General features: G+C 39.4%; 1 protein-coding gene and 2 long non-coding RNA genes across 3 annotated transcripts; 2 read left to right on the top strand and 1 right to left on the bottom strand.

Annotated features, from left to right (window-relative positions):
• The first annotated feature begins 28762 nt into the window (after positions 1–28762).
• LOC131326630 (uncharacterized) lies at positions 28763–30926 on the top strand. Its single transcript, XM_058359480.1, has 2 exons — positions 28763–29095; positions 29222–30926. The coding sequence occupies exons 1-2, from the start codon at positions 28951–28953 to the stop codon at positions 29380–29382; spliced, it is 306 nt and encodes a 101-aa protein (XP_058215463.1). The 5' UTR covers positions 28763–28950; the 3' UTR covers positions 29383–30926.
• A 1187-nt stretch (positions 30927–32113) lies between these two features.
• LOC131326472 (uncharacterized) lies at positions 32114–33141 on the top strand. The gene is made up of 3 exons (XR_009200005.1): positions 32114–32391; positions 32694–32918; positions 33075–33141. It is a non-coding gene; the product is annotated as an uncharacterized LOC131326472 (long non-coding RNA).
• A 466-nt stretch (positions 33142–33607) lies between these two features.
• Positions 33608–35195, bottom strand: LOC131326683 (uncharacterized). Its single transcript, XR_009200076.1, has 5 exons — positions 35093–35195; positions 34778–34999; positions 34161–34253; positions 33970–34077; positions 33608–33873 (listed from the first exon to the last, which is right to left on the bottom strand). It is a non-coding gene; the product is annotated as an uncharacterized LOC131326683 (long non-coding RNA).
• Between the last annotated feature and the right edge of the window lie 36894 nt (positions 35196–72089).

Here is a 72089-nt window from a genome sequence, read left to right as displayed (position 1 = left end):
TTACAAAAACCCTACTTTTAAGATTGATTCTGCAGAAATTATTGAACATGAGCCCTGTGTATGTGATAGTTTGATTCAGAAGAAAACTACTATAGCACAGAAGTTTAACAGAAAAGAGATCAATAAGGCTTACTCTTTTGATATATTTAAAGCTGATGAAATCTTTGATTATCTGTTAAAGAAAAGGTTTATTAAACTGCCTATTGATGTTAAAGTTCCATCTAAGGATGAGAAGAAAGGGAAAACATATTGTAAATGGCATGATTCTTGGAGTCATTCCACTAAGAATTTTAATATTTTCCATGACAGGATATAGGAACAGATCAAGAAAGGGAGGATCAAATTTCCAAAGAAGAGAAGCCATGCTTGTTGTGTTTTCTTGGACAATAGTGGTTGTAGGCTCATTATGTCTACTTGACCGAGGTGTCATGTTTGTGTCTTAGCATTGCATGATTGAAATGATCTAGTCCATCAAATTTCGAGACGAAATTTCTTTAAGAAGGATAGACTGTAGAGACCCGGATAATTTTAATTTTTGAAAATATTTATTAGATACCTAATTGGGAAAAATATACTTATTTGGTGGTTATTTGAATTGAGGGTTGAAGTGGTAAAATGGTAACTAGAGGGAGTGTGTGTGATTTAGAGATATGTGAGTATATATAGTGGGTGTGAGTGGTAGGAGATAAAGATCCCCTTGTATCTCTCTCTCCACCGTGCTCTCCCTTTCTCTACCGTATATCTCTCTCTTTCTTGCTCTTCTACTCAAAACTCTTCCAAAACCTTAAGGATCCACCCTCATTTCACCTCCTCTACGCAATTTTGGGCTTGTATCTTGTTGGGTGAAGCTCGGAGAGAAGATCTCGGTTGATTTCAAGAAGCTTGGAGCTAGGGCTTATTTGAATCTCTTAGGTTTCGCTCTTCGGCTCGAGGTAGGGACTTCTTTACCTCTTCTATGTGTATATATGTTGATTTGGTGTATGGATCGTTCCCTTTTGTTGCTTTGAAAGTCTGTTAAAACTGCAGAAATTGCCTCGAAACAGCAGGGTATTAATACCAAAATATGGGGTATCGATACCCCATCCTTCTCTGGATTTCCAGCTTGCCCGGTATTGATACCCGACTTTGCGGTATCAATACCCTTTTGTTGTTCTAATGGGGTATCGATACCCCATCCTTCTCTGGATTTCCAGCTTGCCCGGTATTGATACCCGACTTTGGGGTATCAATACCCTTTATTGTTCTGGACAGCTTCGATGCTGTCTTGTGTTCCTTCAATCGTTTCAATCCCCAATCGATTCTAAACCCTTTCGGATACCTTCTAGTTCATCTTTTGCTTATCTAATTGATGTCCTATGCTGAATTGATGTTATTCGTGATCCTTAGGCCTTCCGTTAGTAGGAAATGATAAGGATCAAATTGATTAAAACTTTGTTATTTCGCATATTATTGATTGGTCGAATGTTTATGAACGTTTGTGACATATTTATGATATGGTTGGCATGTCGTAACATATTTTATGTTGGATTGTGGTCTTGGGAGGGTCATAACTTGTAAGTCAAGTGAGGAAATGGTTGTTTGTGTCGGGAGTTGATTTAGAAAGTCTCGTAACGCAAGGGGTGGTAATATGAAGACTTAGACTGCCTCGTAACGTAAGGGGTGGTAATACGGTGACTCAAGTTGTTAGGGATCACCGTGATGCAAGGGGTGGTAACACGGTAATTCTCGTGGTGTTATACGGTAACGCAAGGGGTGGAAATACCGATGGAGGTGATTGGCGATAGTGAGTCATGTCGAGGTTACTTGAGTTGTTTAATATCATCTGAACTTGGTGGTGCATTGGGTTATAGGCTTGCGTTATGATGATCATATTGAACATTGAAATATCCTTGAATTTACCGTTATCTATCGATTGAGCGGTACCTCTCATCTTCATCTTACTTGCACATTTCATTATATTTACATATAAAACTGGTAAAGATTTTCCTACTGGCCTAGTGTAGCTCAACCTAATCTTTCTTTCAGGATAAAATGCTGGACAATAGACTGTATGCACTCGTGTGCTTGGGCATGAAGACTTCTGGGAGCTAATTCTGTTTTAGTTACTTAAACATCTTGTATTGGCTTTATTTTGACAAAGATGAGTTTGTAACTAATTATTCTTAAAATTCCTCTTGATTATAAAGTATGTAATATCTTAAACAGGTTTGTACTTGTATTTAAGTTGATTTGGGTCGTAGTGCCAAAGTTGTAATTACTAAAACGTGTGGACTTGTTCGTAAAGTTAAATTGTTGGGAACTCTTTTGGGTAATATTTATGTTAAGCAAGGATCTTTTATTGAAATTGATTATTTATTTATGTTGAAAATCGAGGGCATGGCAAATTTGTATCAGAGCATCTAGGTTTGAATATTTTAAGACCGTGGGGAGACTTTTAGTCTCATGGGTTCAAAATGTCACATCTCTTGCATGATATGTGTGTGTGTTTGCATGAATTGACACTTCTTGGACTAAGTGACATTGCATATACATTTAAATGGAATGAAGTGTTGTTGTCGACCCGTGTTAGAAGTTGGAGGCTTGACCATATAGGTGATGTGGTTGCCGTTGATTGTTCCCTTTCTTTGACTCTTGTGATGGTTTGAAATTACTTGATCTGTGAATATGTGTGTTTGTAGAAAGTTATGTCTTAATGTGATTGATGTGATGTGATGTGATGTGATTAGGCTTTGTGGTGGTTACATTTTAGTTAGTATTATGTGTGTTTATTTATGTTTTATGCTATTCACACTTGGTGCCAGTTTGTGTTATTTCGAGTAATAGGGTTTGAATCTATAATGTATTGAATATGTTTATGTTAAGTGATGTTTTGACCACTAAAGGTGGATATATATATATATATATATATATATAACTTGTGCAAAACTTATTTTTCTAAGACTTTGAAAAAATCTATTTCCGAATATTCAATTTGAAGTGCGACTGGCCATCGCGACTTCATGATTAAACATTTAGAATAGATGCTCTTTAAACAAGATAAACAATGGAAAGATTTATATTTTGCTATAAAACTGAATCTTGATAGATCATGCGAAGTCGTTAAAATAAAAAATTCTTGGATTTGCTTGTTGATTTCATACAATCGAATATGGGAGTTCTTTGATGTGAAAATTCATGTTGCAAAGAAACAAAGAGGCATGTTATAATGAGTATGCATGCTTAATGATCTCGTGTTGTATAATAAGTTCATTGTGAATTTGTTGCTATACTTTAAAGATGTGAGTTACCGTGTCATAGTGAGAAACTGCTTGGTTTACAAACAAATTGGGGAAATGAATTGTCGATAGTGACTTTTAGAAGTTTGACTCAATATCATGATATAGTGCAAAGTGTTACATCTCTGAGTTAAAGGAATTCAACTGTCTTTTTTTCAAGATTGGTTACTTTGAATATTTTGCTTAAGTAGGTGTTTGATTTTGAAGGGAGTATCAGTGTTGAAGGAGCCTAGTGCTTACTAGGAGTTAAACTAGAGCTAGTTGATAGATTGGTGGATTATGGGAAAACAGGAGGTGCTTTTAAGATCACCTTATCTATTTATCTTTACGAGATTGGGAAAATAGTAGGATGAATTACTTTCATGATAACGAAGAGCCTCTGAACATCTTCAGTCTTGAACTTTGATAGGAGAGGACTTGGTCTCTAGTGTATGACCTGTTAAATGTTTGATTGACGCATGTCTTTTGTAAGAAATGTACCTTTGTGCCTGATTGCCTAACACTTATATTCTTATGTGCTTTGTGCTATGTGGAGTATATGATTATGTGATCTTACTTGCTTGAAAGTGAATCAGCACCCCTAGGTGCTGTGTGCTGTTAAATCTAGACCTAGGCATAAAAAGAGTTGTTATAGTGATATGACAAGCGATCTAGGTCCAAGTTGGGAATCTTGTGAGGTCGATGAGCGTACCGGAGTTTGTAAGATGAAATGCGAGGAGACTTAGGGTTATCAAGAGAAAAAGAGAGAAATTTCAATTGTCTAGCTTGTTGTTTTGAGTGACAACACATAGAGAGTGGCTAGGTGCACCTTAAGTCGCACTTGTTAACCCTTTTTATATAGGTGATCAGGGCTATAGTGTTATTGTAAGTTGAATGCTTTATGTAGTCCTGGGACATCCAAGTGCATCTCTACTTCTTAAGTCATTTGACTAAGTGTGGTCAAGTTATAGTGTTGGATAACTTGTTCATTTAGGTGAAAGCAATTTGTAATAACTATATGAACTTTAAAATACAGTCAGAGGAATGTGAAATAGTCCTATGTCACCTTTATATGATTTGTGTTTAAAAAAAAAATAAGATGTTTTTTTTTTCCTTATGTCGTATAGAGGAACAAGAGGGTTTAGTTGGTGGAAGGTTATTATCTATTGTGGGAGTTTACAATTTAAAGAAGTATAAGGGAGGTTGCTATTGTCATAGGAGATAGAGTTCTCCAATGGGTTAAGTTATAGTGACTATTAGAGTGGGTGGCCTTGACTAAGAGTGGAGGATTTGGGTCGACCGAAATGTATGAGTCAAGATCGAAATGTCAGAATGTGTCAAAGTTATAATCGTAAGGGTTTAGAAGAGGACACCTATGAAGATTAAAGTTGTAATAACTCACATGAGGGAACCGGTTATGTGACAAAAGTTGATATCGTAAATTGCAGTTTCTCAGGTTAGCTTGTAGTTACAAGAGGCGAGATTCCAAAGTTTCTAAGAATATGATATGACAATGCAAATTTAGTAGATCTAGATTGTAATTAAGCTGGTCTCGAGCTTAGAGGATGATTGTTTTGGGAATAAACAAATTCTTTTTGTAAATTATCGTGATGGTGGACATGTGTTACATAAGGGTGAGTGAAGTTGGGTGCTTTCCAAATCTTGAAGATAGGTTGGTTACATAACTAGTTGTGGAGAATAATGATAAACTACCCGGTTTGAAAGTTTAAACTTTTGGTGCTAATAGTTGAGACTGGTGGCGAACTGAGGGAGTGGTAAAAAAAAAGAAAAGGAATTAGCGGTTAGAAGAATCCTTATGATTATTGTCATTATTATTGTTTTTCCTGATATTTCTTTTCGCATGGCCCTTGTGGCATGTCTTGAGGAGGTATGGAAGCATGTTACTTGATGACTTCGTTGTGGTGTTTATGAGTCATTTAAAATTCAGATAATCTACCATGCAAGAAATTTATATTTGTACTTGCAACAATGGACCGATTATATGTAAACTCTAGGTCCTAACATGGTTAAGATGAGCTATGTCATGAGGAAGAGGGAAGGAGTTGATTGTTTAGCTGAAAACTTAAATGATGATGGAGGATACTTGTGAGTTTAGCATAGTAATCAACAAGAATCTTGTGTGATAGATTTGGGGTTGTTCTTGGGATTTGAGAAAAGTGGATCTCAGAATCCAAAAAAAAAAAATTTGAATAATGAGTTGGATTTCAACACCTTAGATAGAATAGTTGAAATTGGTGGCCAGAAGTTCCTAATTGACTCTTTATATGTTGAAAATAGTTGTTCAAATTCAATTTTTATACTAAAACAACCTACGTAACTACCATGATTGATTGTTAAGTGCTAATGCATGGGCAAAACTTGTACTCTCAGAACTATAGATGTATTTTAAGTACGTAGAGTTATCGATTACGCGCCGGAATTAATAGTACATGTTGGAAAGCTGAGCTAGGTTGCTGGAAATGTGGTCTAAAGATATAAATCATCTCGTGGGTTCTAAAATTAAACTCTTATGGATGGAAACCATGGTTTTGTAGTAGGGAATGGTTTTAGAATATAGACAATGGGTGCTTAAGTGCATAAACTAAGTAGTGCATGCTAGAGATTGATTGTATGGGCTAAAATTTGGTAAATAGACGCTTAATCTGGTCTTATTTGTGGATAATGTGATATAAGGTTTTAATATACAAACTAAAAGTAAAATCTAGATGGTAATCTAGACTGACTTGAATGTTACAAAGTTGAGAATTCGGACAACAGGGATGTTGGAGTTTGTAGTGATATTTAGTGCGATTATTCATTTCTTTGTACTAGGATGTAAGTGGATTCTTGTTTTCGAGCAATTTCTAATTCTTAAAATGTGAATTTGGTTCCACCTTGTCTGCAAGATTTGAAGTCACCCTCAGCTTGTCCTTGTGACACTTGAATTGCTAAATTTCATTGAGGATTGTGTGGTGTTTGATTGGACAATTGCATGTTTTCTTTATAGAATCACATTTGAGGCTAGAATTAATGGGTAAGAAGGCATGTTACGATGAAAATGAAATGCCTGAAGAGATTCAACGATAGGTGTTAGGAGTTATGACCAAGGATGGTTAAGTTTGTGTCCTTAAACTTGTTGGGAAAGTTGAAGACTTGGTAATCAACAACAAATAGTTGCTTGAAAGTTAATGTAGGAATTGAAAAGCTCAAAAAAAAAAAAGTTTGGCATTATTGACTTTGGTATGGGAGTTGAAGGATTCTAATGGTTTTGTGCATGGAATTTAAGAGAATTGGTTGAAGGTGAAAACTTATACGCATATATATATATATATATATATATATATATATATAGACACACACACACACACATACACTCATTGGGAAATTGGATGGTTGAAGTGCTTTTAGTGTCTCTCCATGAATGAAAAAAACATAAGTTTTCTTGCTTATTTCACCTCTTAATTTGATTCCAGAAGGATTCGTTGGTTTAAGACCAAGATTGAGATTCGAAGTATGGAGTTTGTTCGTAGACCTTGGATTTGATTATTGTTAAGGAGTTAAGATTGTTAGTTGTATGCTTGTTGTGTTTTCTTGGACAAAAGTGGTTGTAGGCTCGTTGTGTTTTCTTGGACAATAGTGGTTGTAGGCTCATTGTGTCTACTTGACCGAGGTGTCATGTTTGTGTCTTAGCATTGCATGATTGAAATGATCTAGTCCATCAAATTTCGGGACGAAATTTTTTTAAGGAGGATAGACTGTAGAGACCCGGATAATTTTAATTCTTGAAAATATTTATTAGATGCCTAATTGGGAAAAATATACTTATTTGGTGGTTATTTGAATTGAGGGTTGAAGTGGTAAAATGGAAACTAGAGGGAGTGTGTGTGATTTAGAGATATGTGAGTATATATTGTGGGTGTGAATGGTAGGAGATAAAGATCCCCTTGTATCTCTCTCTCTCTCTCTCCACCGTGCTCTCCCTCTCTCTACCGTATATATCTTTCTCTCTTGCTCTTCTACTCAAAACTCTTCCAAAACGTCAAGGATCCACCCTCATTTCACCTCCTCTACGCAATTTTGGGCTTGTATCTTGTTGGGTGAAGCTCGGAGAGAAGATCTCGATTGATTTCAAGAAGCTTGGAGTTAGGGCTTGTTTGAATCTCTTAGGTTTCGCTCTTCGGCTCGAGGTAGGGACTTCTTTACCTCTTCTATGTGTATATATGTTGATTTGGTGTATGGATCGTTCCCTTTTGTTGCTTTGAAAGTCTGTCAAAACTACAGAAAATCGCCTCGAAACGGCGGGGTATTGATACCCAAATATGGGGTATCGATACCCCATCCTTCTTTGGATTTCCAACTTGCCCGGTATTGATACCCGACTTAGGGGTATCAATACCCTTTGTTGTTTTGGACAGCTTCGATGCTTTCTTGTGTTCCTTCAATCGTTTCAATCCCCAATCGATTCTAAACCCTTTCGGATACCTTCTAGTTCATCTTTTGCTTATCTAATTGATGTCCTATGCTGAATTGATGTTATTCATGATCCTTAGGCCTTCCGTTATTTGGAAATGATAAGGATCAAATTGGTTAAAACTTTGTTATTTCGCATATTATTGATTGGTCGAATGTTTATGAACGTTTGTGACATATTTGTGATATGGCTGGCATGTCGTAACATATTTTATGTTGGATTGTGGTCCTGGGAGGGTCATAACTTGTAAGTCGGGTGAGGAAATGGTTGTTTGTGTCGGGAGTTGATTTAGAAAGTCTCATAACGCAAGGGGTTGTAATACGAAGACTTAGACTGTCTCGTAACGCAAGGGGTGGTAAGACGGTGATTCGAGTTGTTAGGGATCATCGTGACGCAAGGGGTGGTAACACGGTAATTCTCGTGGTGTTATACTGTAACGCAAGGGGTGAAAATACTGATGGAGGTGATTGGCGATAGTGAGTCGTGTCGAGGTTACTTGAGTTGTTTAATATCGTCTGAACTTGGTGGTGCATTGGGCTATAGGCTTGCGTTAGGATGATCATATTGAAAGTTGAAATATCCTTGAATTTACCGTTATCTATCGATTGAGAGGTACCTCTCATCTTCATCTTACTTGCACATTTCATTATATTTACATATAAAATTGGTAAAGATTTTCCTACTGGCTTAGTGTAGCTCAACCTAATCTTTCTTTCAGGATAAAATGCTAGACAATAGACTCTATGCACTCGTGTGCTTGGGCATGAAGACTTCTGGGAGCTAATTTCGTTTTAGTTACTTAAACATCTTGTATTGGCTTTATTTTGACAAAGATGAGTTTGTAACTAATTGTACTTAAAATTCCTCTTGATTATAGAGTATGTAATATCTTAAACAGGTTCGTACTTGTATTTAAGTTGATTTGGGCCGTAGTGCCAAAGTTGTAATTACTAAAACGTGTGGACTTGTTTGTAAAGTTAAATTGTTGGGAACTCTTTTGGGTAATATTTATGTTAAGCAAGGATCTTTTATTGAAATAGATTATTTATTTATGTTTAAAATCGAGGGCATGATAGTTGGAGCTACGTACCAGAGAGCTATGAATACAATTTTTCATGAGCTTGTCGGAACATTTTTAGAATGCTATATAGATGACATACTTGTAAAGTCAAGTTCTATTGATGATCATCTTGAACATTTAAGAACAGCTTTTAAGAAGATGAAACACTACCAATTGAAGTTGAATCCTACCAAATGTGCGTTTGGAGTGACCGCTGGGAATTTCCTAGGGTATTTGGTTCATTATAAAGGGATCTAGATTGATAAGAACAAAGTTAAAGCCATCATTGAGGCAAAGCCACCTTCCAATAAGAAGGAATTGCAAAGGTTTCTTGGTCAATTGAATTTTCTTAGAAAATTTATATCAACACTGTGGGGAAAACTAATGTTTTTTCTTCTTTGTTGAAACTGAAGGAGGGAGAAAACTTCGAATGGACAAGAGAGCATGATGTTGCTTTAAAGGCCATCAAGGAGTACTTAGCTAATCCTCCAATTTTAGTTCCACCTAGCAAAGGAAAGCCTGTGAAGTTGTATTTGGCAGTAAACTATGACTCTATGGGAGTGTTGTTGGCTCAAGACAATAGTGAAGGCAAAAAGCAACCTATCTATTATTTAAGTAGGTTTCTGAATGCTTGTGAATGCAAATATTCCATGGTGGAAAAGTAATGTTTAAGTTTAATTTTTGCTTCTAAGAAACTCAAGTACTATATGACGCCTAGAGTTACCTATGTTATTTCTCAAACTGATGTAATGAAGTACATGCTATCTCAGCCTGTACTTAGTGGAAAGATTGGGAAATGGATAGTGTCTTTAATAGAATTTAGTCTTGAATATGTACCACAAAAATCTGTAAAGGGGCTAGCCTTAGCAAACTTTTTGGCAGATCACCCTAACATAATAGAAACTCTTGAAATAGCTGAAATTGGCATTGTGACCTTAAAGCCATGGAAAATGTGGTATGATGGTTCAAAAACAAGTCAAATGGCTGGAGTAAGAATTGTGATTGAAACTCCCCAAGGCTTGAAAACCAAATATGGATTTCGAATCAATGAAGGAGAATGCTCTAACAATCAAGCAGAATATGAAGCGATGATTCTTGGTTTAGAAATATTGTTGAGTTTGAAACTAGACACAGTTGAAATCTATGGAGATTCTCAATTAGTTATTAATCAAATGAATGGATTATTTCAATGCAACAGTCCCCCTTTGATAAATTAGTTTCAGTATGCAAAAGCTTTGACCAAACAATTCTATTTGTTGACCTTTACTTAAATCCCAAGATTCTTAAATGAAGAAGCAGATAAAGTGGCTCAAAGAGCTTCTGAATATAAGACAATAACAGAAAAAGATAGAAAGATGTGTCAATTAACTTTGAGAAAGTCATTACTTCTGTTAAAAGATAGACCAAATGACTTCGAAGTGTATGAAACAAATGTTGCACCAAGTCAAAATCCAAATTGGAGGCAGCCTTTAATTGATTATTTAACTAAACCTGATGCTAAGGCAGACAAAGCAACAAAATTGAGGTCAATCAATTATATAATGTACAATGGTGAGTTATTTAAAAGAGGAGCAGATGGTCTTCTTTTAAAATGTTTGAGCAAAGTTAATGCCTTTAAAGTAATGGCAGAAGTACATGAGGGTATTTGTGGAGCTCACCAAGCTAGCATTAAAATGAGATGGCTGATAAAAAGGTACGAATTTTATTGGCCAACCATTCTTAAAGATTGTATTGACTATGCCAAGGGTTGCCATGCTTGTCAAAAGACTGGGCCTCTTAAGCATTTGCCAATCACAAAGTTACAATATGTGGTAAAACCAGGGCCCTTTAAAGGTTGGGCAATGGATATGATAGGAATGATTTATCCACCTTCATCTGGTGAGCACAAATTCATTCTAGTTGCCACTAATTATTTCACTAAATAGGTAGAAGCTCAAGCTTTTATAAGTTAACTCAAATTCAAGTTATAGAGTTTCTAAAAGGGATTATCTTTAGGTTTGGATCCCCTGAAACAATAACTGTGGATAATGGATCTATCATTGAAGGAAGATTAGTAAAAGCTTTTACAGCTAATCATGGAATAATTTTGACAAACTCTACCCCTTATTACGCTCAATCAAATGGTCAAGCTTAAAAGAAGATCGGAATTCAAAGAATGGTGAATAACTATCCAGAGGAATGGCCTGATATGCTTTTAAATGTGTTATGGGCTTATCGAACTACAAAAAGAACAAGTACGGGAACAACACCATTTGCTTTAACATATGGGCATGATGCTGTATTGCCTGTGGAAATAGTAGTAAGATCCCAAAGAGTGATTGCTCAAAACAATCTTAGCATGGAAGGATATCACCAATTCATGAATATGGAGTTGGAAGAAATAGATGAAGAGAGAGTGAGATTTAAATTAAATCTTGCTCCAAAAAGCTAGAGTAGCCAGAAGCTATAACAAAAGAGTGGTGTTTTGAAGCTTTGATGAAGGAGATTTGGTGTGGAAAGTCATTCTTCTAATCAAAGAAAGGAAGCAAGGACTTGAAAAATAGGCCCCAAATTGAGAAGGACCTTTTCAATCCACAGAGTTCTAAGAGGTGGAGCATATCATTTAAGAGAGTTGAATGGATGTGTTCAACCAAGGAAAATAAATGGTAGGCATTTGAAGGCTTATGTCCCATCTATTTGGGAAAGTTTTACTAAAAAGTGAAATGCCATTGCTATATGTTGTTTCAAAACTCATTTTTTCCAATGTTGGAATTTTGTTAAAGGGTCTTCAAAGTACTTTGGAAGAAATATAGTTACTTCCAGTAGATACTTTTACAATTGGTCAAAGTAAAAGTACGATTTGAACCAAAGTTTGGGATTACATTTTCCATAATTCAATATTGTAAGTATGTATATCCATATGGATTGATCGAATGATCTCCTGAGATTGACAAATAACTTAAAGGAAAGGCATGCGAAAGATAGATTTCTTTTCATTCATTAAGTTATATGTACATCAAAACACACTACTGGCTGTAGCAAAAGAAAAGAAAACAAACCCAAGTTGGTTTGAACAGAAACAAACCTAAACAGGTCTGAACAACAAAAAAAAGGAAGATCTACTATGATCTTCTCAAAAAAAGAAAGGACCAGACCTTGGCCCAGAAACCAAAACGAAGATCATATATTGATCTTCATAGTCCCAAATGTGAGCCTCTATTGAGACCCACCCTTCAAAGGACTTTTGGCTTCATGAGCCAAAAGAGTGGCTGTGAGCTCGTCCTAGGTCCTAGCCAAGTTGAGACGGGAAGCAGTCTCCACGTCCACCAGTTGAGTGCGAAGCTCTTTGATCTCACTTCGAAGGGCCTGAAGCTTGGTTTGGTTGTCCTGTTTGAGCTCAGCAATGAGTTTTGCCATTTTAGTGGCAAACTCATCCATGACATCAGGAAGAAGAGGGTTTTGTTGGTTGTTAGCCATTTCAAGATAACTATCTAGAAAGAGAAAAAGTGAGAGAGATGAAAAGAAATGTGAAGAAACATAGTGATCACTGTTGTTGTTCAATGGGCATTTATAGCTAAAGACATGAAGGGTCATCCATTGATCAATGCATTTTGTTTATTAATGGACAGATGTACAGGTCTTGAAGTTAAACAGATAGAACGTGGTGGAAGCCTATTATGTCATAAATAATAAAAGTTTACAGCTAATGGAAGACTGATGAGTGGTCTCTAGTAATTAATGTATTGGTTAAAAGTATTTAAGACCAGAGGCATTAATTTAAGAGATTTAAAACTCTTCGAAGCAGTATTAGAGAATAACAAAAGAGTTGGTATGTTCTTTTATCATACTTCGTTTGTCATTTAGGAATTATTTAAACAGGTTTCGAAATGCATAATTGGGCTTCGAACCACTCATAAAGAGTTTTTTTTTTATCTGTAATATATTCTGATTTGATGAACAATTATGGTAAATCATGCATAACTATGAGTATAGTGGCAGGAAGAATACCGTTAAGGGAAAATCCGTTCATTAATCTCATATACCAAAAAGACACAAAAACACCTAAATAGGTGTAATAACAAAGAAAGCAAATGTAGCTTTGTGTTTTTCATTCTATGAATAAATTTATTTCTCAGACGATAATTGGTTTTCAGAGTCAGACCAGCCTTCGAGTAGTCAAAAGAAGACTAATAATTAATTATTGGTGTACTAATCAAACCACAAGATAATATGGATATACGATGATAAATTGGAAAAGAAATTGCTCCATTCATTATATTCATAAGGAACAAAACATCCAGAGCACCCATCTAAGGGATATTACAAAGAAAACAAAGCTAAATAGGTTTAAATCCCTAACAGAGTTCGATCTTTTATGATCGAACTGAGATACAAAGACTTGAGCTAAGCTCCATTGGTAGGTATTGAAGGATCGAAGACCACTTTGTTAGATTCTTTGGTCTTCGAAGTTCCAGTTCAACGTGAAAACATCACGAGAACTGGTATAGCTATAGCTAGGATTTATAACCCAACAGAAAAGCATCACGAGAGCTAGTATGGCTATAGTTCGAAATCATGACCAAACGAGTGACCTCCATGAGAGTTGAAAGCATTCATGCTTAGATGGAAGTTACCTTTCTTCAGAAACTCTTGTTGGATCACCATGTTGCTAAATTTCTTTTGTTTACTTCACATACCTAACTCAGTGGTTTAGAATTTTCATCTACAGTTTGTAGAGAAAAAAAGAAAGCAAAGGAAGAGATAAGGAAAAGAATAAGGGTTTGGTTGGTATTTATAGGCCAAGGATTAAAAGGGTCTGATCTTACCTCGGTAATGAGGGGATATACACATCTAAAAAGCAAAAAGACTAATAGTAGTTGAGCTTTTAAGATGCCTACGTAAGCAATAGTAATTGCAATCAAACTGGTAGAATCAAGTACCAACTAAAAAGAGGACTATTCATTCATATTTGAACTACACCAAATTCACACCAAACCTTACAAATTGGTAACAAGTAGCAAACAAATTAAAATTATTACACATTAGGGAGAGTTCAAAAGTTGGGCAGTGACAGTTTTACACTTAGTCAAGATGATATTGCACTTATTACATACAACTGTAAAGGCATATTTTTGACTAGAAAATCGAGTAAGCTGAGGAGCTAGAAGCCAATTTTATGGCTTCACATTGGTCTTTTGGTTGTTGCTCAAGAGTTGCCAGTTTTGAGGTTGATTTTTGTAACGGCTCTGATTTTCGGTAAATAAAATTTCGTTCAATATTTGAATTTTATTACTTGGATTTCTTTTAAATCTCTTTTAAATTCTAATAATCCGTCATAATTAGATTTTAGTTCTTTAAAAGTATATTTCTTAGCTAGAGACCCTACTTGGCAAGTCTTGTTAGCTTCTAACCGACTTGTTGGAGAAACCGAACTCCCAATCCACCTAGTTACAATTTCCTAATCCTAGATGGACTTTTTGACCATCTTTGAGCCTTGTGAACCTTTCCAACCCTAGACTGGAAAATCATTATTTATTTTCTTTATTTATTTTAGTTTTCTTCTTTAACTATTGGACAATAAAAGTTAGGGAAACTTTTATCCATTGGATAATAGAAACCCTAAATTTTATATTTTGGGTATTCATTGCTAGATTTGGTTAAGTACTAATATATAGTAAAAAAATAGATTTCTATGCATGCTTAAAGGACATTTTGGTTATTTTAATATGAAAAATCTCCTTATTTCTTTTGTCCATTGTTCAATAATTACTAGGGGATTTATTATCCATAGGGTAATAAGGTTAATCTTTCAACTAGTACTAGGGTTTATTTAATAATTCATTTTTTAGATTTCCCATGTGATGATATACCTATATTATATTATGTATGTACTTTTGGACTTAAAAACCCTAGATTTCCCTAGGTACACTAATATTATTTAATATTGGATTTTTTTACCAATTTGGATTAATTTAATAGGGAGTCTTGATCTACGTAGATTACATAGTACCTATGTGTATATATTTGGATGAGTAAATAATTACTAGTACACATGTGCCTAAAAGAATTCTTTATTTAAAAATCTTGGCATTGGAAAATCTCCTTTGATCACTAGTACCATAAGTACATATTATTTTTATGTTTACTTGTACATAATAGTGTGTGTGTGTGTGTGTGTGTACTAATGCAAGAGAGAGAGATAGAGGGAGAGAGAGAGGAGAGAGAGAGAGAGGGCCAAGAGAAGGGAGAGAGGGAGAGAGTGTTGTGTGTGCATGTGTTGCTCACTCAACCTAGTCAAATTCTTTTGGTCAATTTCTCACTCAATCTTGGTACAATCCAATCTAGATTTTTCCTTACTCTTTCATTTATTAACTAGTCTTCTATGAACTAGACAAGACTAGAAACCCTTTAGAATAACCTAAACTTGTCCTAGCAAGGAAGAAGAAAAGAGATTGATTGTCCTCACCATGATCTTCTTACATCCTTTCAAATCTAAGATGATATATTTTCTTAAGTAAATTTATTTTTCCAATGTCCTATTGTACTCTTTGATCACCAAATCTTGTACAAACTATTTTTCTTTTACACAAAATTTTCCGAACCAATCCAAAGGACTAAATCTAGCCTTGCATGCCTAAGAACTAGGTAGAAGTTGTACAAGCAACCTTGACCTAACCCATCAAGCTTTCAATCACGCTTGAAAGAAAAAAAAAATCAAAGATATAGAGAGAGAGAGAGAGAGAGAGAGAGAGAGACTTCGATTGAGAGAGGGAGAGGGGGAGCCTTGGCCTATAAATAACAAGCCATTCCAAGCTTAAACTCACACTTTCACTTCTTGCTCTCACTTCTCTCTAGAAATTCTAAGTGTTCTTGGTTCAAAAGTTCAAAGTTTCTTGAGTTTCTTGAAGTTCTTGAGAGCAACCACCAAACCACTTCCAAAACCACCACTAGATCTTTAACATAGCTTAGTTTAGTTAGCAAGTTGTTTCTAGGAAGAGAAAAGTCCATCTCTCTTCCTTTCGAAGCAATCCGAAGCCGTTACACCTCCGAATCACAAAAACCGACGACCAAATCTTCGTAGCCGACCACCGCCAAGAAGTAAGGTAGAATCCCTAGCCTACTAACTCTACGTATAGTATAGAATCGTATGTTGGAAAGTAGAATGTCTTTAGTTCAAAGATCTTAACCGTTTTCTCCAAGTATATAAGGTTATCTGTTGACTGTTAAAGTTATCTGTCATAAGTATATAAGGTTATTTGTTGCCTAAAATGTTACAATTTCATGAAATACTTGAAAGGTGTTTTCTAGAAATAATGAAAACGACGGGGAGTATGTTGAACTCGTCAACTTATGTTTTGAGCATGCTAAATAATACTGAGTTAGATGATCTTGTTAGATTAAAGATTACAATGAATGATGTCATATGTGAAAAGTCCTACCGCAAAGTCTATGCATGAAAACGAGACACTGAAATCAAGAAAGTTAGAAACATGGCACCTAGGGTGTGGTTAACAAGGAAAAAGTGTTCGAAGAAGGAAATATTTTGAAACTACATAATGACCAATTTTGGTGGCATTATGTGAGTTGGGGGTGTGTGTGTGCGCCAATGGGAACCCGGAGCGGCGGAACCAAGATAGGGTGTGTGGCTTGGTTACCGCGGAGAGGTGCCAATGCAATTGTGTGCCAATGGGAACCCGGAGCGGCGGAACCATTGTGCGGATACTCGGGAACCCAGAGCGGCGGAACCGAGGTTGGGTGTGATAAACACAAATTTTGGAAACGTTAATTTGGAAAAAGAAAAGTGGAAAATGGTGACACGGTCTACAATGAGTCGCGTAGGAGAAACACAAAAAATCATGGACACCAACGATAGTTGAATATCGAATATGAATGTGTTATTGTTACTGTCTGTTGTATAAATTCTATTGTTTGTAAGTTAAGGGTTAGTGGGTTTAGATTATTCTATTGAACTTTTTAAGCTCACGGTGTTGCCTTTTTGGTGACCCTGACCTATTATATTGATGGCGACGCCGGTATAATATGTCAGACCTCATAGATGAACAGGGTGAACTCTACACCTTGGAGGCCTTCGAAGCCGAAGAGCTAGCCCGGATGGAGGAAGAAGAAGAGCAGTAGTTAGGAACCCTAGTTCCCCCCTTGTTCGAATAAAAGTACTTTTTTAAGGTTTATGATGTAATATTGAGCCAAACTCTTAGACTCTATTTCAATTTTCAATAAAATTGTCTTTTTAACGTACCCAAAATTCGGGGCGTTACAATTTTGAAATCTTCAGTCTAACATCAACCAATGATTTCAGCAACTTTTCCTCATGAGCTTGAAGTGCATGCAGTTCTAAAGTTTCCTCTTGGTAAGAGTTGTGAATAGAAAGAGCTTTAGAATGAAGATCACCCATATCTTTTTCTACCATCTACAAGGCCCCTAATTCTTGAAATAGGTCTTGAACATAGGGGAAGGCACTTCGAATGTTTGAAACTTTATGCTGAAGCTGTTGAGTAAGTTCTGAATTGTTTGGCTTCAAATGAGCCAAAGCTTGGCAGCAAATTTCAAACTGATGCCATAGCTGGTACTCAATAAAGAATGTGAAATCCAAATTGGCAAACTCCTGATGAATCTCAGATAATTCTTGAGCCTCATATTGGAAAAAGGTAGATTTAAGCTTCAAGGAGGGAGGGTTTAATTGAACTTTCAATTCATCCAGAGGAGTTAACACAACTGGAGGTTGAACTGGCAAACAAGTCCTGTTACAGAAAGCTTTGACCCTAGAACTAAAAACACTTGTGTCAAAGGGAGGTGCAGTAGAAGAAGATGCCACAAAGGAGGAATTAGAACCGTTAAGGTTTAAATCCAAAGTGGCACCCTGTTTCATACAAGCCGAAATAAATAAAATACTTTCTAAAGGGTTTTCTAGAAAAATAGAAAGGAAAAAACATACCTCTGATGGAATGGTTTTTTCTTGAACGATATGTGCAGTGGCCTCAGAAGGATGAGTCTCTGATGAAGTAGATTCCTCCAAAGGAAGTTGTACAACAACTTCAAGAGTTGAAATGTCAACTACTGGAGGAGAAATCTCAATAGGGGCATGCACACTATTATCAAAATCCTAGCGAAAATGTGGAAATATTTAGTAATTTGAAGCATAAAACTCTAAGAGAGAGTTTGAAAATATTTTCACCTAGGGAATGGAAGTTTCTAATGATTCTAGAGAAAAAGTCTCAGGTATTGCAAGGGGAGAAGCAACAGGGTTCTACATGCTTAAAGCACCAGGATTCAAAAGCTCAGAAGAATCTCGAGAATTCCCAACTTGATTCAAATTAACCACGGTGTCAGGAATTTCCTCAATCATAGGTTCAACAACAGGGACCTCATGGGATGGACTCTAAAATAAGAAGAAATGTGTAGTAAGAGACATAAAGAGAAACAACTTGATTTAGGTTTCAAGAGGAAATAATTCATACCTGAAGAGGAAGAGAGGTATTGGAAGGCTGATGTAGAGACCCGTGTCTAATTTTAATTTATTTTATTTGTTAATGTTCTTAAGTGAAATTATAATTAGATAAATTTGAGAGCAATAGTTTTATAAATATATATATATATATATATTCGTATGTTGATTGTGCGGGCCCAAGTCCGTGGGCCATAGGGCGAGAGTGTTGGGGGACCCATGTCAGATAGCTTTTAAAATTAGTTAAGATTTATTTTTATAGCACATAGAGTTATAATTAGGATTGTGGTTAAGTAGGACTTAAGAGAGAGTGCTAGTAAGTGGAGGGGGGTTAGGGTAATATGCTTACTTATATACTTAATTGGTTCCGGAGAGAGAGAGCCGATCTTTCTTTTTTCCCTTTTTCTTCTTCTTGCGTGTTCTCCTCTCACTCTTTAACTCTCCAGAAACCCTCATGCTTGAACCCCAAAATTGTAGGTCAAGGCTCGTGAATCTCGCAAAAAGACAAGTAGAAAACGTGATCTACGGACAATGGGCTACGCATCTATCTGAACAAAATCTCAATCGGTCAAATTCAGGATTTCATGGTAATTTGGGGATTTCTCTCTTTGAGGTAGGATTTATGCTAAATGATTAAATATGGGTGCGTATATGCCTTGGTGAGCACTTAATTCGAGTTTATGGTAGTGTAATCAAACTATAAACCTAGCCCAAGGTTATATGTCTTTGAGGTAGGATTTATGCTAAATGATTAAATATGGGTGCGTATATGCCTTGGTGAGCACTTAATTCGAGTTTATGGTAGTGTAATCAAACTATAAACCTAGCCCTGGGTTATATGTTTGAGTATATTTGCTATACATGAGGTCTTGTTAGAGATTTGTATGATTGTTCATTGTCATGATTTGGTTTAGGCTATTTTACTTGTAGTCTTCATATGAGTGAGTTTGCTTTCTAAGTAAAAAGCTATGAGACTTAATTGGACTTGAACGTGAGACATGAACCGGTTATAATTTTACACCCCATATGTTTGGATAAAAAGTAATTATTATACAGTCCACGTGTTTGATGAAATGCAAGTATGGAATTTATGTCCTATACCAAGTAAAAGTAGGCTTGTGTAAATAATTTCTTGATATGTGGCTTTGGATACTTGTTGAATATTTGTACATGGTTAATGTTATTTTTGGAGACAAGATTGAATATTCTATATTGGTTTACTTCAATGAATTTGGGCGATCGATTCATGGAATTTCCATTGGCTTTAGTTGATTTGGGCTTTAAGGCCAAGTATTTGAGATATTTTGGAATATGATAGTTTTGTGATTTTGAGTTGGGTCACCAGGGAACTTGGGTCAATTGTGACGCCATCGGTGAAAGTCCGTAAACCTACTTGGGTCAATTGTAACGCCGTCGGTGCAAGTTCGTAAACCCACGCTGGATAGGTTACTTCGCCCTTCGGGTTAGTAGCCAGTAAAGTGCATATGTGTTGGAGACGTCTAGCACGGTTGGATGGTGATTGTATTGGTGAGCAACTCATATAATTTATGTCTTGGTGTTGAGTAAATTTGATATTCGATTTGGTTGGCTATTCTATTATGAGCTTTATTATTTTCCGTATCGACTTTTATGGGTAATTTCCTTTATTCGGGACTTGATTTGAGTTCATGATTTAATAGCATTCTTTTGAGCATTTGAAGGGGAAGGAAAAATTGGAAACACTTAATATATTGCATAGATTATTTTTGTTGTGTTGGCTTAACTTTGAATTGGGATTTTATAACTTCATTGTAAATATTGAAGGAGAAGGAAGCAAGAAAACTTTTCAATTCGTGTATATAAAAAGAGTATATTTTGTATATCAAGCTTTGCATGTTCATATCTTTTCATTTAGCGTATTTCCTGCATGAGTTGTGGCTCATGTTGTTAACTCAAATTTTTCAGGTTTAGAGATTGATCAGAAGGCTTAAGAATCATGGATATGTTCTAGTTCATTTTTTAAAAAACTTAATTGGATACTTGTACATATTTGTTTGTAAGGAGGCATGAGGCATGTAAACTTTAATTTTATCTTGGGAATGTAAAATTGTAGATTGAGAGAATGGAGCCTGGAAGTGCATAATATATAGGGTATTTTGAAGTTTATTTGCAATAAAGAGTTGTTCGTGACAGCTGAGCTGAGGAGGACCTATGACTAGGTCTCTGTAGACACCCCAATTTGGCTTTAACGATTATTTCAAGTACCATCTTGGGGACCATCCCGATGATGAATGGATAAAGTGATTACTGATTAACTTCTAGTAAACCCATGGACTTTTGGTGAGTACTTTTAGCCACTTAGAGGACCCAATTCAGAGCCAAATAGCCTTTCAAACAGAAAAACGGTATCCTAGGAAAATCCATCTGTCAACCGCAAGATCAATCTCACGGCCTCCACTTCATTGTTTCATCCGTGAAACATGTCGTTTAAAAATCTCCCTGAGAGATCGATTCCTCGCCCATGAGATGCATTCCTCGGCCACCTAATCCATTGGTCGGCCGTCAGATCGTCATTTTTTCAGATTCTGCAATGTTCTGTCAATCGTTTGATCTGATGCTCAAAACTCTAGTAGCCAAATTCCGATTCTTTTGGGCAACGAAAGGAGATTCTGAGAAGAGATCTTGTGCATATATACTTCCTATTAATTCGTGCATTATAATTGGTTGGAGTGATGTCATCCGGTGCCTATATAAATGGGCTTTTGATTCCAAAATTATACACACAATTCACCCTCTCAAGCCATAATACTCTGCAGAAATACTCTCGCACACTCCCTCTATAAAAGCCTTAACATCCCGAAGGCAGCCGCAATCCGACGATCAAACCCTTGAAGTACAAACCCTAACCCTAGGGTTTTCGAGAAGCAAATCAGTCAATCACCCTCAATTGAAAGCAATTGTGCACTGAGGGATCAAGGTGGTGAGGTCCAGGGGCCTATAGTTTGATTCTTTTTTATGTTTCTGTACTTAAATCGTAGCATTCTAATTTTATGTTAATCATTTAATCTGATGTGAGGAAGAACATCGGCTGGGATATCGTTCCCACAGCCGATATATCAATCTAGAAGGATTTCTCGGCCGTGACATCTATTCACCGGCCGAGGGATCCATTCTCTAGGACAACCTGTTTGTTCTTTGCTAATTCCTTATTCATGCTTTCATTACTGTTCTTGCTCACCATATCAACTATTTAAATGCTAAAATCAGTTTATGTGTTTAGAATCAAATAAAGCAAGTACTAATCGTGTGTTGAATGATTATGGGGCAGTCTCACGACTGGGCAAAGAGGGGTGCCTAACACCTTCCTCTTATTGGTACCCTTGGCTCCCGTACCCGAAATCTCTATCTATTTTTCCTAGTTTTTATAAACTTGGTGGCGACTCTATTTTGATGATGACCGCTATCGTGTGGCGATATTCCTAGCCATGGGAATATACACGATCTTGGTTTATGAAGTGGAAGTAAACAAATATGATCAATCTATATGGTGATGCCCCGTTTGGGAGGTGTCTAAAGTTTTTGGCGACTCTGCTAGGGACTTGAGAGCCATAACCAGAAAGTTCGACATATGATTAATTGTCACAACCCAAATTTGAAGGGTAAAATCCGTGACATGGCCAATGATTTAAAAATCACCACAGGCCTTTGTAGGGGTTCGATTTAGGAGGGACCTTGACCTGAGTTAGTATTCTTCTTCCGCTGCTCTGTTCCCCTGCCTCTGGACCTGCAACAAGTCACTAGGGCTGGAATAGCCCAGTGACCCTCCGACGATTAAGTCAGATCTCAAGGGAGGATGTATATCTAGAGTTAGGGAAGAATGGCATACCTCTTTAGGTTAGAGTCCTTTTGTATATATAGATCTTGGTTTGCTTGGCCTCCAAGCTAGCGCGTGGAGGTCACGCTCGGGTAACCGCCTCGGGTGACATCATAGATGACGCACCGGATAAGGCGGTTACAGAGCACATGGCCAGGTCAGCCCTTCGCGAGGATTCTTCTCGATGATGTGTCTCATTAGGCGCAAGAGGCTTGCTTGGGAGCCTTCGGTACTGTGTTTCGGGGGTCGGTATGGAGCCGTCGGTGGTATGTCTCCGGGGTTAGTACGGAGCCCTCAGGTGCCGTCGGTAATATGTCTCCGGGGTCGGTACAGAGCCCTCGGTAATATGCTTCCGGGGTCGGTATGGAGCCCTCGGTGGTATGTCTCCGAGTTGGTACGGAGCTCGGTGGTATGTCTTCGGAGTTAGTACGGAGCCCCATTTATTTGGGCCACTACAATAGCCCCTCAACTTCTCTCGACCTCTTATTCGTTTGGGAGGAGTTGACGAGTAATATGGCCGAATGTTTTAATGTGTATGAAGCCCCAGAGAGATGTGTCGAGCCTCATACTCATTGTTCGTCGGTTCGTGGGCTCGACTTCGGGAAACCTAGGCACAAAGTAGGCACCGGAAGGTTTCCGTTGATTCGTAGGCTCAGCTTCGGGAAACAAAGGCACGAAGGAGGCCCGTCAGTTTGCGTGCTCGGCTTTAGGAAACCAAGGTGACGCACGAAGGAGGCACGGAAGGATTCCGTCGCTTCGGGGGCTCGGCTTCGGGAAACTGAGGCACGAAGAAGGCACGGAAGGGTTCAATCGCTTCGGGGGCTCGGCTTCGGGAAATCGAGGCACGAAGGAGGCACGGAAGGGTTCCGTCAGTTCGTGGGCTCGACTTTGGGAAACCAAGGCACGAAGGAGGAACATAAGTGTTCTGTCGCTTCGGGGGCTCGGCTTCGGGAAACTGAGGCACGAAAGAGGAACGGAAGGGTTCCGTCACTTCAGAGGCTCGGCTTCGGGAAACCGAGGCATGAAGGAGGCACGGAAGGGTTCCGTCGGTTCGTGGGCTCGGCTTCGGGAAACCAAGGCATGAAGGAGGCACGAAAGTGTTCCGTCGCTTCGGGGGCTCGGCTTCGGGAAATCGCGGCACGGAAGAGTTCCATCTGTTTGTGTGCTCGGCTTCGGGAAACCTAGCCGAGGCATGAAGGAGGCACGGAAGGATTCCGTCGCTTCGGGGGGCTCGCCTTCGGAAAACTGAGGCACGAAGGAGGCACGGAAGGGTTTCGTCGCTTCGGGGGCTCGGCTTCCGGAAATCGAGGCACGAAGGAGGCACGGAAGGGTTTCGTCGGTTCGTGGGCTTGGCTTCGGGAAACCAAGGCACGAAGGAGTCACGGAAGTGTTCCGTCGTTTCGGGGGCTCTGCTTCGGGAAACCGAGGCACGAAGGAGGCACGGAAGGGTTCCGTCGGTTCGTGGGCTTGGCTTCGGGAAATCGCGGCACAGAAGAGTTCCATCTATTAGTGTGCTCGGCTTCGGGAAACCAAGCCGAGGCATGAAGGAGGCACTGAAAGATTCCGTCGCTTCGGGGGCTCGGCTTCGGAAAACTGAGGCACGAAGGAGGCACGGAAGGGTTCCGTCGCTTCGGGGGCTCGGCTTCGGGAAACCGAGGCACGAAGGAGGCACGGAAGGGTTCCGTCGGTTCATGGGCTCGGCTTCGGGAAACCAAGCCGAGGCATGAATGAGGCACGGAAGGATTCCGTCGCTTCGGGGGCTCGGCTTCGGGAAACTGAGGCACGAAAGAGGAACGGAAGGGTTCCGTCGCTTCGGAGGCTCGACTTCGGGAAACCGAGGCACGAAGGAGGCACGGAAGGGTTCCGTCGGTTCGTGGGCTCGGCTTCGGGAAACCAAGGCATGAAGGAGGCACGAAAGTGTTCCGTCGCTTCGGGGGCTCGGCTTCGGGAAATCGCGGCACGGAAGAGTTCCATCTGTTTGTGTGCTCGGCTTCGGGAAACCAAGCCGAGGCATGAAGGAGGCACGGAAGGATTCCGTCGCTTCGGGGGGCTCACCTTCGGAAAACTGAGGCACGAAGGAGGCACGGAAGGGTTCCGTTGCTTCGGGGCCTCGGCTTCCGGAAATCGAGGCACGAAGGAGGCACGGAAGGGTTCCGTCGGTTCGGGGGCTCGGCTTTGGGAAACCAAGGCACAAAGGAGTCACGGAAGTGTTCCGTCGCTTCGGGGGCTCGGCTTCGGGAAACCGAGGCACGAAGGAGGCACGGAAGGGTTCCGTCGGTTCGTGGGCTCGGCTTCGGGAAATCGCGGCACGGAAGAGTTCCATCTATTTGTGTGCTCGGCTTCGGGAAACCAAGCCGAGGCATGAAGGAGGCACTGAAGGATTCCGTCGCTTCGGGGGCTCGGCTTCGGAAAACTGAGGCACGAAGGAGGCACGGAAGGGTTCCGTCGCTTCGGGGGCTCGGCTTCGTGAAACCGAGGCACGAAGGAGGCACGGAAGGGTTCCGTCGGTTCGTGGGCTCGGCTTCGGGAAACCAAGGCACGAAGGAGGCACGGAAGGGTTCCATCGGTTCGTGTGCTCGGCTTCGGGAAATCGAGGCACGAAGGAGGCACGGAAGGGTTCCGTCGGTTCGTGGGCTCGGCTTCGGGAAACCAAGGCATGAAGGAGGCACGAAAGTGTTCCGTCGCTTCGGGGGCTCGGCTTCGGGAAATTGCGGCACGGAAGAGTTCCATCTGTTTGTGTGCTCGGCTTCGGGAAACCAAGCCGAGGCATGAAGGAGGCACGGAAGGATTCCGTCGCTTCGGGGGGCTCACCTTCGGAAAACTGAGGCACGAAGGAGGCACGGAAGGGTTCCGTTGCTTCGGGGCCTCGGCTTCCGGAAATCGAGGCACGAAGGAGGCACGGAAGGGTTCCGTCGGTTCGGGGGCTCGGCTTCGGGAAACCAAGGCACAAAGGAGTCACGGAAGTGTTCCGTCGCTTCGGGGGCTCGGCTTCGGGAAACCGAGGCACGAAGGAGGCACGGAAGGGTTCCGTCGGTTCGTGGGCTCGGCTTCGGGAAATCGCGGCACGGAAGAGTTCCATCTATTTGTGTGCTCGGCTTCGGGAAACCAAGCCGAGGCATGAAGGAGGCACTGAAGGATTCCGTCGCTTCGGGGGCTCGGCTTCGGAAAACTGAGGCACGAAGGAGGCACGGAAGGGTTCCGTCGCTTCGGGGGCTCGGCTTCGTGAAACCGAGGCACGAAGGAGGCACGGAAGGGTTCCGTCGGTTCGTGGGCTCGGCTTCGGGAAACCGAGGCACGAAGGAGGCACGGAAGGGTTCCATCGGTTCGTGTGCTCGGCTTCGGGAAATCGAGGCACGAAGGAGGCACGGAAGGGTTCCGTCGGTTCGTGGGCTCGGCTTCGGGAAACCAAGGCATGAAGGAGGCACGAAAGTGTTCCGTCGCTTCGGGGGCTCGGCTTCGGGAAATCGCGGCACGGAAGAGTTCCATCTGTTTGTGTGCTCGGCTTCGGGAAACCAAGCCGAGGCATGAAGGAGGCACGGAAGGATTCCGTCGCTTCGGGGGGCTCACCTTCGGAAAACTGAGGCACGAAGGAGGCACGGAAGGGTTCCGTTGCTTCGGGGCCTCGGCTTCCGGAAATCGAGGCACGAAGGAGGCACGGAAGGGTTCCGTCGGTTCGGGGGCTCGGCTTCGGGAAACCAAGGCACAAAGGAGTCACGGAAGTGTTCCGTCGCTTCGGGGGCTCGGCTTCGGGAAACCGAGGCACGAAGGAGGCACGGAAGGGTTCCGTCGGTTCGTGGGCTCGGCTTCGGGAAATCGCGGCACGGAAGAGTTCCATCTATTTGTGTGCTCGGCTTCGGGAAACCAAGCCGAGGCATGAAGGAGGCACTGAAGGATTCCGTCGCTTCGGGGGCTCGGCTTCGGAAAACTGAGGCACGAAGGAGGCACGGAAGGGTTCCGTCGCTTCGGGGGCTCGGCTTCGTGAAACCGAGGCACGAAGGAGGCACGGAAGGGTTCCGTCGGTTCGTGGGCTCGGCTTCGGGAAACCAAGCGGAGGCATGAATGAGGCACGGAAGGATTCCATCGCTTCGGGGGCTCGGCTTCGGGAAACTGAGGCACGAAAGAGGAACGGAAGGGTTCCGTCGCTTCGGAGGCTCGGCTTCGGGAAACTGAGGCACGAAGGAGGCACGGAAGGGTTCTGTCGGTTCGTGGGCTCGGCTTCGGGAAACCAAGGCACGAAGGAGGCACGGAAGGGTTCCATCGGTTCGTGTGCTCGGCTTCGGGAAATCGAGGCACGAAGGAGGCACGGAAGGGTTTCGTCTGTTCTTGGGCTCGGCTTCGGGAAACCTAGGCACGAAGGAGGCACGGAAGGGTTCCGTTACCTTTTTCTTTTGGGTGAGAGACGAACTGGCTCTTTGCTCGAGCATTTTTTAGCCGTTTGCGATACCCTTCGGCTTGGAATTCCAAGAGGCCATCATCCTCGTTGGCAGCCTTGGTGAAACTGGGGGTGGGCTCGCGGCGGCCCTTCCTGATCTGGACTAAGTGGGTGGAGGAGGCGGAGACGCTTTCGGCATCAAGCCTCTTGAAGACAGATTCCCGCGGGGTCCTCTAGGGTTAGGGGAACAAGAACGTTCTTTGCGCCCTGCACCCTTTTCGTTGCGGCCCTCCTCCGTTGGTTCAAGGCGGTCTTTAGCCGAGGGGCTAGATCGATGCTCCTGCAGATGGCCTCTGCAATTGTGAGGAGGGCTGTGATGACTTCTTCATCCGCCATGGCCCCCGGAGGACTGAGATAGAGAGATCTAGAGGAGATGTTTGATCTCGGCCAACTTGTCCCTGACGTGCTTGTCGCGCTCCATGACCGTTGTTAGGTCGTCGATCTTCCGCTCTAGGTGGCGGATGTAGGTGTGGAGTTCGGTGGCAGCCCCTGCGTCCTGCGTCAAGGTTTCGGTTCCGACTCCGATGGACATGTGGACCTTTCCCTAGGCGCCGGCTCTGTTGGAGTCCAGGTTGTGGTCTCCGAGAGGACCGAGCCTAAGGGTGGTTTCACTGAGATGAGGGTCTTCGACTTCCACCATAACTGGTTCAGGAGCTTGAACGGAGCTCTTGGAAGGGAAAGAGATGAATGATTAAGAAGGTGGCTAGGTCCCCAGCAGAGTCGCCAATTGTAGGGGTTCGATTTAGGAGGGACCTTGACCTGAGTTAGTATTCTTCTTCCGCTGCTCCGTTCCCCTGCCTCTGGACCTGCAACAAGTCACTAGGGCTGGAATAGCCCAGTGACCCTCCGACGATCAAGTCAGATCTCAGGGGAGGATGTAGATCTAGAGTTAGGGAAGAATGGCATACCTCTTTAGTTTAGAGTCCCTTTGTATATATAGATCTTGGTTTGCTTGGCCTTCAAGCTAGTGCGTGGAGGTCACGCTCGGGTAACCGCCTCGGGTGACATCATAGATGACGCACTAGATAAGGAGGTTACGGAGCACATGGCCAGGTCAGCCCTTCGCGAGGATTCTTCTCGATGATGTGTCTCATTAGGCGCAAGAGGCTTGCTCGGGAGCCTTCGGTACTGTGTTTCGGGGGTCGGTATGGAGCCCTCGGTGGTATGTCTCCGGGGTTGGTACGGAGCCCTCAGGTGCCGTCGGTAATATGTCTCCGGGGTCGGTACAGAGCCCTCGGTAATATGCTTCCAGGGTCGGTATGGAGCCCTCGGTGGTATGTCTCCGGAGTTGGTACGGAGCTCGGTGGTATGTCTTTGGAGTTAGTACGGAGCCCCATTTATTTGGGCCACTACAGCCTTGATATTAACAACCATAAAATTTTATTCTAAAAACTCCCAAGTCGATAATTTAAAATATATTACAACAAAGCTTATTAGCGTCCGAACTCAGTACAGACTTTGAACTTCAATAAGTAAAATACATCATTGTGGCCAACACACACGTGCCACTTATCATCATATCCTTTTATTATTTAGCCATAACTACTAGAATCTTCCACATATAATGACAACCTTCCTTAACCTTGAATACCTAAAAAAGTTTTATGAAAACACAAAACCAATTCAATAAGTTACGGTATACTAGGGTTTCATAAGAAAACATGGGATAATTTGAATAAAGCATGCAGAGCATAATCTCAATCACCATAAAACATGGCATCAACACAAATCCTGGCATAATCAAAATAACACATCCCATAGGCATAAAATCAAGAATATTTTTTAACAACTTCCAGGCTCGAATCCGTAATGGGCATAATACCAGCGGTAGCATGAGGAGCGACCCCAGCAAAATAAGGGAAATGATATCAAATCCAAAGGGATACCCGGCAGTATCCATCGATAAGTGCCAAGAGCAACTCACTGCCCATAATAACTCACTGCCCACATATAACTCGTTGCCCAGATATTGCCACAAAACTTTTTATTTCTCTTTCCAAAAATTAATCCCATGTTTGCTTTAAAAATTCCTTTTAGAAAAAAGTCATGCTTAATATGCACTATGTACAAAACGTCTATTTTTAATATATTGGAACTTAACATTTTATAAAAAAAACAAACATAAACAATCCAAAAAAATTATGTAACCAGAGTATATTTGTAACTCACCTTGCCCCCAAAGCTAGCACAAATTATCGTACCAACAACGACTGTTTAGTTAACGGCACCTGTCATTCAAATTTCCTTCCCCTCTTTAATAAGAAGCACTTTCGCTTGCCAATTTTGGCTGATTGTGACAATTATGCCCTTCAATTGTTGGCCTTATGTATTGCTGCGGTTGCCCATAATTGTAATTTACCACTTTCCCCACGTGGCACGATGTTCTCACTTGATGACTTTCCACAGTACCAAAAAGAACGCGCCATCCCATTTTGCAGATGGCGACAACCACGAAGAAAACCCTCCTCTTCCCACCTCCTCCGCTATTTCTCTCTCTTCTGCATCCGCCCAACTTCCTCCGCCTCGCTCCAAACTCCGGAGACCACCTTCTGTGGCCTCCTTTTGAGACGATATTGCTCGATGGTACGGATCTCGATCACTGGCTTCTTTGTGATGCCTTCTAGGGTTTCGAATTGATTTCTCAAAATATGTAGACGATTATCCTTGATTGTGTGCCTATTTGTTAATTTTGGGTTGTTCTTTTTGCAGGAAAGGTTCACGGATCGCTGGCTCATGCTGGTAAGGTGAGAGGCCAAACCCCGAAGGTGTCCAAACATGACAAAAAGAAGAAGCCAAGTGGCAGGGCTCACAAGCGCATGCAGTACGACCGTCACTTCGTTACCGCCAGTAATCATCTTTTAATATTTTAGTTTCTAATGTTTTCCCCCTTCTTGATTTCTATTGCATGTTAGTACTAATGGTTTCATTGTTTCGAAATCATAGAGTACTTCTGATTTGTTGATTATGTGCCAGTTTTTTCAAAAATTCCTCTGTTCGCTATGCTTGGCTGGTTTTGATGTTTTTTCCCTTCTTCATTTCTGTTGCATGCTTGCTTTTTCCCCCTTTCTGATTTCTGTTGCATGTTAGTATTGAGGGTCTTGACGTAGGGTTTTTCAGAAATTTCACTGTCTGGTATACTTGATTGGTTTAGTAAGTGCAGTATTAGAAAGTGAGGAGTAAGTAAAAATATAGTCTGATTTGTTTGTGTGTTCAACTACTATTAATATAATAACTTCTAATTTAATATGTGTTGACTTGTTTTTAATTGCTAAAGTACTTGTTTTTATATATGATGATTAGAATATACATATGTTGACTTGTGAGTATCATAGATTAACCTTGGAAGAAGTGGATGAGAAGACGAAGCCTTTCCAAGCATCTATTAATTTTGTTGTTGGGCTTTGTGGTTAAACCAAAAGGAATGTTTTGTTAAGGACTAGTCTTACTAACCGAGAGCCACATTAGGCACATGTTGCAGTGCATTAGCAGACTATCAAAATGGATTACTTAGCTGTTTTCAGTTCTGGATATGATGCCTGTTTTGTTTGGACCATTTATAACTTTTAGGTCTTCTACAGACTAAAATATTTTATCAATTTCCTGAGGTAATATGTGTATATGGTGATGTCTATTTTGACAAGGTTGATCCATTGCAACCTGAAATTCTGAAGAGAACGTATTCGCAAATTGATCCAAAATACTTTTTGGAGCATTTATCTGTTTTGACTTGTGAAAGCTTTGCAGTTTCCAGATAGAAGCTAAATTGTTTGGAGGTATCTATGTGGGGCACTACCCTCGCTAAAATGGAGCAATTCAGAATGAACAAAGAAAAAAAAAGATTTAAGCAAGTATATAAGACCAGTGGATGGATTCGGAACAACTAGACCTAGGGCTATTTCAATTGCAAAGCTCTGATTCCTATCTCACCCACCACCCTCCATTGTGATGAAAAAATATATGTACTTAAGTTCTTTTGAATCGATCTCATTCTTTTTTGTGTTAATTTTTAAATTTTTTTCTACGTTTGAGTGGATTTGGTTACTCTAAGTTGAGGAATGTATTTGTCAATGAACAAGGGTTTTCTAGCCGCAAAAGCTTTATCAAAGCATACCTCAAATCTTCGGTTACATGTTCTTGTAATTACTTGAATCTTTGCGTATACATTCTCTGAGTTGGAATTTTTTCTTTTGTTTCATTCCCAAATCTGGTGAATTGGGCTGATATTTCTCACTCTCCACTCCTCCAAGCCCTTTGTAAAAAAACAAATCAAAAAAAAAAAAAAACCCTCTCTTCCTCCCAAAATCTCTTTTATTCTGCATATAATCTTTGTATATATGTTTTTCTTGGCTGTAGAGAGGTTAAGAAGTGCTGGAAGCCATGCGCGTCCCGTGGAGAAGCAGAATCGGCTCTCCGACCATATAATCTTTGTATGTATGTTTTGCCCTTTTAGTGTTGGCTTGGTTTTGTTTTTTTTTGGGTAAAATGGTAATTGCACTGCTTGGACTTACTGGGCTACGTGTTTGGTTGTGGGGGCTTACTGGGTTACGTGGCAATAGGTGGTGAACATTTGTGTTTGGCTGGTCTTTATTTCCTCTGGTTTTTCAATCCTAAAAAAACCTCCACTTTGCATCTCTTTTGTAGCCCAAGATTCAAGAGTTTCAGGCGATTTTGAGTTCGACGACGACTGAGTTTCAGGCAGTTTGGGACTTCGTCGCTGACGATTCGGTCGGAGGGGGCGTTGCTGCTACGTTCTCTATGTATCTCCATCGCCGATCATGGAGTATCTCTTTTGATTTGCTGCATTTGTTCCTCTATTTTTTTTCCCTATATATCCGATTTGCATGCTTTGCATGTCTTTGTCAGTGCTAATTTTTCTGGGTTGGCAGTTAGCGAATCAGAGAGATAAAGAGGGCAGTGGCGTTGGCAATCTGTGGTGGTGGTGATTTTGGTGGCCGGAGACAACCAAAACCAAATCTGTGGTTTGCTCTCTCTCTCTCTCTCTCTCTCTCTTGAATCTACTGCTCGCCCTCTCCCCTAAATCTACTATCCCAAAACTCATAATAATAGCGATTTAGTTTCTGAAGCTTTACGTTACAGTTTCACTGTTTTTGAAAATTTGAGAAAATTTTGTTGAAAATTAAAATTACATTGAAATGTTGTTTAATTTACGCAGATCTAAGAGTACGTAATTCTCCAACTTTTTTTGTGGTGACCAAAAACGGAAGTTTTAGTTCCCGAAGAAAAATTTTGGCGAAGAGGTCAACGTGTGATTGATCTGATAGCCTTTCAAAAAAAAGTAATTGATCTGATAATTTACTTTCTTATGTATGTTTTCTTTTTCATTAAGTACATTGTGGTGTATGTTCGTTAAGTATTTTGTAGCAAAATAAGTTAGGGTTTTGGTGAAATGATTATGGTGACACCAGTTGTATGGTGCAAAAGCTAGCACAATTTTAATTGGCGAGCTTTGTTTTTTTGGATTTGTGAACTTATAAGCCATAGCATGTTAGTTTTTATACTTCCATTTTCTACCTTTTGTAGTTGAACATTCCCTATGAATTGAGGAGATGTTGCTTTTCAACTCAAACTGTACCCAAAGCAACCATGTATATTGTGATATTGAGAGTTGGGTTTTGTTCTTCAATGGACAGTTGCCACTTGCTAGAGTTCATGGTATGTAATAGATACATATGGATGTGCTAATTTGTTTGTGGATACATCACTTCATATTTAAACTCCCCCCTGTTCTTCGTCTCTTAATGCATGTATGTGGGCTGCCAGGCAAAGCCTAGCTTGAAGTTGAATCCGCCCGAATAGCACCTGCCCAACAAGGACATAGCAATCAAACCATTGCAAATGAAGAAAAATGGCATCATTAGGTATGCTACTATTTGACAAATTAAACTATAGTCTCAAAGTAGCGAAAGTTTCTTGGCTTGTGCATAGCTTTTTAAATCTAACGGCTCTTCGGCGTAGACATAAGGAAGCACTCTTTGGTTTACAATTCTTTTGTACGTGCACACCTTTCAGACACAAACAAGGATACAATTCTCTTACAAAACATGAGTCTTGCAGTTTGTAGACCCTGTGTGGATCAGACCCCTCGTGAGAATATGTGAAATCGTAATGCGCTCATAAGAAAACTAAAACAAATGCAGGTGTTCATGGATATTTGTTGCAGATGTTTGGGTTTTGAGTAGGTCGAGAGCCCCAAGTTTGAATTTAATGTCATTTGGCTGAACCTCCATCATTCTTTCTTTACCTCGTCGAGAGAGATTTGGAGATGAAGCTTTCAAAAGGACCATGGATAGCTACAGCAGCCATTGCAAACCCTAAAAATCTCCCTTGAGTTCATCACATCTTCTTCTCTGTATCCAATTTTGAATCATTTGTTCAAACTCTTAAGGTACATTCCTTCTCTCTCTGTTATATTACTGTTTATTTTTGTTAAATTCAGTTATTTGTATGCAGCCACCTTGGTCGTCGAAAATGGAATTTTTACATTCATTGTATTCTTTTGATTTTTGGCTTATTTGGTTCTTTATTGTTATTTTTTGGTTAGGAAGAAGGATCTTGGCAGACACAATTACATTGGTGGAATAAACTCTACCAAGAGCTTTTGCTTTGTCTGACTAGAATTGTCTGACTAGAATAAACTCTACCTTTTGCTATGTCTAATCCTTTGGCAATTGTATAAAAAACCCTATAGCCAAAGTCAAAGTCATGCAAGTAGCTGAATAACTTGAAACCTTTTTTTCAGTGCAAAAACTTATCTAGGCCATAACTTCTACAACTATCAACTTCTGATGATACACTTTATCAAGCTTATCCATATAGCCTTTGCTATGATCAACAACAACCATAATTTAAACAAAATCCAAAACGCATCTATACAACGGGCATGAATGACATGCTGTGCACGTCGGCATGCACCTAGTACTATTAACATTAACTTATTTCTAATATAATCTTTTTAACAATCAGAGTATGCTGAATTTTTCCAAGGCCCATAAAAATACTCGGAGACGGTATAGTCACGAGGCCCGCACCCGAATATTTTTACTATTATGCCTCCATCAATAGTATTGCGCCAACACCTGAAGAAGGCCTTGAACTACTGTCATTGTCCGAGAATGCTTAGTCAAGGTCTTAGCTTGATCGTCAACCTTCTTCTGTAGAACAGTTGCCTCGGGATCAGGTTCCTGAGGTTGATTGAACGATGAAATAGTACTCATGCGGCTCCCGTATTCCTTCACATAAACTGACCTCTTTCCAAGCACATCAACGGAAATTTATCGCTCAGATGAAGGATTAGTGACGTTAGGCTGCGATTGTTCTTTAAGCTTTGCTTTTAATGTAGCCTGTCAAATTTAAATCTGTTAGTTCGTGACAAGAAAATTGCAAAGATAAAACGAAAACAGAATAGCAATACATCTAAGAATGAATAATATACATACATGATGCTCTCGAGCCTTGTCGTTTATCCACTCTCCCCCATGTCGATGACGTCTATGGGTCATCTCAAACTTCTCCGCAATGTTCTATTTTTTACGCTTCTCTTTTAGCTGTAAGTCCATCAAATTTTCCAGTAAGTATGAATTCAATAATAAAAAAAGTAGTAAGTTCACAATTCTAAGCCAAAACGTACAATCATAGAAGCTCGCGATATAAACGATCTGGAGCCACTTGTATGATTGAATTTCACCTTCGATCGGGCATGCTTTCCTCTGTTGGACTTCGTCTAAAAGGAAATAAACAAATCCAATTGTAATGCTAATCAAGTTTCTCAATCCACCAAAATGCCAAGTTGAACAGGATTCTTTTTCATGCCAACAACATATTAAAGAAAGAAAACTATGTGTGGACTCATATATGTTCAGATAGGATCTGGGTATGGCATGAAGTAGCTTTTAATCATTTTACTGATGGAAACAACATCTATAGCATGATTTCTTTTAATTATTGTATTGAATCTTGTTCAACTATTATAGTGTAGCAAAGAAGACACAAAAGAACACATAAAACTAGATATTTTCCTTAACCTTGTCTTCCTTAAAAAAAGAAAACAATGCACTTCAAATTCTAGTTGCCAAAAGAGAAGTTTAAAATTTTTTTTTTTTTGGTGACATTGTAACTCCAAAATTCTTTAATAAGTATCACATGCATCTTATGAACCATCATGTCATACAATATATGGGTAAGATGTGTAACATGGGCAATTATGAGTCATGCAAAAAAAAAAAGGGTTGCGTGAGACACTGTTACCTTCCGGTCCTTGGTCTCCCACACATTATCAATCATGAACACCCAGTCCTCTGGCTTACAGGGATATGGTGCATGATTTTTGGGGTCAGCTACCTTATTTTTCATGGCAAAATAGCATGTGCACAAGTTGCTCTTCCATTCCTTGTATAAATCCTAACACTTTAGGTCTATGGTTTCCGTAGCCTCCATATCATTCTTGTAGTCCCCAATGTCAAAAGTTTGCTGCAATTAGAAAAAATAATTGCAATATTTCTGTGACATATGATTCAAATGAATAATGTGATAAATATTTGAGTAAACATTAAATTAAATTACCCCAACTCTAACAACGATGGATTCTCTGATACCAAAATCAATTGCTTTCCAACAAATGTCTCGAACAGGTGCATGATCTCTTATTTGTTCCCCAAGGACAGCTTGTAAGACTAATTTTTGATTTAGTCATTGTGGAGGCCCACATATTTTATATGGCACATTGATTATGAGTTTAATAGGATTCTCCATATCTTTATTTATTGTATTGGTCAAATAGAGAAGTTGTTTCTTAAATAGACTCTACTTTGATGGAAAGTGAGTATAATGTTCATTAAGGAAACCGGTCCTCTCTCTGCCTATAAAAGAGCGTCTAGGGTTCCATCAATTTTAACGTGATATACTAAGAGGCTAGAAAGTAAGGCACGGGAGAGAAACCTGTCTTCCACCTAGAGTTTAGTACTCTAGTAAATTATGGTTGCTATAGTCACTTACTGGATCATTCAAGTTCCACATAAATGGATCCGGGTACGCCGTTCTTGATTCTATGATTTTTCGCTTAATGATTGTATTGTGATTATCATGATAGTTCTAGATCTTGGCATAACGTAGGGTGTTAATTATCTAACCTCATTAAGAATAAAACTTACACAGCCGCCACTGCAGTGGAATGATCCCCTACTAGTTTTCGAGCCACATGGTCAATTTCAACAGGTATAGGATGACCAAGTTCTTTCCTAACCTTGTCCATATTCTTTCCTTGAGTTGGGCCTCGCACACGCTTCTTGACCACAACTGAGGTTGGTGCTATTAAGACCACAATGTTATTTCACTATTTTTTTTGAAAGGCTAAAAAATTTCATTAATCTTGAAATTGTTATACCTGCGTTAGGAAGCTGGTGAGGTTGGGTAGACAAGGTGGGGAGTTAGGTTGGCTGGGTTGGCTGGGAAGCTGGTGAGGCTATGTTATTTTTGTGTTGAATGTTTTTCTCATCGAGATGATTCAATAATCCACAAAAGTTTGTCACAAAACGAACAAAATAAAAAAATCTGAATAAAGGCAAAATAAAAAAGCCCAAAAAGTCCAAAAAAACTCTTTGCGGTAAGTGTCCGACACATATATGGCAATCATAAACTCCCACAATCTTTTTTTCCTAATATTTTAAGCTAGCAAAATAACAAATTTATTGAAGAACAATGCTGGTTAGTGGTTAGGTATACAAGTTGGAATTGTCAGCAACTACCATTAATATTGTGGTCATTATTTTAATAAAGTAAGTTTCCTGGTACGAAGGTGATTTAGATTTCATATCCTATTGCCTTGGCGAGCATATCCTATTGCCTTGGGGAGCAGATATTCTGCCTTGAACTTTTGGGATGTGCCATGAGAAAAACATTCAACACAAAAATAACACATTACACACACATATACATGTATATATTTCTGCATATATGATTGATTGGGTGGAATCAATCTCCAATTGAACTAGAGAGAGAGAGAGAGAGAGAGAGAGAGAGAGAGAGAGAGAGAATTTCTATGCAAATAAACATGAATATATCCACAGGTCGATATTCAAACACAGAAAAATAGAAGTAGAAAATTTTACCTTGATTGACTGCTTCTCTCAAGAGCCCTAGAAGAAACCTCTGAAAATTGACAAAAATAGATAAAAGGCGTGGGAAAGAAAAAGAATCGATGATAACGACTAACGAGGGGAAGTAAAAGCCGAGAGAAGAGGAGAAAATTTTACCTTGATTGATTGCTTCTCTCAAAAGCCCTAGAAGAAACCTCTGAAAATTGACAAAAAAAATATAAAAGGCGTGGAAAAGAAAAAGAATCGATGATAACGAGGGAAGTAAGAGCCGAGACAAGAGGAGAAAATTTTACCTTGATTGACTGCTTCTCTCAAGAGCCCCTAGAAGAAACCTCTGAAAATTGACAGAAAAAGATAAAAGGCGTGGGAATGAAAAAGAATCGATGATAACGAGGGAAGTAAGAGCCGAGGAGAAGTTTTTCAGTGCTGGGTGGGCACTGGCCACATGGTGCCGAGCACCATCTTGGCCGTCCAAACGTGTTTTGGACGGCCCAGATCTGTTTGGGTAATTTTTAAGTATGAAATTACCAAAACACCCCCTCAAGCCCAAACAAATCTGGGCCGTCCAAAATACGTTTGGATGGCCGAGATGCATGGTCAGCACCACGTGGCCGGTGCCCGCTCGGCACTAAAAAATTTTCCATGAGGCAAGAGAAGAGGACATCGTGGATTGAGTAGGGAACCGATGGAAAAATTTGAGCGCCAAAGTTTAGCGCCTTTTCTGTAGTGTTTTTATTTTTCCCTCTCATAGAAAATAGGTGCAATATCTGCATATGTAACAAAATCAAAAAACTATACTACTTAGAAAAAAAGACAAAATAAAAAACTTTACCAAACCCATTCCTTCTCATATCGTATCATATATATAAATGTATCACATATACCAATTCTATGCCCTTTCGTTGCATCTTTTATTTTATTTTTTCGAATATCAAATGTTCGGACCAGTTTACGCCCAACACAATTGATTTCAGGGCGTTGAAGTAAATGATCGGGCAACCTCTAGTGGCCCAAAGGTTGAGAATATTCAGCCTTCATGAAATTCGAACTTGCGGCCTCTTAATCAGCCAGTTACTATATTTTAGTAATGGTCGATCTAAACCATAAGAATTTCACGTCTCATTGATTCCGTCATTATCACAATAATCGAATATCATCGGATATCGGCGACCACCTGATTAGACCACATTTGATGCATCCTGATACATTAAAGTATTGGATTGCAATATCTGACCCCCACCTGAGTGTTTTTTTTCCCGATCAGAACCGTTCATCTTTTATGTATTAGGGTGTACATCAATCATACCAAAAATGAACTTAATCAGGTATCGCTATACATTTGATCGGACAGAAAACTCATTTTGTTAATAAAATTGTGTCTCGATAAAGAAGTTTTCTAAACCCAATCAAGACAAATTTTTACGAGAATGATATAATCAATATGGAAAACAAAAGCATCAGTTTGGATCATCGTATTTGTGTCGCGGTCGAATAGCTACCGTACGTTCAAGTACAACACAAGACTTAGTTTGTTAAGAATTACATTGAACGTATAGAAGTTAAAAAGTCATTACCAACTTAATTTTTAGAGTGGTCGATCTGAACATTTAAGATTTCACGTCTCACTAATTCCATAGTTGTCACAAAAATCGAAGATCATCGGATATCGAGGACCGCCTGATCGGATAACATTTGATGGATTCTGAGGCATTAAAGTGTTAAATTGCAAGACCCAACCCCCTCCAAAGTCTTTATTTTTTTATCCGAACCATTTATCTTATACATATTATGAAGTTCATCATTTGTACCAAGAATGAAGTTGATTGGGTATCGCTACACATTTGATCGGATGGTAATTATCATCCAAAAAAACAAATTGCATCCCAATCAAAGAGCTTTCCAAACCCGACTGAGCTAAATTTTTATAATAATGATTTAATCAATAAGCACAATGAAATCAATGGCCTCGATTGTTAAAATAGTTTCGTCTTATTGAGATCCACTAAATAATCGTATCAAACATTATTAAAAAATGCATAACATATAGGAGGAATATTACTTAGATATTGGTTAATATATAAGAGGAAGAATAGAGGAGTAACGAGGTGGGAGAGAGAAACAAAGAGGCGAGAGAGGAGGAAATCATGGAAAAACTGGGAATGAAACGAAAATAAATTAGAGCGCGGAATTAAACCGCCTAAAAATTTTTGCTTTTCTGTGCCAGTTCCAATTACATTTGCTTAGTGGGGCCATAATGGATCCGAATCCAACAATTTAACCTGTTTAATTGGAGCACTTTGGGCCGGCTAAATTTTTCTTTGGATATTTATTACTTTTTTCAAAAAAATTTGTTAGTTGGTATTGGATTTATTCTACAGTATTAATTATTCATCTCAATTAGAGGAGTCTAGAAATAAAAATTCACAACCAAAAGTTTTTAAAAAAAAAAACGTATTAGAGACGGAGAAAATTTGAAACAATTGTCTTTTTTGTGTTTAGTGTTGCCTTCTCTGAATGTTTTCAACTTCGATTTATGTTATACTTTTCTAATTGATCTCGCCGAGACGAATACTTGTTCCAAAATTTTTTAATAAAAAGCTAAAGAAAATATCCCTAAAATTAAATAATTCCGATTGTATTTCAATATCATTAAAGTTTTAAGACGTCCTAGAGAGAAAAATTAGTATCATCAAACAATTGAAAAAAATATTTGCTTTAAAATAATGGACGCCCACTATAATCATATTGATATATCGTCCACTTGTTGGACACTACAAAAAATGTCACGTAGCAAGGATAAATGTTTTATTTGTTTCAAGACAAAAAAGGAAAAATAACACAATCCTGATGTTGAAATTTTTTTTTTGCTAATTGATAGGAGAGATCATTACATCATGTATAAAATATAAAGTACAAACCTCGGGACACTACATCAAGTCCACGAGATAAACAAGTGAAACAACCCAACTCAACTACAAGTCCTAAGGGGAGAAATAACCCCAGTAAATACAAAAAAAAAAAAACCCACACAATGAAAAGACTTGAACTCCTAACCTCTTGGTTAAATAAAAGAATCCTAGCCAACTAGGCTAGCCCCAATTTGTTTCAATATTGAATTAACTTTGGTAAAATATCCAAAAAAAAGATAAATCTTTCCCTCGATGGGAAGATAGATTGGTCTAGTGTTTTCCCTACTCCAACAACTCACTTGGAAAAGAGAAATTTTTAGAGGTGGGGGAGAGAAAAATTTAGAAACAATAAATTTAGAAACAAAGGCTTCTATTAATAGTTAATTTAGAAGGAAAAAAAAACACATTAACCACAATTAACCTATGTTGGAAAATGTTTGCCAATAAACTACCTTTTCCCAACGTAAAATGCTTGTTGCCATAAGGTTTTACTTATAGCTACGCGTATTGCATCGCCAAAAGTACGATAGTGTTGGCAAATATTTCCCTCATTCTATCTGAAGGGCAGCCAATCCAAATCCAATTGTTTTGCCTTCGATAGTATCTACATCGCGAAAAGTAATTAATATTTTCGATAAGTTTGCCGACGCTTTTGATTTTTCATAGCTAAAAGCATGCTTTTGCCAACGACTAATGTCTTGCATAGGCAAATTTAGTCGCTGAAAGTGCATTTTCTTGTAGTGTTTGAGGGTATAAGTATAAATATTAATTACAAAAGTTAGTTTATATCAGTTGGATACGTAAGTTAACTAGTCAGCTACAAATTAGGGATATTAGTTTATATCAGTTGGATACGTAAGTTAACTAGTCAGCTACAAATTAGGGATATTACATTAGTGGGTTGTTTTTATAAAGTTACTCGTTAGGGGATATTTTAGTGGAGTAGGGTTTTTATTTGGAGAGAGCGTCTGAGATAAGAAGTTTGAGAGAATTTTGTGTGTGAAAGGCAGAAGATGCAGAGACGTTTGAGTTCGGCGGTTTGGTGATCAATCGGGTAAATGATCTTGTTCCTTTTTCCATCATTTGTCGTTCATGGGCTGGGGTAAAGTTTGACTTTTGGAAGGTATATAACAATGGAATTACCGAGAGGTTAATTGAGTTCCATTCTTTTGGCACCAATCGTTTCTTTTAATCCGATTCATATGGCCGGAGCGGTGGAGGTTAGGAATGGGATCAAGAGGTGTGGTGTTTGCACATGGATTGGGTGCATGGAGTTTGGGATTTGTAGGTTTGTGATTAATTATTGAAGGTTTGGAGTTGAAAAAAAGGTTTGGTAATTTGGTGGCTACTGTTGTTATAATAATTTAGGATTTGGGTGAGATTAACAAGTTTAATAGTATCTTATATTCTTAGTTTGTTGAGTCAGTTCGAAACTTTGAATAAGTTAGTCATTTCGTATTGTTCTTTGGTTCAGGTTAGCATCTTTTAGCGTGTTCAAGTTGTACTATTTTTGGACCCAGGTGAGTGGTTAAACATGTTATGTACTTTCGAACTTCCCGGCATCCCCTAAATTGTTGTTTTAAGAAATTTACTATTAAAATTGGAAACACATATTGTTTGTATTTGATTATATTAGATTGGCATGTGGTATCGGTGAAACCATTGTTGTTCGAATAATCTTTTGGTGAGAACTTTGTGGATATTGATGGGAACATATTTTGGAAGTCCAGAGAAATTAATCCTCTGTGTGCGGGTGACTCTAGCCATTAGGGAAGAGATCGGATTAGGCCGGTGACCCTAATGCTCAACGGTTGTTATTGACCGAATCGTTCTTTGGGAAAAGTTCCACGGGCTGCCTACTCATGATGACTTTAAGATTCGATATTGGATCCAATTATGAGATATTTATTCACTGGCACTTGGTACTATTGATTTTGGTTGTGGTTCTCCATTGTTGTTGGAGATTGGATTGAGAACACCATTAAGATTTATCGGATGAATCGTTTATTGGATTAATTGATTATTTTATTGTTCACCTGTATGCCAAATTTATATTGACATGGTAAATTATATATTTTGATCCCTATTTCAGAACTTTATTCTAATATACATGCTTTGCAACTCACTGAGCTCGTCAGATGACGGATTTATTCAAACTTCTTTTTCAGGCAAGTTGGGCAGTTAGGAGGACTCTGGCGGTATCTCGGGGTGTTCTGTTGTTTGACCTCCTTAGGGTGTCTCATCATAATTTAGTATTTTATTTATCGCTTCTGCAATTGAAACATTTTGTCAGATGTTTGGATCTTTTTGAGATTGTTTGGTTTATGGGATGTTTGTGCCACATGCTTATGATTGAGATTTATTTAATAACAAAAAAATATTTATTGATCGACGACTTATTTTATTTTAGGCTGCGTGTTCCATGAGTTGGCCTTGTGGTTCACGGCCGGTCACTTCTCATTTTGGGGTGTGACACTCTCTCTCTCTCTCTCAGACAGAGGGGAATCGAAATGCCGAAGTTGATTAGGACAAGAGATAGGTGTTCATGGTGCACTACTCTCTCTTTTTTGGTTAAAGATGGTGTACTACTCTCTCTCTCTCTCTCCCTCTCTTTCTCTCTCTAGTCTCAAGTTTGAACTTGTCATCAAAGAGAAATAAGAAGGGTTGTTCTACTAAGAATATCCAGAATGCTATAATCCAAAGTAAAACGTTTTTAAAATTAATAATGTTAATGCAAAATAGTAAAACGTTTTTAAAATTAACAATGTTGATGCAAAATATGTCTCACAGTGCTATAATCAAACTTAACAACTTCCTTAGAAATAATCAAATTTTGGATTTTGGATAGCCAAAACTATCAACCTTTTGACAATAACCAAATCTAATAAATCTTAGAGCATGTGCAATGGTAATAATCAAAACCAATAACCAAAATGTGTCATGTCAGCATTTGATTATCCATTTAGTTCATAATCAAACTTAGCAACCTCTACCTCCACATTGGTTATTTTTGCATCCCTAACCAAAAAATCCCCACAACACACAATGCACATGTGTCCAATCGCAAACGAGTTCCAATCACGCACCCGACCACACCAAATTATTCGTCTCGATGAGATGATTCCAATATGGGGTGTTATTGAGTTTTGAGTTTGGTTATTGAATTTTGATTATTGGTAAAAGTTGTTAAGTTTGGTTATGAAATAGGTGGAATTTGGTTTTTGCTAAAAGACTTGACTTTGATTATTATAATGTGGGGTATTTTTTGAGTATTATTGTTAAATTTTGCTTATCTACACTCATTTGCTTATTACAATAGAGATGTTAAATAAATCAATCATTATACATAAATGTTCTATCTCTCTTCCCTCTCTCTCTCTCTCTCTCTCTCTCTCTCTCTCTCTCTCTCTCAAACAATATTTTTGAAAAAATTATATTTTACTAAAAAAAAAAAAATTTTTTCAAAAATTTTCTAAATCTATTTTCTATTTCTAGTAAATAGTTTTTATTAGTTTCAAAACTATTTTCTACTGTTCATAAGTTTTAGTTTTTTGTAGTTTGAAAAGATGATGTGACAAATTTTGGTTATCCAATTTTTTATTATACCAATGTAGACATTTATATTGCTAACCTTATCAATCTCTTAAATGAATAATCAAAAGTTGATGTGGCAACTTTTGGTTATCAATTTTTTATCATGGCATTGTGAATACCCTAAGCCCAAATAAGTACTTACTTGATAAGAAGATTATTTTATGTGATGCCCATTATGTGTGGATATTTGGGTTAAGGTCAGTGGCGGACACAGAAATTTCATATACTGGGGGCACCTATTATTCACAATCTTAAAAAATATTTCTTTGTATGTATAACACTAAATTATCGTTTAACCATTAAATATTGATCACTCATTCTATTCCGCAACCAATTTTTCACAATATTTATAGCTGAAAATACCATTTCAACTGTTGTGGTGGCAACCGTAAAATTAATACCAAAGTCAAGAGCAAGTAAACTAAAAGATATTGTAATTTAGTAATTTAATTTTCATAATATTATGGATTGGGAGGAAAACAAAAAGAGATAGAACAAAAATGGAGAAATAAAGGAAAGAGGTAGAACAAAAACAAAAAAAAAATATGGAAAAGAGGTAGAACGAAAATGAAGAAATAAATGAAAGAATAAAGAAAAAAACAAGGGATAGAGGGTCCTTGGAATTGAACTCAAACCCTTAGAACTTTTCACAATTTGTGATGACCACTGCACCATGATAATGGTTTATGATGGTATATAAGACTTTTTTGTATTTATATCTAACTTTTACTTACTATTCTTGATCCAAACTGACCATTTTTTAAATTGCAATTTTTACAGTATTTGTACAAAGTATTAATTTTTTTACATACCTATAAGTACATAGTCGTACCACATTAGTCTTTTTACAAAAATGTGTTCAAATAAGTCAAGTAAAAATTTAATGTCCACACGCATCACGGAGAGAGAGAGAGAGAGAGAGAGAGAGAGAGAGAGAGAGAGAGAGAAATTAAATAGTAGTTGGATAAACATGAGAAAAAATGTGGCTAGGGGGAATTTAACCCCAGCTACACTGTCTCTCTATCTTGCACGGTTACCACTCTGCCAAAGCAGAGTTCTGTGACAACTTCCTGAGATATATTATTTTTAACCTATCTATGTATAATTTTTTTTTTTTTGGATTTCTCGAAAGCTCCGGGGGCACGTGACCCCACGTGCCCCAACGTGTGTCCGCAACCTAAGCTTATTCGGGCAATTGACAAAAACACTCTTTCTTTCTTTCTTTTTTTCTTTTTGTGGTCATTCGTTAATCTAATCTACTTTATTATACTCCCTTCGTCCCAAAATGTTTGTCTGGTATGCAAAACGGAGTGTTACAAATAATACAATTTTTGCAAGAAAAAATCAAAAGTTTTTCAACAACTTACTAGATATCAATGAGTATTTTTAATTTGTGAAAAAAGTTTGAATTTTTTCTTGAAAAAATTGCATTATTTTTAAGTTATCGTTTTGCGGACCGGACAAATAATTTGGGACGAAGGGAGTAGGCAACTTGGGGGATGGGTATTTCGGGGAATCGAACCATGCCCATATGCATTGGAGTACAAGGGAGGCACTAACTGCACTACACTCCACTTGCTGACCAAAATGCCTTCACCGAGCGTTGCCAATCTCCGAATTTTGTTTATTGTTTACCAACACTGACAATGTTTCCTTTTCGACGACAACAACAATATTTGCTCCCTTGTGGCCAACAATAACAAAGTGTAGACACCCCAATCTGGGCTTCCAGATTAGTTTACTTACGGTTTTTGATTACCCAATGATGAATTGGATCAAGAACACCCCGGGAATGATAAGTGCTTGAGCTTTGAGTGTTTGCAAAACCCTTGAACCTAATCTTAGCCTAAGCCACTTCAAAAGCCAAAAACCCTACTGACGCGCGCTGATTTGAAGCCTGCACGCGTAGATCAACTTGACAAGTGTTGGTCAATGGTCAAAGCTTGACCGTTGACCAACGCGTGAGTAGGTGGTACACGCGCACCGGGGCGCAACCATCGCACTCTAGGTGGTGGTCAATAGTCAAAGCTTGATCGTTGACCATCGCGCGCCAGGGCGCACCATCGCGCGCCAGACTGACTCCCTCGCGCGGCGGTGCAACCTGTCCCCATCACCTTTATCAGCTGGGAAGCTTAACCACCAAGCACCCTCAGCCAACCTCGTGGATTGGCTGAGCTCGTCTCTTTGCAGCCAGACCTAACTCCCTTGTTCTCTTATAAATACCCCCCATTTGCTCTCTTTCAAAGGGTTAACAAAAATTGGCATTCAAAGGTTTACACCCTAAGTACCACAAAGAGCATAGCTTGTTCTTCTTCAATTCAAACACCTCAATCAACCTCAACCTCAATTCAAAGCTCAAACACCTTTCAAAACTCAAAAACCAAAGGTATAGTTTACCTTTGTTCTATTTTTTGTTCTGATCCCTGAGTGGGGCTGGCAGGGCCAAGGTTGGTAATCAATACCAGTCCTGGTCCTAAAGCTGGCAAGGTTTCAAAAATCGTCATGGTACGAACCAGCGCGCGATGGTCCCACTCTCGTGCGCGACACTCCGTGGTTGCGCGCGATGGACCGTGTGGGGATTGGTGTCCTACTATTTTATGTTGTATTTTGTATATAGATCACTCTGCAAGCATGTAAAAAATCAGTTTACTACTTTCCTTAGTATAAACTGTTAGCTTTGTAGTTAATTTACATTTCTGCTGTTTTGGAGTACCCCTGGGATCATTCTGGATATGTCCCAGAACCCAGAAATATGTAAACCACACACTGGTAAAAAGGCTCAGACCATCGGTGCGCCGGAGCGCACCATCGCGTGACGGAGTGCCTTACTCGCACGATAGTCTGCCTTTGACCAGTGAGTGGCCTTGCACGGGTAACTTGGTTTTAGGCCATTATTTTGTCCCCACAATGTTTATGGGGTGTTTTGTTAATTTATAGGGTTTTTTAGCCTTTAAACATTGCTTAGAATTGTATATTATGTTGCCTATAACCTGCTTGGTTTGTCCTGGGTGTGCACTGGTCCTTCTAGAGCCCAGAGGGTTTGAGAATAAGAGTTGTGGGTTTGAGCTCACTAGCGCGCGTGTCTTGGAGTTGCACGCGCAGGTGTGAACATCATGCGGTGACTTGTTCAGTGCATGCTGATTTCTTCCTACGCACGTCACTCCAAAACAGGGGCTTCCAAGTTTGTTTAAACTCCCACAGCAGTCTGTTCTTATCCTATACTAACTGCTCATCCATGCTATGCAATCACATCCTGCAAACATGTTACAGTTTTAATCCCCTTAAACTGTTCTCCACCCCTAATTGGCTAAAGAATTGATTAATCAAACAGAATCGCAAATGTTTTCAAATGCCTAAGTAGAGATCGATCTCCAGATTGGGCGAGAGGGGTGCCTTAAAACCCTTCCCCTCTCGTAACCTGGCTCCCGAACCCAGATATGGTTATGACGGACTGATTCCTTCACTTTTTCAAAATCAAACAGCGCAGCGAGCGTTTCAAGTTTGGTTCCTTGGGTGTCGGACCTTCAAACCCAAGTGGCGACTCTAAATTGAGCGCTCGTCTGCCAAAAGAAAGCGCGCTCATCGATCTGCCCTTCTTTTTCCGGGCACGCTGCCCACAGTGGCGACTCTGCTGGGGATCGAATCAATATTGGTCTATACTTAGATTTTAATACGCTTGAGAACAATCCCCAAAAGTCTGTCAAAATAGTGAGCTTCGCGCTACTAAAGAAAGGATTGGTGATTTAACAGGACCTCGTGTCCGGCCATCCTGACTGGGGCTTTTCCGATTGTTCTCTCGTGTAGTTTCTTCTAAGTATTAGTTAATAAAGAGAGCCAAATTTGAAAAATGCATTTGTGAATTTGCGATTTTGTTCCAATAATCAAATTCTTTAGCATCTTCATTTGCATCAATGTGGGATAAGCCTCATTGGATCGTTTTGGCAATCTGGCACGGTTTACCGGAGCCCGGGGACCTCGAATGACCAACAACCTTCGACGATGATGAGTCATTCTACCATTTGACTGTTGCTCTACGGTTACGCGGGCAGCGGGAGGTATATCTTGGCTCTAGTCCGAGGAACCTGTTACAAGCCAAAATCGACCTTTGCATATACAAAGCACTAGAACTTTCCAAATTAAGACAAGTACCTGCAAGGTAAGATTTACTTGCATCTAACCCCATATACTGTCTACGTGTTACTGCTTTTCCTATCGCATGCACTGTACATACATATCGTTTTGTGTAGGAGCATGTTTAGGGCGGCTTCTAGGTTGTCTCTCTTTCGAGTCTGTCTTATGATTATTAGGACGCTGCCATGGCCCGATGAAGAGTCATGCATCTTGATGGTGCACGTTGCTAATTTTCAAAGTCCTTAGATTAGTGAGACTTTTGGAAATCAAACCTTTTTAAATCCTTGGCTCATGCCCGATTGAAGTTTCAACAGAAAATAAGGAACCACAAAGTATGGATGTCGTGTCACTGCCACTATCTAGGTTGAAGTGCGAAGTCACTATACACCGCGGCATTCAAAGTTAAGGTGTCATGTCATCAATACCGAGTTGTTTCGAATTCCAAGTGGAAACTTCAAGAATGGAATAGACAAAGGCTTAGTTTGTTTTGACATCTCTTAGGATCAGTCGATCTATTCAAAGGATTCACCCTCGAAAAGATTTCTGAGGATTCTGGTAGCGTCCGAACATCATAAGACAGACTCATCTTTAGTTATAGAGTCTAGGAGGACACTGACGACGATGGCAACATGTGCATTACATCCTAATTGCTGCAGGAACCTCATTAAGTTCTCGTTTACTTTGTTGTCCAAAGCTCTAGGCCATCTCACTGAAGGGAAGAGCCAAGCATACTCGGGAACATGTGCCAGGGTTATTTCACTGTCACTTTCGAATCCGAAATGGCGGCACAAATTGAGCTGGCTGAATTGAAAAAGGTTGTAGAAGAAATGGGTCACAAAATGGACAGGCAGACGACTCTCGTCCAAGGGCTGGTTAACCTCTTTACCACCATAGCCCCGCAACCGGATATGGGGCTAGCCAAAGAATCTTCTCAAGCCTACCACCCTCTAGAGGTTGGAATCAAGCTGTGCTCGGCAGACATGTTCAAAGACCTGGCTCAATTTCATGAGGCTGGAACTCACCCGAAAGAAGATGCTGGATCCTTTTTCAAAGCCAATGCCGAAGAGGGAGACATCCACGTTGATGAAATCAACCTCAAAGGCAAAAGAGTGCATTCTTTCGATGGTATAACGCAATGCAGTTGTAAATCAAGCAAAGGTTCTGCTGACCTTCGTCCCAATCGCAAAATCTGCCAAAACCAACCTCGGAGTTTCTCTGTCTTCGAGGCACCTCTATCTGCAGTGATGGAAAAACTTGTCAAGTCAGGGCATCTCAAACCTTTGACCCCAACCTCCCCACCAAAAGTCCTATCTGTTGGCTGCAACCTTAATGCCTATTATGCTTTCCACCAAATGCCTGGCCATCTCACCAATGCCTGTTTCCGCTTGCGACATGAGATTCAAGATCTCATTGACAATGGCACGGTTCAAGTTCCACCAAAACCCAACGTCATTTTCAACTCCTTGCCTCAACACAACTCTGACCCTCTGGTTGGTCAGATATCTATCACCTCCACTCAAATTAACCTTAACTCCACCATATTCAACCCTAGCTCCACCATATTCAACCCTAGCCACTATATCGTCCTAGAAAGCCAATCATATCCATCCCGTTCGAACCGGAGATTAACATGATGGTTGTAGGTTGGGTAATTGAGGTCTTCCCTGCCGACACCTGGATTGACAGTAATGAGGAGCTTACAAAGGAACAGACCAATGGGTTGAGGTCCATTGTTCATGAGAGCATCGAGTGGGTTTGGTCAAAGAAGCTGAGGAAGCTGAAGTGCTGTTGCTTGGGCCTAATGTCCTCTAGATCCCACATCTCTGTGAAGAAGCCAAGGGTAGCTATAAAAGTTGCATTTTTAAATTGCGTCTATTTTGCATTGACACTTTTGAGTTTGAGTCTGACACAGTGTCTGTCAAGTCGTCTAAGTCTAGATCTGAGTCGGAGGTTGTGCCTCTTGGCCCTTCATGTCGTAGCTTTTCTTCGAGTCTTTTGTTGTACTTGGCAACCCCGAGGGGCTTTCTTTATGATATGCACTATATTGCTTCTACGTACTTCGCTAGCTTTTGAATAAACTGTGTCGACCCTGACGATGAAGGAATAGATTTCGATGGGATCATCCCCAAGGAAATGTGTTCCCTCGCCGAAAGGGAAGACGAAAGGCATGCTCAGTCTATTAATTGAAATAGTTGTTTTCAAATAAACTTGAAAGATGAGATAGACCTCCGAATGGTTCAAATTGGTTCAACGCTGTCCCAGAGGAGCATTGTGCCAAGTAGGCTCAAAGAGTTCATCGACATCTTGGCATGGTTTCACAGAGACATGTTTACATTGATCAAGGGACAAAGAAGCATCAAGTCCCTTTACTCTAGGCCTCGTACCATGTTCAAGTTTGCAGGAACAGTATTCCGCCGAGCACAAATTAGAGAGTTCAAAAATAGCCTGGAGTGAGGCATGTCAATTGAAGTGCTCTGGATCTTCATTATCAAAAGCCATTTTATCTGGGGCTGCAGTCAAAAATCTTCGACCTTGATAGCAACAAATTCAATACATTGGTTAGCATGGATTAATTCAAAAGCCTTTTCCCTGAGAGAAGCTCGTTGGGCTGAAAACCCTAAGGGTGGGCAGTTCCAAGCAAAAGTTAGAGCAGCTTGCTAGACCAAGAACCTATGAAGGAGGTCTAGGCAAAAGTAAATGCAATAATCAAAGCTCGCTAGACCGAAGACCCGAATGAGCGGTTCTAGGCAAAAGTTAAAGCGTAAAAGGAGAGGTAAAACACACAAGTGAACCTTAGCCTAAACTACATTTTGACCTGATTCCCCAGAATGTGGGATACGTAGGTAGTCTCTCTTCGAGACTCGGTCATATTCTATCACCATGGTCCATGGTTGACATTTTTGGTGCACACCAAGGGTCGAGAACAAGACAAGCTTCATCTGTGTAGAAGGGGGAAAACCTTTTGTCTTTCAATTTTATTGCAAACTACTACTTCAATTTCAAAGCTGAGCAAAAGCCTTAAAAGATTTTAAGCATCAAAAACAGAACGAAATGCTGGCGAGGCCTAACGGCTCACAATTTATTCTAAGTTCAGCGAAGTCTAGTTTGAGGAGCTGCAGCAGCTTTGCAGTCACGCATGCTAGTTCGATACTCATGTGTGCTTGTTCAATGCGCACGTATTCAATTCGAGCAACAAACAATGGTAGTCAGCTACTACCTTAGAGTCCTATTCAAGGGGCTTTTGCCAAAGTTTGTCAAGTCATGCAGGTCATGTGGACCTAATGTGACTGCACGGGGGTGTCAGTTTCAGTCCGGGCCTATATATGTCATCGTTTGCGTCTTATGCCCATTTTTGTGGCATTTTTTCCAGTTTTTAGTCCATTGCCTTGTCGAGATGTTTTTCTCGGTTCCGTTTGTTCGTACGGGTCACTATACATTTGTTTGACCTTACGCAAGCGTCAATTTCACTTATCTAAGAGGATATTTGAGTTTTGGCACGTTAATGCCCAAACTTTCATTATTCTCCATGTATCTAAGGGTACACGTTGTATCCTAGGGCTCTTTCTCCCTTTTTATTTGAGCTAGGCGAGTCTGTACATATATGTGTGTCTGTGTGTCGACTTAGTTCGCTTGTCAATGCAAATTAGATATTAGTGGTTGGTTTTTGTATTCTCTTAAACACTTGCAAAAAAGAGTCATAAACTGGAAAATGCAATTTTTACATTATTATCCTAGTATCTGTAACCCACAAGCAATGGAATCTCATGCACAGCAAGCACACGTTGGCCCAAGGCCAAGCAAAGTGTCTATGGGGCTCGTCCGCCCAAGCATCGGAGAAAGGCGCGCATGCCCAATGCCATTACTATATCAATTGGGCACGTTGGCCCGTTCAATGTCTCTTTGTCTACGTGCACATCTCAGAAGCAAAAGACAGTAAAGTACTGGGGCTCAGTGATAGTCCTTAAACATCGTTGTCATCATAGGAGCCGCCCTTAGCTAGGGTCTGCATTTTCAATTTGTGCATTTTGTTAGTATACATCTTTGCATATTGTGTATATCAACTGTTGAAAATAGGAAAATGGCCAGTTTGTGGGAGTTATGCCAGAATGGTAGCCATCATGCGATTTGTTTACTGAAGGGTTGTGATGCAATCTCCTGCAAAACCAAGTCAACGACAGCCGGACCTATCCAATTTCTCAACGGCTTGATCATTCTGCACACTAATCTTTCCGTCTCCAAATCAACGACAGCTGGTCCTGTCCAAATTCTCAACGGCTCGATCATTTAGACTGATGATCCACCATCCAAGTCAACGACAGCCGGTCTTGTCCAATTTCTCAACGGTTTGATCATTCTGCACACTGATCTTCTCGTCTCCAAATCAACGACAGCCGGTCCTGTCAAATTTCTCAACAGCTTGATCATTCTGCACACTGATCTTCCTGTCTCCAAATCAACGACGGTCAGCCATATCGTCCGACTCAGTCATTCTCGATGGTCAGCCATATCATCAATGACGGTCAGCCATATCGTACGTTTCAATCATTCAACGATGGTCAGCCGTATCATCAGCGACGGTCAGCCATATCGTCCGTTTCAATCATTCAACGATGGTCAGCTGTATCATTAACGATGGTCAGCCATATCGTCCGTTTCAATCATTCAACGACGGTCAGCCGTATCATCAACGACGGTCAGCCATATCGTCTGTTTCAATCATTCAACGACGGTCAGCCGTATCATCAACGACGGTAAGCCATATCGTCCGTTTCAATCATTCAACGATGGTCACCCGCATTCAATCATTCAACGATGGTCAGTCGCATCATCAACGACGGTCAGCCATATCGTGCGTTTCAATCATTCAACGACGGTCAGCCGTATCATCAACGACGGTCAACCATATCGTGTGTTTCAATCATTCAATGACGGTCAGCCGTATCATCAACGACGGTCAGCCATATCGTTCGTTTCAATCATTCAATGATGGTCACCGTATCATCAACGACGGTCAGCCATATCGTCTGTTTCAATCATTCAACGATGGTCAGCCGCATCATCAACGCCGGTCAGCCATATCGTGCGTTTCAATCATTCAACGACGGTCAGCCGTATCGTCCGACTCAGTCATTCCTGATGGTCAGCCATGTCATCAACGACGATCAGTCATATCGTCCGATTAATCCTTAAACAGCGGTTAATCCCTCAACGATGGTCAGCCATATCATCGACGACGGTCAACCATATTGTCCATTTCAGTCATTCAGCGATGGTTAGTCATATCATCGACAGTCAACCATATCGTCCTTTTAATCCGTCAATGATGATCAGAATATCGTTTGTGTTCACAACTTCAACGACGATCAGAATATCGTCCGCATCCACTTCATCAACGACGATTAGAATTCGTCCTTTTTAGGCCCCAACAACGATCAGAATATCGTTGGATGGTCCACCCATCCACAACTAGTTATTCCCCAGGAGAGTCCACCTCGGCCTACCCCGAATGACTACCTCTACATCAGTCTAGCTTCATGGGCATATTCCAGCAACCTCATTGCTCGATTTCAGATGGTCTTTGATAAGGAGATTGGCTCTGATTCTCAACAAATGGAATTCAACCCGCCTGACACGACCTACCCGTATTTGTTTGAATGCTTTATGCCGAGGATAGCTTGATCCCCAGCAACGACGACCTGTCCCGTCCAAATTTGCAGCGACAGCCTATCCTGTCCAAATTTGATCAACAAGCGACGATTCACTTGTCCACTTCTACTTCCATCCCCGGCAATGGACCGCCCGTCCATTACACCAATCAGGTTCCTAAAGTTTACAAGTCTACTTTGTTGGTATGCTTTGTTCTGGATTGCATTGAGGGGTGTCTAGAATTCTTTGACGTTACTTGTACCAAGTCAATGGTGCTTCAAGTGCCGTCAAAGAGAGGCTACTGTAGACACCCCAATCTAGGCTTCCAGATTAGTTTACTTACGGTTTTTGATTCCCCGATGATGAATTGGATCAAGAACACCCCGGGAATGATAATTGTTTGAGCTTTGAGTGTTTGCAACCCTTGAACCTAATCTAAGCCTAAGCCACTTCAAAAGCCAGAAACCCTACTGACGCGCGCTGATTTGAAGCCTGCGCGTGTAGATCAACTTGACAAGTGTTGGTCAATGGTCAAAGCTTGACCGTTGACCAACACGTGAGTATGTGGTACACGCGCGCCTGGGCGCAACCATCCCGCGCCAGGGCACACCATCGCGAGACGGACTGACTCCCGTGCACGACAGTTAAACTGCCAGGTGGTGGTCAACAGTCAAAGCTTGACCGTTGACCATCGCGCGCCAGACTGACTCCCTTGTGCGGTGGTCCAACCTGTCCCCATCACCTTTATCAGCTCGGAAGCTTAACCACCAAGCACCCTCAGCCAGCCTCGTGGACTGGCTGAGCTCCTCTCTTTGCAGCCAGACCTAACTCCCTTGTTCTCCTATAAATACCCCCCATTTGTTCCCTTTCAAAGGGTTAACAAAAATTGGCATTCAAAGGTTTACACCCTAAGTACCACAAAGAGCATAGCTTGTTCTTCTTCAATTCAAACACCTCAATCAACCTCAACCTCAATTCAAAGCTCAAACACCTTTCAAAACTCAAAAACCAAAGGTATAGTTTACCTTTGTTCTATTTTCTGTTCTGATCCCTGAGGGGGGCTGGCAGGGCCAAGGGTTGTAATCAATACCAGTCCTGGTCCTAAAGCTGGCAAGGTTTCAAAAACAGTCATGGTACGAACCAGCGCGCGATGGTCCCACTCTCGCGCGCGACACTTTGTGGTTGCGCGCGATGGATCGCGTGGGGATTGGTGTCCTACTGTTTTATGTTGTATTTTGTATATAGATCACTCTGCAAGCATGTAAAAAATCAGTTTACTGCTTTCCTTAGTATAAACTATTAGCTTTGTAGTTAATTTGCATTTCTACTGTTTTAGAGTACCCCTGGGGTCATTCTGGATATGTCCCAGAACCCAGAAATATGTAAGCCACACACTGGTTAAAAGGCTCAGACCATCGCGCGCCGAAGTGCACCATCGCGCGCCAGGGCGCATCCTCGCGCGTCAGAGCCCACCATCGCGTGACGGAGTGCCTTACTCCCACGATAGTCTGCCTTTGACCAGTGAGTGGCCTTGCACGAGTAACTTGGTTTTAGGCCATTATTTTGTCCCCACAATGTTTATGGGGTGTTTTGTTAATTTGTAGGGCTTTTCAGCCTTTAAACATTGCTTAGAATTGTATATTATGTTGCCTATAACCTGCTTGGTTTGTCCTGGGTGTGCACTGGTCCTTCCAGAGCCCAGAGGGTTTGAGAATAAGAGTTGTGGGTTTGAGCTCACTAGCGCGCGTGTCTTGGAGTTGCGCGCGCAGGTGTGAACAACATGCGGTGACTTGTTCAGTGCATGCTGATTTCTTCCTGCGCACGTCACTCCAAAACAGGGGCTTCCCAATTTGTTTAAACTCCCACAGCAGTCTGTTCTTATCCTATACTAACTGCTCATCCATGCTATGCAATCACATCCTGCAAACATGTTACAGCTTTAATCCCCTTAAACTGTTCCCCACCGCTAATTGGCTAAAAAATTGATTAATCAAACAGAATCGCAAATGTTTTCAAATGCCTAAGTAGAGACCGATCTCTGGATTGGGCGAGAGGGGTGCCTTAAAACCCTTCCCCTCTCGTAACCTGGCTCCCGAACCCAGATATGGTTATGACGGACTGGTTCATTCACTTTTTCAAAATCAAACAGCGCAGCGAGCGTTTCAAGTTCGGTTCCTTGGGTGTCGGACCTTCAAACCCAAGTGGCGACTCTGAATTGAGCACTCGTCTGCCAAAAGAAATCGCGCTCATCGATCTGCCCTTCATTTTCCGGGCACGCTGCCCACACAAAGCAATTGAGGGGGAAAAAAATATTAGAACACTACACCTGACCAAATCCTAACAAGATTCACAAATAAAGGCCATATTGTGGAATACATATTACCTACTTTCTTCTTGTTGTACATAACGTATTCTAGAGATAGTCAAGGCCAACTCAACCTAAGCATTCCCACCTTAACCTCTTCCTCATCGTTGTCGTCGGTCCCATTCCATGTTCATCATTATTTCATCCCACACCTCTCCCATGTCCGAATCATTTGCATATAGTGGAAATAGTGCGCCTTCAACGTCCTCTATTTGGGCGTATCGGTGATTAATGTCCAGAATATCCTCGTGAACGTTGTCTTTGTCATCGTCATCACGCAAAGCTTGTTGAAACTCATCGTCGTCGGAACAATTGCGGATGATGAAGTTGTGTATGGCCATGGAAGCCATAATATACTTCTTGTGAACTCGTAATGGATAATATGTCGGAATCTTCATCATCTGCCACCAATTTTTCCAAACCCCAAACGTTCGCCTCAATGACAGAACGAAGCGACGCGTGCCACCTATTAAAGTATTCATAGTCGCCCAAGTATCGTCTCACTTCGCACTTGAAATCCTCTCGATGGTACCTATGCCCTTTGTACGATGCCATGTATCCCATTGCATTAGGGTAGATACCGTCCACCAAACAGTATTTGCCTGAAAACAGAAATTTAAAAAATGAATACAACTATTTCATAAGTGCATAATTAATTGAAATAATAAAACGTCTACAACAACAGCTTTACCTTTTTGTGGATGCAGAAACTTTTGCTTGCCTTTACCATGAACACATTCCTTGAAAATTAAATAATCATGCATCGATCCTTCCCACCCCGGCAAGGTATGTCACGCCCTTGATTTTCAGCATAAATAATAAACACTTTTAATATATAAAGACCTCGCTGTAATACAAATAATACCCAAAAAGACCTTTTTGTTCATTGTTCTCAAATAAAATTCAAATATTACATCCCTGACTCAAGGCCCTAAGTTACCAAAACACTAGTGTCTGAGGAAAATACAATATTAATATTTACAATAATCAACTTTCCAAAATGCTCTTCAAATTTTATGCTGTGACTTCCCTCTTGAATACCTTTTAATGATATGCTTAATCAAGCACGTCAAGCATGCCATGTCAATTCCTTGATTTGTACCTGAAAATGATAGGGTTGAGCATACACGCGCCCAATAGAGAAATCTATGCTCAAGTTATATGAAATTTCGATGAAGTATGCACCAAGAGTGAAAGAATTTCGATAAGTGAACAGGAGAAACATGGTTTATCACAACAGGAGGCAGACTACGGCCAAAGGGTTCTAATCATCTTATAAGTATACCCAACAGTTCACATGTCAAGTAGAAGTATCAATAAACTCATATCAATCAAAATGTACCCACAACAGGTTCTCAACCATTTATCCTCTTTGTGACAATCTCACATTTCAGACGGTCTAAATCAAGGACTCGTGATCTTAACACTTTGCATTTCCACCCCTTGCGTTGCAGTTTGCATTTCCACCCTTTGCGTTGCAGTCAACATCACTCATTATTTGGGTCTCTGCATTAGCACCCCTAGTGTTGCAGTCTGCATTCCCACCCCTTGCGTTATAGTAACACCCACATTCCAATTCTAAATTACAACCACTTGTGTCATATCATTAGCACAACCACATCATCAAACACTCATCCAATCTCAATTCATAATGAAGTACGCCAATTGAACCGACTTATAGGTCAAACACACTTCAACAATCACATTTCAATGCATTCCAAATGATCAATCATAACATAACATCGACCGATAAATGAGTACATGCCTTTCCCCTTAGTATGTCACAATACCGTACCAACCCATAGCGACTCTACGACATACTACCCCGCTAGTGTCGACACTTAGATCTCAACGAACGAGGGTCAAAGGAATTTAGGAAGATCAACGAGACGAATAATGAGGATTCAAGTTACCCTATTATCATTCGGACTATTAGAAAGGTTCACGTCAACCAACTATATATTATGTTGGACCTAAGTTCCCTTTCAATTAGATTTAAGAGTTGCACACAGTAACCCCCTAGTTAATGGCCCGGGCCTACTGCATTCTAGATAAAATTATCCAGGCAATTCATTTGTTGGTGCTAAAGTCTTCCCAAAAATCAATCTTACAGCATGTGTATTGACTTTATGATAAATCCAAAGGAAGCACATGAAGCAAAAATAAAAGGTTCTGGTAACCTTGGTACTCAGGACACATGAGTTTTTCCACTCTATATTCAGATCACCAATTGTATATAAAGTACAAAAGAAGAATAGGCAACTTTGTTCAACACAATACACGTCCATTGCATTAGGAAATTAAACCTTCATAGGTAATGCACACATACACACACATAGATTCGTAAAGTACCTCTTAAGAAAACAGTACGCTTATTCTTTAAAAAAAAGTACAGTTGAAAGTTGTACCATCAGAAATTTTAAGCCCGATAGCACCAATAATAAAAATTGAAACCTTTGTATGTTGTGTTATATACTCTCGATAACCAATACTCCTAATATTTAAAGGCACGGCGCAATGCATTCAAACGTAGTTTAAACGAAGTATCATATTCCACCTTCCCCTTCTCCCAAACGAAGTTTACTTTCCCAAGTCTAACAGAAGTACCATACCACTCCTTTTCCTTCTCCCAAACAATTTCTACCTGTCCAAAAAATTGGTTTGCCAAACATGGTCCATCTCACCAATTTCAACAAATGAATTCGAAAAAGTAAACCGGTCTCAAACAATTGGAATTGAATATTCTAGTGATTATGGTCTACATCGTATTCAAAGATAAAACACTATAACAATCGTGTGTGATAGAAAATAAAAGAGAGATGACGGACACAAAAAATATATGCACCACACTGAAGTAATACCCTAATCATGTTTCTCTTATTCATGTTTCTCGCTAGGACTCGTCGCCTGCGGGGAGAGAGAGAGTCGTCATCTGGTGAGGGAGGAGAGAAAAAGTTTGTGAGCCAAACAAATACATATGCGGGCAAAAAATGTAATAAGGAAACCCATAAATCTGAACCACAAAGTCTATCCAAAATCAATCAAAACAAAAATTATTAAGAGAGCTATGAAATTTGCTCCTAAAAATGGATCATAAAGAATTAACTCATTCCCCTCGTGAAAAAAAAAAATTTAACTCAGTCCCCCTGTGAAAAAAGAAAGAAAGAATTAACTCATTCCCCACAATTTTCACTCTTTCAAACATGTATTTTAACAAACACAAAGTGGGCATCTTAGAAAGACCCACATGTCAATTGGGACAAAGAATATAGAGCAGAAATACAAATAACAAAGTTTATGGAAGCTAGGTTTGAATGAAGGGTAGACACCCAGAGGGATTTGTAGCCACCAAAACTCCAAACCAACTTGGGCGATCGAATGAAAGAGAAAAACTTAACCAACAATACATGTTGGATCATAACACTCTCAGTCTCAGAATAACATTTCATTGGTAACTAAGCTATAGAGAAATAAGATGAAGACGAAAGGGTAAAGAAAGCCTTGAATACAAACCACATGCATAAGAGTAAAAACCATCAAAGGCTCGTAAGCTGTGGCAATTCATATCAAAATGTGTAACATTTAACCACAAAGAAACTATAGAAGTATAGACTTTTACATATTTCCCCTTTGCATAACAACGTAAAAGAAACTCAACGAAAATAAACTTTATATTCATATGAAAGTGGCAATAATTTAACTCCAATACTCCCATGAAAGGGCAGCAAGGCCCACTCAACAAATGGGTATTAAAGTTAATCCACATGTACCTCCTAACGCCGAGGCCTCTGAGGAGCTTGTAACGCAGGGACTCAGTCTGAGCAAATAAGTCCACCACGTTGTTCACTAAATAAGTCCCCTGTTGTTCACCTTCTCGGCGTACAACTCCATGTTGCCTTCAGCTCCTTGATCCTCCTCCCCTTCTCACCTAATCACACCAAACAACCTTGAAACACAAAACACAAACAAAAAATAATTCTGTGCGTACAGATGTTAGTAGTAAAACAATGATAGACCCGATCTCATCTAGCTTTCTGTATAAGGAGTCGGTTCGATACGCAAAATTGAAATGAAAACACAGACGTCTACCGTGTTTTAATTAAAATAGGAAGCTTTGAAATTTCTAAACCATATTCCAAAACATGTTATTCTAATCAAATTTCAAAACATGAGTAAAAAGAAGAAGTGGAGTAACATTCTTCTCTCATGACTTTGCACACACCAAAATTGACGAAACGGGAATTGAACTGTACCTGCCTAACTACATAAATCAATAGAAACATATTAACTGCAACCCTAAAAACAACTAATAGCTTATGCCCGTGCAATATGATTTCTGAAAGATTTTTTCGATTCACTCCAACTCCCAATTAGAACCCAAAAGTAAATTGAAATAAGAACAAAGAGATCTGGGGAAAAAAGAGAATTCATTGTGGATAGAGAACAAAGAACTAATTCTATAAACAACTAATTTTTCGATTCATAGCCATCACAGCCTTTTTAAAAAAAAAGAGGACAAAGAGCCAAACCTGTGGAGAGAGAACTGGAGAGACTTATGCCCGTGCAATATGGTTTCTGAAATAATTTTTTGATTCACTCCAACTCCCACTTAGAACTTAGAAGTAAATTGAAATGAGAACAAAGAGAACTGAAAAAAAAAAAAAAGAATTCACCGTGGGTAGAGAATAAAGAACTAATTTTCTAAACAACTAATTTTTTGATTCACAGCCATTTAAAAAAGAGAGAGAACAAAACGCCATACCTGTGGAGAGTGAACTGGATAGAGGGCAAAGAGAGAGCGAGAGTCAAGAAGACGGGAAAGAGAACTGGAAAGAAAATGTTTAGGAGAGATCGAGAGAGAAATCATTACCAAACAATGAAAATTCAACCTAACCAAAATTCGTTCATTACCAAAAATTCATTTAGCATGTCTTTCATTTGTATTCTCTTTAGATGGCAATCCGAGTGAATAAATCATTACCAAAAATTCATTTAGAATGTCTTTCAATTGTATTCTCTTTCAACTGCAATAAATCATTACCAAAAATTCATTCACCAATCATTACCATAAATTCAATCTCAATCTATAATAGTAAAGGAAATTCGTGGAGTTATTATTGGAGTTATATAATCCACCAATTGTTCAGAAAATCGTGGAGTTATTATTAGAGTTTCTATAGTAAAGGAGAATTCACGCCAGTTTATACATTGCCCCCTTTGTTCCAAATTCACGTCAGTTTATTTGTTCATTACCAAAACAACAATAAAATTCATGTGAGTTTATAGCATGTCATTAAAATTCGTTCATTAATTACCAAAATTGAAAAAATCATTACTCAACAATTTTGCAACTCTCAACCGTCAGATGAAATCAATCTAAGCTAAAGGTTAAAATAGAAGGGTGTGGGGACAAGTTGTTACAACGACTCAGATTTGTTTGATCTAAGGGTTGATATGTACTCTCCAACTCTCCTAAGAAAATGCCACAATCTTTCAAATATTTCACAAAAATGCCATCTCTTTTTTTACCCAGCTTCTGTCGTTGGCATTCCAACTCCTGTCGTTTGGGTTCGCACCCTCTCTCTCTCTCTCTCTCTCTCTCTCTCTCTCTCTCTCTCCTCTCTCTCTCTCTCTCTCTCTCTCTCTCTCTCTCTCCTATCATCTTTCGAATCCCCACCGAGGTCTACAAATTCCGTTGGAAGTTAGGCCAATAAACATTCATTTCGATTATTATAAAAAAAAAGAAACATTTCTTTGGGATTTTTTATTTATTCCGGTGAAGCTGGTTGAAGAAAGTTGCGTGAAAAGCTGGGCCAAGAAAGAGAATGTAATGGGTCTAACAAAGAAACCATTTTTTGAAAGCCGTGTGAAACATTCCTTCGGGATTTTTTTGGGGAAGTTTTTGGTGTCTGTTTCTTTCCAAGGTGCAAGTAGTGTTTAAATTTCAATCTAACTGCTGTTCCGAGTGGAATTTGGGCATGTTCTAAATGTTCAAGAAATTTGGGTGATTTTTTTGGTGTGGGTGGGTAGGTGTGTTGTTAAATGTTACACATAATCGAGTTTTGTTATTTTAGCTTCTCTTGACATTCTGTTTTGAATGATAGTTTAGTATAGTCCGCGCCCAAGTCCATGTGTTTTCAGATCCTCCTTTTTCTCCCTTCCTTTTTCTATTATCATCGGGTTGCTCGTGTCTGCATGGGTAGAAATTGATACAATTCTTGGCAGAAATTGAATTTCAGAATAGTAACTCTATGGGTACATAATTTTCAGCAAATTGAGCCAATTCCGATCGGGGTGCGTAGTGCCGTAGGCACGGGCAATCACTATGCCTCCGGTGATCGCTTACACTTAGGTATTTCAACCAAAGCCTGAATTCTTTTTAGCTTTTTTCGATAGCCAGTTTTTTTCTCGCGGTCCGAACTAATTTTTTTTTACTCTTTATATGGTTAGTTTATGGTGTTTGATAACTATTAATGATTGAAGTTACATTGAGGTTTTTGATTTCTGGATTCTAATATGTTCTTTTATTTCTGCAAATTGGTTTAATAGATGTGGTGGAGGATCCATAGTAGTACTATTTTAACTTTTTTACTTGGTATTTATTGGGATTCCATAAGCAAATTGATAGTTTTTTTGTAACTAGCTTAAAAGTTTAATTGGGGGAATACCGTAAGCATGTGTAATTCTCTTTCATGCCACTAAAAAAAAGATTACATACTACACACTAATAAATTGATTTAGTGTTTGAGCCACTAGCTAGCAAGTGCCATAGGTACGTGCAATTCCAACCGGAGTGCGTAGTATCGTAGGCACGGGTAAACACTAGCAACTCTCAACCGTCGGATGAAATTCTCGTTTTCAACTTTGCCTTACTGTATAGGAATAGGAATAACAATTATTGTCGTGGGAGCAGATTAATTACTGGGGTTTTAGAATAGAAATGAATAAATGGTGGTGATTTATGCAGAAAGATGTGTTACAAATCCAACAGTGGAGGAAATTTAAGTGGGCCACCACACCGTCGCGAATTGTATTATAGATATAGATATAGATTCTATATATGACCTCACTTAAGGTCCTCACAGGAAATGCATGATTTGAGCAGTTTTTTGAACCGTTAAATAAAAAACTGTTCAGATGAAGCCCTTCTTGGTCATTTTTTTGTTGTTGATTTCTCGCGGATACCTTCGAAATCAAGTTCTGGTCACATTGTGCGGCTCGGATTATCGAAATTCAATCAGAAAAGGGGAGAAATGGGGAGGTCCGCATTTTAACTAAAATGAGGACCACCTCATTTGAAACGGACTTATATATATCCCTTCCTATAAGGGCGGCCTTATTTAGCAAAATGCGGACATCCTCTTTGCTGATAAAATTTCGATAATCCGAGTTGTTCAATGTGATCAGAACGTGATTTAAGGATGCCCATGAGAAATCAGCAAAAAATATGACCAGAAAGTGCTTCATCGATCCGAACAATTTTTTATTGAACGGTTCAAAAAAAATTGCTCAAATCAAGCCCTTCTCAGTCATATTTTTTGCGAATTTCTCGCGAAGACACTTAAAATCACGTTCTGAACACATTGTACGATTCGGATCATTAAAATTTGATCAGGAAATGGGAGGTCCGTATTTTAACAAGTTAATGGCGCCCTCATGTGAAGGCTGGTGTCCTCACGTGAAGGCTGGTGTGTGTGTGCGTATATACATAAATATATCAATCCCCTTCTTGTATGGGAGCCCTTACTTAGCTTAAGTAAGGACTTCATATTTTCCGATCAAAATTTTAATGATCTGAACTGTTGAATGTGTTCAGAACGTGATTTTAAGGATTACCTCAAGAAATCAGCTAAAAATATGACCGGGAAGTGCTTTGATCCAAACCATTTTTCATAAAAACAATTATATGCCGACTTTATGAAAAACTGTTTGGATCAAAAACGTCTCGGTCATATTTTTAGTTGATTTCTCACGAAGACCCTTAAAATCACATTCTGAACACATTCAATGGTTTGGATCATTAAAATTTGATCGGAAAATATGAAGTCCTTACTTACGCTAAGTATGGACTCCCTCACAAGAAGTTTAGTGTGTGTGTGTGTGTATATATACCAAACGATGTTTTAATTTATTTGTAAATGTGAAAGAATGTCAATTCTTCTTTATTTTATTTTTTCCGAAGAAAATTCTACTCTATACTATTCTAGGGAAAGAAGGGAGTGGAGGTGGGATTAAACTCTCACCAAATGAAGTGTCTATTACCTGCTTTACCAACCTTGGTGGGGCTTACCGCTCCAAGGTCGTAGGGTCGATTAATTTCCTCGATAGAAATTTTTTCATGAGCCCACCTCACATCACACAAATGCATGGAAAGAATTGTGGGATGGGCTGAAAAAATAAAAATCAAGATTTTCTTTTGTGATGATACATTATGTGATTCTTAGATAACACAAAACGAGATGTATCATTGTCTATGATTCGATCCGTTAATTTCACAAGTGTTGGTGTCAGTGGTGGAGCCACTTGGGAACGAGTGGAGGCAAGCAGTCCCACTGAGTGGTTCTTTTTTTTCAAATTTTTTATTTTGCTTATTTTGATTTCTTAAATTGTTCTTTGTTTAATCATTTCAATACATTTTGTAAATCATTTCATTTTTAATTTTTTTATTTTAAATATTACAACAATTCCATTACACTGGCGAAATGAGATGTCTAATGCAAAAAATAGCCACCATTCACCATTTGAAACTCTCCAATGAATAATGTCCAAATTCATAAGTGGCTAAATCATGAGTTATATACATTACACTTTATTAATTATTTACAATTCTAAAAGTAGTATTGTATTTGTTGACAGAACCACAACATCAAGACGAAGTTAAAGGTTTAAGGACAAAATTTGTAAAGAAAAGTCTATTATTTTTTCTAATTGGATCAATATTGTTAATACACTTCGTTTGGTTCTCCTCTCAGAAATAATCTTTCCAAAACTTTTGATAGTTTCGCCATCCGTGTTTTTTCGTCTTTAGTGATTTTTTGTCAAATTTTTAACTTATTTTATACTTTTTGGATGTACATAGCGTACCTCTATTCAAAAAGTAAAAGAGTTTGTTAAAATGTTAAATTTTTTTACTAAAGGCGAAAAAATACGCAAACCTATAGAACTTTTTTATCTCAAAAATAAATCTCAAAATTGCAAACAAAACACAGTAAATTTCAAACAGTTGATTTGTTTTGATAGTTTATGGAATTACTATCTTTCTTAATAAATGTATTAGCCTTTTCTATTATTTTTAGAACAAGCGTTCTTTCATTATTTTGGCATTGCTTAATAGTACGATTTTTTTTGTTGAAGTGTATTTAAAAGATACCCCCACTACTATTATCAATTTCTGGCTACGCCACTAGTTCGTGTCCCGATCACCACTAGTGGCAGATCATACATAATAGTCTCTATGAATCTTTAGTGATATACGATCATTTGTTTTTCTCACGATTTTTACTCATGAATCTACCTGATAAACATTGCGACAAATGAAGGATCCTTTCTCAGTGAAACACTAGCATTTTTCTTTCTTTTTTTCCCCGACGGACAATGCAATTATGCAAACACAATTTATTTTGATAAAATCATATACAAATTGTTCAATCCATAGGCCTAAAAAAACACAACAAAACAATATACAACTAAAGAAAACAAAGTACAATCAAACAAAACAAGAAAAGTCGCATGAGGCCAACTTCGGCACAGGACCCATCCAAGGCCGGCTCCGGAATAAGTCCCGCAAGATCTCAGTCTCGAGCAACCCAAAAACAAGAAAAAAAAAATTTAAGTTACATACAAATATAAAAAAGTTTCCTATGCTAGCATAAATGATTGTGTTGGTGTTGTGGGAGGGCAACCCATTAGAGCCCCATAGAACCCCGTTCGATTCCTGCACTCCCCACGCCCTATGCTTTTAATCTCCACTTTTGTTCTACTAACTCATTTTGATCTACTGCCTGCCAATGTTAAAGTTCTTTTTTTAAAAAGAAAAAATTCCCTTTTGTTTCCCTCCAATGCACAGCATTACGAAAATCAAATTACTTTATGAAAAATTTATGATTTAACAAATACAACAGTAATGTATAAGTGATACAGTATGTTCTTCCATTTGATTAAAAAAAAAGTCAATTGAAAATTTTACTTCAAAAAATGTGAGGATAATTTATTTTCTTGGAATCGGATCATGCTAATTGTAGAGACCCATAATTTTTTTTTTCTTTAATCGTTTAATATGAAAAAGATCGTATTTATATCAAATTATATATTTATTAATGAGGTTATACGGATATGCCTACTGTTGTATACCGGACATCCGGATAATAGTTGAATTTTGAGTTTTGGTGTTGAAATGACGTGTGGAAGTGTTGGTAGAAGTCGGGGTTTGATTCAATGAACGTTGACAAAAAATTTCAAATCTGTCTTTGATGTACCGGTACCGTGGTTTCCTAGCACCAGTACATTCTGCAAAAATTCTAAAATTTCAGCACGCATTTCAAACACTATAAATAGACCCCTTATGTTATTTTTTTACTCCAAGACCACAAACTAAGCCCTAAAATCGCCCCTCCACCTTCTCTCTTCAATTCTTCACCCAAATCCTTGGATTTTGCACCTCAAACACCACTAAATCTTCAAGATCTATGTGTTAATCGTTCAAATATCAACCGGGTTTCGAGTTTCTCATTATTGGAGGTAAGATTCATGATTTTTGGTTCTCTTTTTCGTTCTCTTCTCAAGCCCTAGCTTGGATTCATACATTGATCACGTTTTTGGATAATCTAGGTTGTAGATCTTGTGGTATTGCTTTGGAAAAGCTTGTTCTTGATGGATCTTTGTTCGGTGTACTTAGGGTTTTGCTCAAAACCCACTTTGGTAGGGATTTCTTACTCTTGTTATGCGTTTATGCGGTGATTGTGTAGTTAGATCGTGCCTTACTTCGTTGTTTGAGGTTGTTCTTTTCGTTTTCGAAATTCTACAGAATCGGTCTCTGTTTATGGGGTTTTTCGTCATCTTAAACTCAGAAATAACTTTTGATTCCTTCATATGACATAGAGTATAGTTAGAGCCCATTCTAATGCCACTGGAATCACCCAAAACCGTTTGAGAATTGAATTAATGGTGGATTTTAGAAATCTGTTCATGAATCTGTCTCGTTTTCTGGGTTTGCGCCCAACTTTGAATGGCCATAACTTTCTCGTTCAATGTCCGTTTAATGCAAAAATTATATCGAATCGAAGGTCTTAAAGTTAACTTTCTATTGCCACCGGAATCTCCTTAAAAGTCTTAGTACACAAAAAGTTATGACCATTTGAGTAGAGGTATATCAATCTACCAATGTCTATAGCTACTCCTAACATTGTTTTCGTTCCGTGTTATGGCTCCCTATATGGTTAGAACATGTTTAAGTCACTCTCCAGTATGATTGCTAGTGTCCTAATGGCTTGTTATTCGACCTTGTCTCTTGGCACTCATTAGAGTATAATATTAGTGTTGTTAGGTGGGGAATGTACCGTAAGGTTGATTAGGAATAACGTGGATTTAAAGTATTTATCAATGTGCAATGGGGTATGCTTATGAGTTTGTAATACATTGTTGATAATGTATGAACGAATGTGAATTTGAAAAATAATGTTAGCTTATATACTGATTGATAATGCTTTTATGTTTACGTGAGTTGTGAATTTTGAATTGAAGGTCCTGAACGCAAGGTGTGGTAATGCGGAGACTCTAGAGGGCCCGCAATGCAAGGTGTGGTAATGCAGAAACCCAGGTGGAAAGAATTCATGTCACGCCCCAAATCTGGGAACATGACCGGCCGTGAACCATGTAATAATCATGGAACTCGAAGCCTAATTAAAAATAATATTTTAAGAACTCGCAATCAATAAAAACAGGATATTTTATTAAAGCAAAATCTGCAACTTAAACCAATATTTTTCTCAAGCAAATGACACAATATCTCGTATTTTCCAATCTCTAAATTCCACAACGAACTGCCAATTAATAAAAGTGCGAAAGCTAATAAAAATGTGGAAGCTTTTTGACGATTGAAAAGAAATAAAAATGCAAACTTCCTAGAGGTCCAAACAGAAGGTCCCGACAACACCGCAGAGTCCACTACAATGCCCCATGCACTAACCTGGAAAAAAAAAATGGAATAAATCCGTCAGCTGACGAGCTCAGTGAGTAGTTAAGAATGCTAAGGGTAATAATACAAAGTGGCATACGTATTAAATCAACGATAACAAGGGCTCCTAAAGAAATGGTGTCAAATTAAGGAAGGTCGAAGGTTCAATGAATAATACCAACAAACTAACGAAGTCAGTGGCTCAGCAAATAGTATTGAAAGATGAATGACTGAATAATGAATTATCACAACAACAATCGAACAATGATAACAACCATTTAATACCAACAGCCTGCTCAACAATATCGGAATGAGGAACAACAATAATGAGGTAGTCAAAATCAAAGTGGGAACCACATCTTCCAGTTACCAAGTACCAAAAGCCAAATACTTTCTCAGGGCTTAGCCCGTTAGATCCAACACCGTACTTAGAGTCACCTCAGGATGGCGCCTGGGACCTTTTCCCTAAGCCGATCCGGAATAGGGTCACAGGCTATTTCACAAGTCTTTTCCCTATCCGTTGAGCACTAGAGTCACAGGGTATTTCACAAGTCTTTTCCCTAATGGCCAAAGTCACCACGATATCTCACAGGTCCTTTCCTTGGACTTAAATAAATATAAACATAGTCCATGGTCCCAAACACAAATAGAACAACGGCGAGCTAGAGGCACCTGCACCAAGATTATTCTCTGTGCCGTTGCAGAGTCACAATAATATTATGGAGCAACAAGAAAAATATGGGCAATCCAACAATCGAAAATATCATCAATAAACCTTGTATGCCAAAGGGTACGTCAATCGTCAATAAATATGAGAGCGACGAATAAGAATATCACTTATCGAATTACAACGAGTAAACGAATTGTCAAGAACAGATTGGCTCAAGAGGATTCCAAGAAAGGGATCACATGCTTAACCATTCACCTTAGCCCAAAGATAATGCAACTCGAACACGCAAAAAGAATTAACCTGTACAAAATTGCAACGTATGAAGTCACTGCCTATTTGCAATATAATAACACTGCCTATACAAACCTAGCAATACCATTTTATTAAGTACATGAACCTAGATCTAAACCAAATCAGTAGAACCTCAAGCTTCTAACCACGTAACGGTATCACACCATTTGTCCACCACCAATTTCTCCTTCCTAATTCACACACGGCACACACACAAAACACCACACATGCACGCACACACCACACCATTGCAGCCCCTTAATTCTCCCTCCTCCGCCTACTCGCTACACCAAACAAAATCCCACTGTTTCCAAATCAAAGCCCCTAATTACCCAGCATGGAAAAAAAGAAGACGAAAACATTAAACTTACCCGATGATTCACGGATCCGGAAACTACCGATGAACTCTCAACTGCGGCTGCTCTTTCATGCTCTCCTCTTCAAGGAATAAAATATCTCTACTTCTCAGACGTTTCCTCACCTTAATAAACTGCCCACTTTCAAACTTAAAACTTATCATGTCTATTTACACAATCAACCCAACATTATTCTTTACGTTAACTAATCACTTGCGGGGACCAATTCCCAGTTTAACCAAACTTAGGATTTTAAGCGATACGTGTAACTGATTCCAAAAATAAGCAGCCCAACATATTATTTTTTTCTTTTAGCAAGAAGTTTGAAAAGAAAAATGAAAGATTTAATTATTTGCGTCAAAAATATTATTATTATTATTTTTTTTACTAAAAAAGTGCGACGTCACAATTCAATGTGACGCAAGGGGTGGTAACACAGTTGAATGTCTCGCTTGATGAAGAGAATTATGGTTGACTTTAGAAGTTTATACTGATGTTTGGATTGTTTGTTGATTAAGATTGTGGCTGCTGAAAAAGAGAATGAAAGGTTGATTCTATTGAGGTTTTATTAAAGAAAGAAATTTTGTTTTGAAAAGAGGGTTTTTATCAAAAATCCTCCGGTATTCTTGAGCGAATCAACGGATCCGGTATTTGGGCACAAATCAACAAACTCCGGCATTCAAGCTCGAATCAACGAAGCTTGACCTATGATGGTCTTGAGTTTTCTTTAAATTGTTTTGGAAATCAAAAAAGGAAAATTTTATGAAATGAGGCTCTATGGTAGATTGCATGAAAAGAGGAAGTGGTTTGTGGCATTCATTCGAAAAGCTGTTAGATGGTTAAACTATTGTCATTGTTTGTTTCATTGATATGAGTCCTAATGCTACTTCTAGTTGACGTGCGGATGGTAGGGGTTATCTCTACGATGTCCAGGGTCCCGAAGTCTAAACTTGTCAGTTTATTTTGGTAACCCCTCTTGTATCTCATGTTTACTTGTTGAGTCTCATTCGTGTTTGGTGCATTTTTCATCGCATTTTCATATAACTTGAGTATAGATTTCTCTACTGGACTAGTGTAGCTCAACCTATCATTTTCAGGTAAAAAGCAAGGAAGTCGGCATGGCGTGCATCTCGTGCTTGTTGTTCATGTGTCTCGAAGGTATAAAGGAGGAGTTGAATTTGCATTTTTTTTTTAAAGTAGTATCCGGAAGAATGAATAATGAAAACTATAATATTATTTTGGCATTTGTATAACTTGGGGCTTCGAGCTAGGATTATAACTTTTAATTTTAACTTTGAGAACTGGAGAAAATAAGTCATTTGGGTTATCGGTACGTCAATATTGATTATATTTATTGTAAATGATTATTATTTATGTTGAAAATCGAGGGCGTGACAAATTGGTATCAGAGCTTTAGGTTTGAATACCTATAGACCGTGGGGAGGCTTTTTAGTCTCATGGGTTCAAAATCCGTTGCATATTTTTTTTAAAAACACACGTGTGCTTGCATGAATGAGTCAGTACATCATTGAAGTGTCAGATTTATTTTATTTTATTTTATTTTACTATGGCAGAGTGACATTTTGTTGTGAACCCCTGTTGGAAAGTTGGAGGCTTTGACCTCATTGTAGTTTTTGTGGTTGCGATTGTTGTTATTGATATTGTTACAATTTGTGTTCTTGGTCTTGTACCATTTGTGGTAAGATGTCTTTTGTATGAGATGTTAGATCGGTATGAGTAGTGACGATATTGGTGGGTGAAAGAGGATATTTGTTAGCATCTGATGAAAGGGATAGAATGTTGATATGACTTACGAGATGAGCTGTATAGGGTATAAGTATAAGGTGAGTAATATATGCGTTGGGAATTGAGTTAGTGCGTTTCTTGAATGTGTTTAGAAAGGTAAAGACATGTTTGTGGTTATAATTGTTGTTGGTTGTTGTAGTAGTAGTTATTGAGACAGTTATCGTGTATAGGAAAATGAGGATTATAGGTAGGGTGTCGGGATATACTGTATGTGTCTTCTAGACACCCAAGCGACTACCAATGAGATCCAGTTGGAAGAGGTGCTTGATCACCGCTCCTTCTAAATGGAAGTCTTAGAAAGTCAATTGGACACTAGGATTGTGTATAGGGGGCTAGATCTCTAGGCTTGAAAATTGAGATAGATGGCTATATATAGGAATCTTGCAATAGGGACAACAAGACTTGAGTTGACCTATATCGATGTGACTTGAGCCGAGTGATTTGATGTAAGTGTGCGGTGAGAGACTTATCAGAAATGGGGGCGATACAAATGTGAATTGTTAAGGTTGACTATGAGATGAAGTATAAATGGTGTCTTGCGTGGGAACCTTGAAGTGATAGTCATGTGGAGAAATAGTATGTTGCAAATTGAAGGATCGGAGTGTAGAGGTAGTGCGTGGGGTGTAACCGAGTATGTAGGCTAGACTAATGATAGTATAGGACATGTTCAGGTGTGCCATTGAGATGATGAGTTTGTTTAAGAAAGATTAAGAGATAATAGTGATCACAGGGATGGTGGTGGTAATGGAAGTTGTTGTTCTTGAAGTTGAGTGTAGATGTGGCGAATGCCTTTGAGGGATATTGAGGTTGACGTGATTACTTGATTGAGGGAAAATTGTGAGCTGTGAGACTTGTGGAGAGCGGAACTGTTAGAGGTTATTGGTGCGAGTGAGATTGATTCTTAAGTAATGAACTGCTTTGTTCTCTTTGCAACTTAAAAAGAATTTTTCAAAAAAGTCCCCCTAGATTCCCCCTACTTTCAACATTTCTCTCTCTATCTCTCTCCACTTATGACCCCTACTATTTTTCAAAAAAAAAATTCAAATTCCAATCCAAACAAAGCAGAAAGTCGGAGTCTTAGAATATAACGAGAAGTATAGACATGTTGTTAGGTTGTAATGTTGTTGAAATAGAGGAATAATTAGAATTGATAATACGTGTATCTGTGGTGTGATGTTTAAGATTATGAATGTGAGAAATATGTGATTTGTTTTGACTAAATGAATTGGAATGCTTGAGATTGGTAAGGTGAATAGACGATGTGTGAGCCATTACAAGATGGAAAAGAACGAGATAATTGTTAGGCTTTTAAAGCCATGAATTGTGAAGTGATGGACACATTGTGGGTACATTGATACGTGGTGAGTCCGTTGGACACTGGGTGAAGCTGTTAATGTTTAGGTATGTTCTATGTTGTGTAAGCTATTGAATCGTATGGTTAGTTTATTGAGATAACTCATGTGTGACACGTGCTACTACTTGGCTTTAACTTGCATGCTTGACTCTCTATGTAATCTCGATGTAT

Source organism: Rhododendron vialii, chromosome 5a (genome assembly GCF_030253575.1).
Source record: "Rhododendron vialii isolate Sample 1 chromosome 5a, ASM3025357v1".
Taxonomy (NCBI): domain Eukaryota; kingdom Viridiplantae; phylum Streptophyta; class Magnoliopsida; order Ericales; family Ericaceae; genus Rhododendron; species Rhododendron vialii.
The sequence above is the reverse complement of the archived record's forward strand: the minus strand, read 5'-3'. Positions and strand labels throughout refer to the sequence as shown.

What these genes read in the sequence shown, in the direction of transcription:
- LOC131326630 (XM_058359480.1), top strand. Translation starts at nt 28,951, where the DNA reads ATGGCGACAACCACGAAGAAAACCCTCCTCTTCCCACCTCCTCCGCTA. An exon ending in TGAGACGATATTGCTCGATG is followed by an intron (nt 29,096 to 29,221) that starts GTACGGATCTCG and finishes TTCTTTTTGCAG; the next exon opens with GAAAGGTTCACGGATCGCTG.